At 39.8% G+C, this 72089-nt stretch overlaps 1 long non-coding RNA gene across 1 annotated transcript; it reads left to right on the plus strand.

Moving 5' to 3' along the window:
* Nucleotides 1–12673: 12673 nt before the first annotated feature.
* Nucleotides 12674–43792, plus strand: LOC123834774 (uncharacterized). The gene is made up of 4 exons (XR_006788500.1): nt 12674–12791; nt 13254–13380; nt 14696–14970; nt 43546–43792. It is a non-coding gene; the product is annotated as an uncharacterized LOC123834774 (long non-coding RNA).
* Nucleotides 43793–72089: the final 28297 nt, after the last annotated feature.

Below are 72089 nucleotides of genomic sequence, written 5' to 3' on the forward strand. Positions count from 1 at the left end.
GGGGCAAGGGCGGGGCAATTCCGCCTCCGGCAAAGACATTTGGAAACCACGGCAACAGGCCCCTCCCCCAAAGATCAGCGAGAACAGCCAGCCAAGACCAAGTTTACTGATCAATGAGAACGGCAGAACTCCAGCACTAGGGGAATACTGCACATAGAATTCATGGCTTTTTTACCATGATTCTTTAGTCTTTCAAAGTTAATTTTTTTTAACTGTCTTTTTTTCTTTTTTTTTCTTTTTTTTGAATTTTTCTTTTTCCCTTTTTCAACCAACATCTTATCAATCCCTTCTTAAAAAAAAAAAAATTATTTTTCATTTTTAGAGTCATATTCTATCCCTTCACAGTAGTTACCCGTATTTTTGGCTTCTATATGTAAGTTGTTCTCTCTTTAAAATTTTGAGATAGTTTCTTCTAACAGATTAAAATATACCCTAAATCTCTAGTATATGGTGTTTTCTATTCCCCTGCCTGATCACATTCTCTCCCTTTTTTTTTCTTTTTTCTTTTTTTAAATCCTCTTCTTTTTTCAAACAACTTCTTATCAATTCCTTTTATAAAATTTTTTATAATTTCCATCTTTACAGTCATATTCCATCCCTTCATCATATCAACCCTTATTTTTGTACATATATAAGTTTTTCTTTCTTTAAAATTTTGGGAGGCACCTTCTTCTAAAAGACCAAAATACACCCCAAATCTAGTGTGTGGCACTGATCTATATACCAGCCTGACCATATTTGATCACATTCTGGTTTTTTTTGTTGTTGTTGTTGTTGTTTTGTTTTGTTTGTTTTTGTTTTTATCTTTATCTTTTTCTTTTTTTTCTTTTTCTTTTTTCTCTCTTTCCCTTTCTTATCCCACTGCTTCAGGTCTTTTCTGATTTGTTTAGAGTATATTCTCTGGGGACGTTGTTACTCTGCTAGCATTTTGTTCTCTCATTAATCTATTCTCCTCTGCACAAAATGACAAGATGGAAAAAATCATCTCAATAAAAAGGACAAGAGGTAGTACCGACTGCCAGGGACCTACTCAATACGGACATTAGTACGATATCAGATCTAGAGTTCAGAATCATCACTTTAAAGATACTAGCTGGGCTTGAAAAAAATATGGAAGTTATTAGAGAAACCCTTTCTGGAGAAGTAAAAGAACTAAAATCCAACCAAGTAGAAATCAAAAAGGCTATTAATGAGGTGCAATCAAAAATGGGGGCATTAATTGCTAGAATAAAAGAGGCAGAAGAGAGAATCGGTAATATAGAAGATGAAATGATGGAAAATAAAGAAGCTGAGAAAAAGAGAGATAAACAACTCTGGATCACAAGGGCAGAATTCGAGAGAAAAGCGATACCATAAGATGAAACAACATTAGAATAATTGGGATCCCAGAAGAAGAAGAGAGAGAGAGAGAGGCAGAAGGTATAATGGAGCAAATTATAGCAGAGAACTTCCCTAATTTGGGGAAGGAAACAGGCATGAAAATCCAGGAAGCACAGAGAACCCCTCTCAAAATCAATAAAAATAGGTCAACACCCTGACATGTAATAGTAAAACTTACGAGTCTCAAAGACAAAGAGAAAATCCTGAAAGCAGCCTAAGGAGAAGAGATATGTAACCTACAAGGGTAGAAACATTAGATTGGCAACAGACCTATCCACAGAGACCTGGCAGGCCAGAAAGGACTGGCAGGATATATTCAGAGCACTAAATGAGAAAAATATGCAGCCAAGAATATTCTATCCAGCTAGGCTGTCATTGAAAATTGGAGGAGAGATAAAAAGCTTCCAGGACAAACAAAAACTAAAGGAATTTGCAAACACAAAACCAGCCCTACAGGAAATCTTGAAAGGGGTCCTCTAAGCAAAGAGAGAGCCTAAAAGCAATATAGACCAGAAAGGAACACAGACAATATACGGTAACAGTCACCTTACAGGCAATACAATGGCACTAAATTCCTATCTTTCAATAGTTACCCTGAATGTAAATGGGCTCAATGCCCCAATCAAAAGACACAGACTATCAGACTGGATTAAAAAACAAGACCCATCGATATGCTGTCTGCAAGAGACTCATTTTAGACCCAAAGACACCCCCAGATTGAAAGTGAGGGGGTGGAAAACCATTTACCATGCTAATGGACACCAAAAGAAAGCTGGGGTGGCAATCCTTATATCAGACAAATTAGATTTTAAACCAAACACTGTAATAAGAGATGAGGAAGGACATTATATCCTACTTAAAGGATCTATCCAACAAGAAGATCTAACAATTGTAAATATCTATGCCCCTAACATGGGAGCAGCCAATTATATAAGGCAATTAATAACAAAAGCAAAGAAACACATCGACAACAATACAATAATACTGGGGGACTTTAACACCCCCTCACTGAAATGGACAGATCGTCTAAGCAAAAGATCAACAAGGAAATAAAGACTTTAAATGACACAGTGGACCAAATGGACTTCACAGACAAATTCAGAACATTCCACCCCAAAGCAACAGAATACACATTCTTCTCTAGTCTCAATCGGTCTCAATCGGTACCAAAAGATTGGGATCATTCCCTGCCTATTTTCAGACCACAAAGCTTTGAAACTAGAACTCAATCACAAGAGGAAAGTCGGAAAGAACTCAAATACATGGAGTTTAAAGAACATCCTACTGAAGAATGAATGGGTCAACCAGGAAATTAAAGAAGAATTAAAAAAATACATGGAAACCAATGAAAATGAAAACACAACTATTCAAAATCTTTGGGATGCAGCAAAGGCAGTCCTAAGAGGAAAGTATATAGCAATACAAGCCTTTCTCAAGAAACAAGAACGGTCTCAAGTACACAACCTAACCCTCCACCTAAAGGAACTGGAGAAAGAACAGCAAATAAAGCCTAAACCCAGCAGGAGAAGAGAAATAATAAAGATCAGAGCAGAAATCAATGAACTACAAACTAAAAGAACAGTAGAACAGATCAACGAAACTAGGAGCTGGTTCTTTGAAAGAATTAACAAGATTGATAAACCCCTGGCCAGACTTATCAAAAAGAGAAGAGAAAGGACCCAAATCAACAAAATCATGAATGAAAGAGGAGAGATCACAACCAACACCAAAGAAATACAAACAATTCTAAGAACATATTATGAGCAACTCTATGCCAGCAAATTAGATAACCTGGAAGAGATGGATGCATTCCTAGAGATGTATCAACCACCAAAAATAAACCAAGAAGAAAGAGAAAACCTGAACAGGCGTATAACCACTAAGGAAATTGAAGCAGTCATCAAAAATCTCCCAAAAAACAAAAGCCCAGGGCCAGATGGCTTCCCAGGGGAATTCTACCAAACATTTCAAGAAGAATTAATACCTATTCTTCTGAAACTGTTCCAAAAAATAGAAATGGAAGGAAAACTTCCAAACTCATTTTATGAGGCCAGCATTACCTTGATCCCAAAACCAGACAAAGACCCCATCAAAAAGGAGAATTACAGACTAATATCCCTGATGAACATGAATGCAAAAATTCTCACCAAAATACTAGCCAATAGGATCCAACAGTACATTAAAAGGATTATTCACCACGACCAAGTGGGATTTATCCCTGGGCTGCAAGGTTGGTTCAACATCCGCAAATCAATCAATGTGATACAATACATTAACAAAAGAAAGAACAAGAATCATATGATCCTCTCAAGAGATGCAGAAAAAGCTTTTGACAAAGTACAGCATCCTTTCTTGATCAAAACTCTTCAGAGTATAGGGATAGAGGGTACATACCTCAATATCATAAAAGCCATCTATGAAAAACCTACAGCGAATATCATTCTCAATGGGGAAAAACTGAGAGCTTTCCCCCTAAGGTCAGGAACGCGGCAGGGATGTCCACTATCACCACTGCTATTCAACATAGTATTGGAAGTCCTAGCCACAGCAATCAGACAACAAAAAGAAATCAAAGGCATCCAAATTGGCAAAGAAGAAGTCAAACTCTCACTCTTGGCAGATGATAGGATACTTTATGTGGAAAACCCCAAAGACTCCACTCCCAAAACTGCTAGAACTCATACAGGAATTCAGTAAAGTGGCAGGATATAAAATCAATGCACAGAAATCAGTGCCATTCCTATACACCAACAACAAGACAGAAGAAGAGAAATTAAGGAGTCGATCCCATTTACAATTGCACCCAAAACCATAAGATACCTAGGAATAAATCTAACCAAAGAGGCAAAGGATCTGTACTCAGAAAACTATAAAATACTCATGAAAGAAATTGAGGAAGACACAAAGAAATGGAGAAACGTTCCATGCTCATGGATTGGAAGAACAAATATTGTGAAGGTGTCAATGCTACCTAGAGCAATCTACACATTCAATGCAATCCCCATCAAAATACCATCCACTTTTTTCAAAGAAATGGAACAAATCATCCTAAAATTTGTATGGAACCAGAAAAGACCCCGCATAGCCAGAGGATTGTTGAAAAAGAAAAGCAAAGCCAGCGGCATCACAATTCCGGACTTCCAGCTCTATTACAAAGCTGTCATCATCAAGACAGTATGGTACTGGCACAAAAACAGACACATAGATCAATGGAACAGAATAGAGAGCCCAGAAATGGACCCTCACTTCTATGGTCAACTCATCTTTGACAAAGCAGGAAAGAATGTCCAGTGGAAAAAAGACAGTCTCTTCAACAAATGGTGTTGGGAAAATTGGATAGCCACATGCAGAAGAATGAAACTGGACCATTTCCTTACACCACACACAAAAATAGACTCCAAATGGTTGAAAGACCTCACTGTGAGACAGGAGTCCATCAAAATCCTAAAGGAGAACACAGGCAGCAACCTCTTTGATCTCAGCCAAAGCAACTTCTTCCTAGAAACATCGCCAAAGGCAAGGAAAGCAAGGGCAAAAATGAACTATTGGGACTTCATCAAGATAAAAAGCTTTTGCAAAGCAAAGGAAACAGTCAACAAAACCAAAAGACAACCGACAGAATGGGAGAAGATATTTGCAAATGACATATCAGATAAAGGGCTAGTATCCAAAATCTATAAAGAACTCATCAAACTCAGCACCCAAAGAACAAAGAATCCAATCAAGAAATGGGCAGAAGACATGAACAGACATTTTTACAAAGAAGACATCCAAATGGCCAACAGACACATGAAAAAGTGCTCAATATCACTCGGCATCAGGGAAATCCAAATAAAAACCTCAATGAGATACCACCTCACACCAGTCAGAATGGCTAAAATTAACAAGTCAGGAAACGACAGATGTTGGTGGGGATGCGGAGAAAGGGGAACCCTCCTACACTGTTGGTGGGAATGCAAGCTGGTGCAGCCACTCTGGAAAACTGTATGGAGGTTTCTCAAAAAGTTGAAAATAGAGCTACCCTATGATCCAGCAATTGCACTACTGGGTATTTACCCCAAAGATACAAAAGTAGGGATCCGAAGGGGCACGTGCACCCCGATGTTTATAGCAGCAATGTCCACAATAGCCAAACTGTGGAAAGAGCCAAGATGTCCATCGACAGATGAATGGATAAAGAAGAGGTGGTATATATATACAATGGAATATTATGCAGCCATCAAAAGAAATGATATCTTGCCATTTGCAACGATGTGGATGGAACTGGAGGGTATATGTTGAGTGAAATAAGTCAAACAGAGAAAGATATGTATCATATGATCTCACTGATATGAGGAATTCTTAATTGCAGGAAACAAACTGAGGGTTGCTGGAGTGGGGGGTGGGGAGGGAGGGATGGGGTGACTGGGTGATAGACACTGGGGAGGGTATGTGCTCTGGTAAGCGCTGTGAATTGTGCAAGACTGTTGAATCTCAGATCTGTACCTCTGAAACAAATAATGCAATATATGTTAAGAAAAAAAAAAGAAGAAGAAGGTAGCAGGAGGGGAAGAATGAAGGGGGGGAAATCGGAGGGGTAGACGAACCATGAGACACGATGGACTCTGAAAAACAAACTGAGGGTTCTAGAGGGGAAGGGGGTGGGAGGATGGGTTAGCCTGGTGGTGGGTATTGAGGAGGGCACATTCTGCATGGAGCACTGGGTGTTATGTACAAACAATGAATCGTGGAACACTTCATCTAAAACTAATGATGTAATGTATGGGGATTAACATAAGAATAAAAAATAAATAAATAAATAAAAATAAATAAATAAAGAGGGTTCCTTGGTACATGGATAGATTCTCAAGTACATAGTAAACCCTGAGTCACTGGGTTAAACTATTAATAGGGCAACAAAGAAATTATGGGCAGTCACACTTGCAATAGGCCTGGCGAGGGCAGTGCTACGGGTGCTGACTGGGGAATAGGGAGATGGTCCATTAGTCTTCATGACCTACTGGGAAATCTCAGATGGAGGCTGATCTCAAATTGAGAGACAGTAACCTATAATACTGCTGAATCGAATTCCCAACAGGGTAAAATTATAAACATTTTTAGTCTGTTAATATTTATTGAGTACCTACAAAATGCAAGGCACTGTGGACTGCATAAAGATAGTGGCCTCCTAAAACCCCCTTTCTCTCTCTTGTAACAACATGCCACACTGATCATAGTCAATTGTTTAACTGTCCATCTTCCACATCAGACTGCCAACTCAAGGGCTTATCTATCTGTGTGTATCCTGGCCCTACTACCTCTCCAGTACCTAGAACATAGTAGGTACCCAAAAATGTGTTTGAATGGGTGACTAGAAGCTCATAAAATAGTTTGAGAGATAAGACACAAACACTTGTTATTTAAAATAAAAGAATAAATATCACAAGATAGCACATGATGAGTTGCCAAATGAAAAGTAAGACAAATCCTAAAGAAGAGGAATTTCACGGCAGGCTGGACTGGGGACTTCCTCAGGTTGTCAGAAGAACCCAGACACTAAGTCTGTTCCATGTTTTTCCAGGACAGAGACAGAGGCACCCATCCAATAAGGGAGGAATAGTAGGAAAAAGGAAGGACAAGTTGGGAGGAAGAAGAGGAGATAACCTATCACTAGGGTCTCAACTGCCACCACGTTTCTTTTTCCTTATATTTTAGGTATTTCATATATAAATTACATGTATAATTAGTGTAGCCAATAAGACCCTGGGCTACAGTCATTTTAAGGAGGAGTTGAGGACTGATACTCAAAAACCATTAATCAATTTAATTAATGAGTAAAGATCAAGCACTTACCTTCATACTCTCATTTAATCTGAATGGCGATCTATGAGGTGTCATATCCCCATTTTGTGGATGAAAATACTAAGCCTCAGAAAGGTTATGTGAAGTAGACAAACCACAATCCAGAATAGCTGACTTCCAAAACATAGCCTTTGTATTTAACCCAAAGTAATAACATAATCAGAGGCTAATCCTTCTAACCAAACAAATGGCCCTTAGATGGTAAGCCGATATCAAACTACATTTATTCAAGACATGAGGAACCCATTGCAGTGCAGCGGGGCTATGGACTACTGAGAAGCTTGGAAAACAATGAACTTGCCTAAAAATACCAAAAGCTGGTACAGCAATTACTCCAAAATCAGAAGGTTTCAAGGGGGCACAGGGTCTAAGAGTGGAAGAAATGGCAAGCATGAGAGAAGATGGAGTCTACCCCACACTGTGATTCCTGTCTTGCCAACAAGATCCTTGCTGAAATTATTTCCCCTACCACCTCTCTCTGACAATTCTCATTTAAAGATTTACTCCTTGGCCTAAGAAATGCTATTTTTCTATCATCAATTACCATCACTTTCCTTCAACTCAACTGCAGAAATATGTATCAATTACCCATCAGGAGAGAAGGCAGAGTGCTAGCCCTCGTGTGCAAAACTGCATAGAGCCAGGTCCCTGGTCTCAAGGATGAAATGAAAAACAATTCAACACACCTGGGTATACTCTTAGTGGAGTCACCAAGGTATTATAGGAACACATGGAAAGAAGTGATCAACTTTGCCTCCCAGTTAGTTTCCTGTTCTGTCACTCAGCACAGGCCTACCTCCTCACCAATGCCATTAAGAGCCCCTTAATTTCGACTGTTTTCCATCATTGTGGTAGACATAATGGCTACCAAAATATCTACATGGCCTCATCCCTGGAACCTGCGACTATGTTATGTTACATAGCAAAAGGGACTTGCAAACGTAATTAATGTTACAGATCTTAAAATAAGGACATTATCCTGAATTAACTGGGTAGACTCAATCTAATTTAATCACATGAGCCCCTTACAGAACTTTCTTTGGTCAGAGTTAGAGACATGCAGTAGAAGGAGAAGGCAGAGAGATTTGAGATAGAAAGGGCAATGGGATGAGGAATACAAATAGTTCTAAGAGGTAAGAGAGGCTCCCAGCTGGCAGCCAGCAGGAAATCGGGACCTCGGTGTTACAATGATAAGGAATTGAATTCTGCCAACAATCTCAATGAGCTTGGAAGCTCATTGGGGAAAGTCGACTCTTCCCCAGAGTCTTCAGAAAGAAATGTATTCCTGCAGATACTTAGATTTTGTCCTTGTAAGAACCTAAGTGAAGAACCAACTGAGTCTTACTGTACTAAACTTCTGACCCACTGAAACTATGAGATAATAAATTGATGTTGTTTTAAACCACTAAGTTTTTGGCCTTTTGTTACAGCAGCAATAGAAAACCAATACATTGTCAAAAATGTTCTTCTGCCCTCTTTAGACATAATTCATTCTTTAGGTCTTGCTCTAATGCCATGCATCTGTAAAGCCCTCCCAACTTCCACGGGAAAACAAGCTCTCCTCCCTCTGGATTCCTGTCACAGCTTGGCTGGACTTTCATTAGGTCACTTATTTCCCTCCTTTGTACTATTATTAGCTATTTTCATGACTGCTCAACTAGGTTATATATTGTGTCTGGTTCAGTTTTATGTCTCTCACATACCCAGTTACATTGGCATAGATGGAATAAATAGTCAAAGAGCCATTCAGTATATCCATATTTAGTATCCCTGGGTGTATGGCACCAGCAGGCATTCACATGTCTTTTTGGCTGGCACCCAGAGTAGTGGATGTCAGTCCAAGACAATTCATGGTAAGAAGGGCAGTGTCATACAAGTGGAACAGCTCATTAGTGATCAGTTGACAACATTTTATTATTCTATATTGACTTTTTTAAATGCAAATTGAATGCTTTCATGAAAACTAAATTGAAACACTACATTGGAATTAGTCTTGATAAAAGAATATCACAGATTGATGCTGAGACCATCACCTGCACAGTTATAAATTAGTAGTCCATCAAAAGCCAACTCATTGTCCCTCAGTTATAAAAAGACAATTTAGTGTTTCAGCAAACTCAGTAATTCATTAAGAGACATAGCAAGTAACTGTATGAATAAAGAGCTAAAGCGTAAAATGTGATACTCATTCTTTAGAATGAGCTAACACTTTAATATATGAATTGTGTTTTCTTAGAATTGTCACCCAATTTATCTGAGTAGCTAGTTAGCAGGGAAGCCAGAACCATCTGGAATAGAAAAATGATAAATTCTCTTTTAGAATGTATGATAATACTACATAATTCTAGTGATCTTATGGTGAAGGTGTGGAAACAGATGTCAGGCATCATACATTTTGGCTAAACCCATTTTGCACTAACGTTCATCATATATTATAATTATTAAACAACAGGGGCGCCTGGGTGGCTCAGTCGTTAAGCATCTGCCTTCGGCTCAGGTCATGATCCCAGGGTCCTGGGATCGAGTCCCACATTGGGTTCCCTGCTCAGCAGGAAGCCTGCTTCTCCCTCTGCCACTCCCCCTGCTTGTGTTCCTGCTCTCGCTCTCTCTCTCTGTCATATAAACAAATAAAATCTTTTAAAAAAATAATAATTATTAAACAACAGAACCCATCTAACCTCCAAGCAAATTGAGAAATCTCATGTGATCCCCCAGTCCTTGAGTCCAAGGAGAAATCAAGGCTCCCAGTGGATATATAACCATGAAATATGTATATGTGTATGCATTATTATTATTATTATTATTATTATTATTGCTGTAATTGCTTCAAGGGATGCACTCTCTAGGTTAAAAAAAAATCTATAGGGAAGTCCTGATTTATCTCATCACTACAAGGTGTCCTCCATACTTGAGTAGACTGAAATATTTATCTGTTTGTTAAAAAGGAAGTGTTAATTGGCCAATCTGGTTAAACTCTCTAGAGGGAGAACTGGATGAATGGAAGGTTGTTAAGGGGTACAAACAGATCAGAAAAGGTAAATCAAACTGTAAATCAAAATGCAAAAAATTGTTAGAGAGAAGAGAAAGTAATTGATGGAGCATAAAATGCCATAAACTACATTTTTGCTAACAATGACAGTGATAAGGACATTGGGAAAATCATCCAATCCCTGATTGGCCGGGGATCTGATTGCAAACAAGTGTCAGTAATTGTACTGTAGGGTCTATAGAATGGAGCTGCATTAGGCCATAGTCTCTAGGGTTTTCCTCATTCATTCAACCAACCAGAAATCTCTAAGTGTCCTATGTGGCAACACCTTGGACCAGGTAGTGTGGAGATGAAAAAGTGAATCAGAAATAAATCCTGTTCTCAAGGGGTCTGGGCAGAAAATACAGGAGTAAATAATAGGAGTAAAGAGAGCAGTGATTTTCAAACTTTTAGCAAAAGTAATCTCACGTAAAACTCCACCAGGTAAAACATAAAAAATGTGTGTGTGTGTGTGTGTGTGTGTATATCTTCTAGTTGAAGTGGAAGGTCAAAGTCCTGGATTCCAGATGATTTAGCATCTCCTGCCATGGTACTGGGGGATCCTGAATCACCTTGAACTCTGCATAGCATCATTTGAAAACAGTCACTGATACAACCAATCAAGAAAGTGACACACTCTAAAAATGAACAAGGAAGTTCCACAAGAAGACAGAGAAAGTTGAGACTACTGAATATGCTGCATATGCTGTGCTGTTTTCATTCAGTCGTTCCTTCTTTCGATTGACTCATTCATTCATTCATTCATTCATTCATTCAACAAATACCTATTGAGTGCCTCCTCTGCCCCAGAACTATTCACTGATAATCAAGGTAAGTCCCTGACCCCTTAGAGTATGTTTTAGTGGACAAAGACAAATACCAATAAACCATCAAACAACCACACAAAGAAATAACATAGGGTATGTCAAGTACTATAAATAATGGGGGAGAAGAGGTGGAGGGCAATAATGTAATAGAGAGTGGCTGGGACAGATTTACTTTAGATAGGGAGCCCAAAGGCCTCCCTGAGATCATATATTGAGCTTTGCTTTTAGATTCTAAAATCTAAAAGATGAGAGAAAATATTCCAAACAGAGGGAGCAGCATGTTCAAAAGTCCTGGGATGCCCAATGTGGCAGGGGTATGGGAAACAAGAGTATAAGGTACATTCAGACTGGTAAGCAGGAGCCATGCAGGCAGTTTGTTTAGATTCTTTCTAGTCTATGTGCAGGAGGAAGCCATTGGAAGATTTTAAGCACTAGGGTCATATGAAACGATTTACATTTCTAAAAGGTCACGTCAGCTCTAATGTGGGAAAAAGACTGTAAGGGGCATATGCAGAAGCAATTGCCCAGTTGAGACCATGTGTATGAAAGCATAAATGGAGATGAGTGGACAGATTCATGGAGTATTTTGGAGGCAGAGCCAAGAGACTTGTGGATTGGATTGAAAGGTGGGGAGGACAATAGGGAAAAGAGAGGAATCAAGGATGACATCTAAGTTATTGGCTTGAACAGTTAATCGGTGGGTGGGGTACCCTTTGTGGAAATGAGAAAGGCTAGAAGAAGAGAGGTTTGGGAGTTGCATGAGAAAAAGGAAAAAAAGACTGTGAGAAAAGAAAGATTCTTAGGTTTGTGTTTGAACATTATCTTATTGAATCTTCAGAGCAACCCAGTAGTTATTCCTATTTCTCACATAAGGAAATTGAAATTCAAGCAAGTTCAATAAAGTGCCCATGGACACTCAGCAAGGAAGTGTCAGGACTGGGGTATGAGCCAAGGTGTCTGATTCGAAGAGTCCACACGTGCACGTTCTACACACCACTACCTTCAGCTACAGAAAGACTAAGGTTTTGGTACTGGTTTTGTCTCAATGAGCTTCTCTTTCCTTATTTATAAAACTAGACAAATAATATTCACTGTGTAAGAGTTGTAAGAATCAAGGTGATTAAATGAGGAGTTCTCCTTGCATTGTAGAGTTGTTTGTAAGAATAAAATATTATATTGCCAGCCATTGAATCCTGGCATGTATTCTTGATCTTGTTAACTCTGAGTTGTCTGGTCTTGATCATGGCCACACCCTGGTGTGGTAGATTTCTGCTCCCTTATTTCACTTCCAGTCAAAGAGCTTTCCAGGAGCCCTGAAAGGGATACCTGAAAGGGACTCATAGATTCTGTCTACCCCAAGTCTGAGACAGTGCCCTACACTCAAATATCCCTAGAGAACTTTGGGATTCTCCATGCCTTCAGACAGCCTTTTGTGATTTGCCTTAAGGAAATGATGTGTCATGCTGAGCCTGGGGTTAAAATTTCTACACAAATAGAGATGTTGTCATATATACAGTTATAGTGACTTATGTCATCTGCAGGAGGCTTTTTCATACCACTTGATACACTACGGGAGACACTCAGCCTGCAGCTGAGAGAGTCCTTGACAACCGCCCAGCCGCTGTCCCTTTTGAGCTAGAAGTGAGAGGAAAAAGAAGGAAAAGAGAGAGTGACAGGGAAGGCCACCATCTGTCCTCTGGGTTCTAGACAATGGGGTGAGTATTTTTACTCATATTATTTCCTTCAACCCTCATAAAAATCTTGGGAGGCAACAATTAAATATTCCCATTTAACAGAGATCCTAAAGTTCAGAATGTTCACTTAACTTGCCAAATTCACATAGCAGACAAGAAGCAGAGTCAAAATCCTGCCCTACATATACTTGACTCCAAAATACAGTGGGTTTTTTTTTTTCTATAAAGCCATAATGCCAAAGTATAGAATCATGGGAGAAAGAAGGCAGAAAGGAGAACAAAAGTATCCTCTTAGAGTGAGTACTCAGAATCCTATTGAAAATATGAAGTCATGAGTTCAGGGTGACTAAAAATTAACTTGATTTTCAGCTCAGGATGTCAGAAAAAAAATCCAGGTTTGGTTACTGTATGTGGAATGTAGGTTATCAAACTATAATGAAAAACATCAGCCATATTTAACCAGCCTGATTTTTATTTCCCAAGGCCATGATAAGGAAGGCGACTGAAATTTAGTTTGCATAATTGTAAAGAAACCATGTTAACAAAAGAAGGAAGGCAGCTTATTCCACTGCTAAAAGAATCAATTCTTCTATCCAAATGAGAATGCCAGGTGAGAAATGGGGATTTACGTGGCTACCTTTCATCAGGATGATTTGATTTATGTAAGTAAGTTCTATACCTTTCCAGCTCTTAAATCCAGAGCGGTGCAGTTAAGCTGATGCATATCAGAGCTGACTCACTTTCTCATTCCAAGTTGATAATTTAAATGTTTACATTAAAGTTTCTATGTTAACTTTCAGGGTTTTAAAAATGAAGCAAGTTTCTGTTCTCCATCAGACTCAGAAGCAATGGGAATTAATGTGATATTGTCTTTAATGAAATGTAGTGGGGACCTGTGATTCATGTTGGTTCCCAATCCTTTCCTTCTCTTTAAAATGCCATAAAATGAAAAATACAACAGCTGTTTCATATTAAAGAGAAATGCAAATGTGCATTAATGTAGCTCCAGAAGTATTTTATATGTTCAGAGAATTTATTATTTATATGATTAGAATCAATCTACGTTTTTCCCATTTAATAAAATGGCACTTATTTCAATGGCTTTGTCAGCGATTTAAGCCAAATACACAAAAAAGAATGGTCTGGGATCTAAGTCAAGGATATATTTCTTTTCCCTAAAAGTACAGAATAGACAATGAAAAATGTCTGATGCTGTTTGCCCAACAAAGATATGAAAGCACCACATTCTCCTTATACCTAGGTTAGTAGATTAACTAGTTTAACATATTAAATAGATTAACTAGTTTAACATACTAACATACTAAAAAAATTTCATCAGAAGGGTCAATTGTTTAGGCTGAGCTTTGTCACAGGGTGAACTGTGTTCAAACCCAGGTACCTCTTATGCTGGTAAATTGTGTTTGGAAAAGTCCTCCCGGCAAGCAGTAATACTTCCTCATTTTATACTCTTTCTATTGCCTATTTTGGTTGCAGATATAAATTATTTAAAACAGGAGAGGGTTCCCTTGCTAATTAATAGCAGACTGACTAACCAGTTCCCATCAATGCCTGAGGGTTCATTCTATACACAACTTTCCAACCAGTATAACAGCCCACTTCCATGGTTTTGCTGGGTAATTTTAATCAGTCACTGTGTGTACCATGGAAACCCAAAAGCTGTGCACTTGGATGACCTTATTATCATTAGCAGCAAATTGGTTGTTGAGCAGGGAATTTTTCATCAGGAAAGACTATGTGATTTCATAAACTTGGGAATAGCCAAGTTGTATTTATTTTCTTTTTCTGACTATAATTTACAACTTAGGAAATGAGCACGTTTAGAGTGAAATTCACATTTTAATGAAGAGGGATATATCTGAAGTTTCTTTCTAACATAGCTTCTATATTCTTTTATTCTCTTCCAGGGAATAAGAGAATTGTCATCATTTAGAAATTTTCCCAGTGAATGAATGGGAGGAGTGTTCCATGACTTTTGCTTCTGACATTGGAAGTATTGAAAGTGGCCTCCTGGTGGTCAGGGGATCAAAAATTCTCTGGAATCATGGGGAAATAATTCAAATAGTTGCCCCTAAAAGAAGATCTTTCCATACCTATGGTGGAAGATGCACATTTTTGGTGCTAAGAAAAGCCAAATAACCTGCCGGAGACACAATCACTCACAAGAGCATACTTCAAACAGGTCAGTGGATATTAATTTTACAGCTCTGGTACAGCCCAGATGGTACTTTTTTATCAGGCATCCCCAAACTCCATATATTAAAACAGAACTGCCATTATTTTAGCCTCTCAGAGTTTAAAACTTTCTATATTACCTTTAATTTAATATGGAGCCAAGCTCTTATCTTATAAAAAATGCTCCTAGTGGGGAGATTCACTGCTCTTTCTTTTGTAACGGTAACTTCTCCAGAGAAGGCAGTAGTTTTGTCATAATTAGTCCCTTAACTTTTCAATAATCACTGAAAGCTCATCCTCCTTGTTGTTAGCAGCCATGTGATATGTATAACAATTTCTTTGTAATTCCGCAGTAGTGTTGCCAAATGGGATGATGACCTCATAGATAGTAAAGATGGTCTGTAGATGTGCAGCTAAGGATAGAGAGTGTGGTATAAATGTACAAACCTTCTTTTTTGCATGGCCCATGGGGGTAACTTCTACATTTGTTACACTAGCCTTGGTTCCCTGTGATGTATTTGGCCTTGTCTCTTGTGGGTGTCCCCAGGAAAACTTGTAAAGGATGTAAAATAAAATTTCAGCCTTCTCCTACCTTCCCTCTTTGACTACCTTTCTCTTTACTCATCCCCCATCTCACCCCAACACTTTAAAGAAACTAAGGCCAGCTGGAAGGTACTAAGAGAAGATGGTAGAAAGAGGGTATAGTAGATACTGTGGTGCTCTGCCCGGGGCTGCTTTCCAGGACCAACACATCCATCCTTCATCAGCAGAAAATGTCAGCTAATAAAGATTCCTAGATGCTTCCCTCACTGGGATAGTCCCTCAGCCTCAGCGAACTACCTCACCTAAGTTTATGCCCACTCCTGGGGAGTAGTCCACAATCAATGACAGGCCAGTGCTGGGATATAAAGATCTGGTTCCTTGGCCTCAAGCTGGACAACAATAGAGCTCCTGTAGGATTGGCTAAGGCCTCAGTTACAACCTCACTGCACATCAGCTTCTCTTCCTGCCCTATCCTGCCTTCCTTGCCTCCTTACAGGCATATCTCCTGGGAGCACGTCCCAATAAACTTTCTGCACCTAACTTTTCATCTTTAAGTATGTTTCTAATGAACCAAGTTTAAGATAGGGGGTTACCCAAAGTAGTCTGAGACTCTGTGTCTTAAGGAAGGGTAGTCAAATTATTCCCCAAAAAGGCAAGAATTACAACCAGGAAGACAAAGTGGGTTACATCCAAAAGGTAAACTATGGACTAAATTCAATAATCCAAAGCAAAATGAAATGAGATTTAAGATATAGGTAGAATTAAATGTTTCAGGGCAAATTCTAAGAGCAAAGGGAATACAGTATTTTATATCTGAATCTGTCCTATCTGCTTAAATGAGCTGGTCCCCCATGGCATCTTCTGATTTCTCAGAAATCAGAACTAAACTAAATGCACTCAACTAAAATGCACTGTAATAAAACTCCAGTTTGAAGCTCTTATACACCTACCACACTGGTCATAACCATATCTACTATCTACACCAGAGAATGGGACCTTGCAAACATACTACTACCCACCACTCCTCTCCAGAGTTCCATTTGAAATTCCAAGGTTAAGTAGTCCATCTGTCTCTTATGTCTATACCCCAACCCTTACCTCTCTCATCACTGTTTTCCATAGTCCTGGCCATGAGTCAGATCCTCTGGACAGCTGTCATTCCCCTGCGCTCTGGAAGCTCAGTCCATTGCCAAGAAGGTACATTAGATTCTCAATAATGTTTACAGTACACAAAGATGGGTTTTTTCCTTGTGAGTTTGTTTTAAACATGGATATATTTTTCTCCCAGGAACTTTTTTCCCCTGCCCTCAACAGGAAGGAGATCCAGTATTTTCCTGCCTCCTAAGACCAAAAATAACTTTTACTTCTCTACTTCTAAGTTATAATGGCTAATATTGACTGGGCACCCACTGTGAGCTTGGCACTTTTCTGAGTGCTTTAATGCTTTATCTTGGGTAATATTGATAATGACCTTGGAAACAGTTATTATTGTTATCATCCCTATTTTGCAGATGAAGAAACAAAGGTACAGACCTAACTTTCCCAGGTCTACATGATCAGAAAGTGGTGGGGCCAGGATTCAAACCCAGCCAGTGCTCTCAAGCAATAAGCTCTTCTGCCTTGCCCCATTCCCAGCATCTACCAACATCTACTTCATCCTTCTCCAAATGTTGAAAATTTCCTTTCCACTCTGAATGCAGCCATCCATTCATGCAATATCAATAGCCCCCATAACACCAAAGCCCTTAGCCTCCTAGTATCTCACCCCTCATCTGTTTCAGTGGTATTCACTGTGGGCCTTAAATAATTGACTCCCAGGATCATCTTCTTCTCAAACCTTCAACTCTGAAATTTCCCTCTGACCACAACCATACATCTTCTACTTGTCCTGCTTCTTCATTCTTTCTAAACTACTCTCTGCATCACTCCTTTCTCTCCCAGTATGGCCCATCCCTTCTACCCTCAGTTTTACTTTCTTCCCTGATAAGCTCATGTTCCCTGTTTTCCTGTCAATCCCTCTTTTAGCAGCACCCGAAACTCCCTCATTTTCCTTTCATTGCACATCCAATGCCAATCTCCAATTTTGCTTGTGCTTATGGTTGTGGTTGTGGTTGCTTACCAGTGACTTCCCTCTAAGTAAAGGATAAACTCCAAATTCCTAAGCAAGACTTTCAAGGTATTCCATGGTCTTCTTCACCCTGTTCATCTCCCACCACTGCTCTCCACCAGGACTCAGTCAGTATCCTGTCCACATGGAGCATTGTCATTCCTTTCATAGCTCCCTGTCAGACATGCTCCTTCCTGTTCCCCTTCTGGTAAAAAGCAACAGGATAAGATGACTTCCTAGATGGATGATTAGGGGAAGGAGGAGAAAGAGGGGTGGGGACAGCAGTAGAGGAACAAATGTAAGATGACCTAGAAATGTTTGCTCTAAGCATCTGCAAAAATCAGGGTGTCATACTGAATGAGCATGCTCTAGGAGAGAAAGTGGATAATATAAAGGGTCCAAGTGGGCTTTCTCAGACCAGAGCTGTTGATGGAGCACCCATGTAAGAATACCATGAAAATAATAACTATCACAATTAAATGGTGATGCCCCCAACAATCATCTAAGTTTCACCATGATTATGTCCTAATGATTAGGCACGAAGTGTAGTTTATATGGATTAACAAAGCAAATACGTTGGGAATGTTATAGAATATAACTGCCATTCTGAGAGCTAATAAAATGAAGAAATGAACAGAACTTACCTACATAGCTGCAAGCTACTTAGAAATATGATAAAAATCCTTTTCTAAAATAAATGTAAAAATGAATAAATTAGTTATCTAACATTTCACTAATACTTTATGAGATGTACTTCCAAGTATTTGTCATGTTACTAGGAAATTTATTAGTGATTATTATAATGAACTTATCCATTATGGCTGATACTGTTATATATTAAAACCAAATTTACCTGAGTCATTAATTTTGGATACTTTTAAAAGTACATTTATGTATACTGTCTCATTTAATTATCCATTATTTATCTTTAAAATGACTCCAATATCTTAGCTTTAGATCTTGTATATTTTGAAATTTTCATTTTCTAGAGAAACTATGGAAGTAAAAAGAAAAAAGGTAAGAACAAAGAACAACTAACAAAGTGGAAACATATTCTTTATGCCCTAGAAACCAGGAACCACATAGTCTTTACATATTGCAAGAATTCAGGCTTTACCATGTATCTATTTTTATCATGAAAAAAATGTTCCCACAGGAACTAAGTGTTTTTTTAAGTGCTATGTGGATTCTCTTACACCAGAAGCTTAGGAAACAGGATGCTAGTCATTCTTGCAGAAACAAGAACCACTTAACACTAAAGGCTCACAACATTATGACACAATAATTGGGCTAAGTTCAGGGGAACCCAGACAACAAACATATTGCTCACAAAATGACATATACTGCATAAGAGTGAAGATTTCATAAAGTTAATGACTGATATCGGAAAGTTGCTCAATCACATATTCCATCCATTGACAAATGAAGATCTAGCAAAGCTAGACCTGTTTACAATAGAAGAAAAAGCTTACAAGCATGGTGACAGAATAGGGATACCAGAAGAGAACAGTATGAATGTCAAATCATCAAGAGAGACCTTTGAGGACATTGATAAAGTCTACAATTTTGTGCTGCAAAATTCAGGTATAAAGTAAATGCTATCGGGCGCCTGGGTGGCTCAGTCGGTTAAGCGACTGCCTTCGGCTCAGGTCATGATCCTGGAGTCCCTGGATCGAGTCCCGCATCGGGCTCCCTGCTCGGCAGGGAGTCTGCTTCTCCCTCTGACTCTCCTCCCTCTCATGCTCTCTGTCTCTCATTCTCTCTCTTGCAAATAAATAAAATCTTTAAAAAATAAAAATTAAAAAAAAAGTAAATGCTATCATATCATTTTGCTACATAAAAATATCAACACCAGATTTAATCTCAGTAAATAACAATTAGTACTATTATTGTTATTATTATTATTATTGTCATTAAAGTAATGGGGGAATGAGGTCCATTTGACTCCTTAGCAGGGAGGACACCCCAGGAATAAATACTGAGACTTCACTGTCCCATTTTCAGATCTCCTGATGGGGCCTCCCCTTGGCTGAACTCAATCTGATCCCATAGGTATACATAGAGATCAGTTTCCTTAGGCCCAGAGACAAGTAGACAAGGGAGGACAGTGGATCTAGAGGGGCAAAGAGAAGATGTCCAGCACACACAATCACACATGCACACGTGCACACACACACACGTGTGTACATACACACAACCTGGGTTCTATTAGGCCAGATTCCAAAGTTCTAAGCCACTTAATTTATCTGAACAACAAATTCATTTTTGAGGCCCAGTACAGTTCTAGGTGCTGGAGGCACTGCCATGAACAACACTGACAGAGTCCCCACCATGGGCACCTATGACTTTCATGGACTCTTTCCACCATAAAAAATATTAAAAATTTTATTTTATGACTATATTTAAAAATCAGTTTAATCCAGCCTGGATTCCTTATTCCATGTTCACTGTTATTATTATTATCATTATTATATCCATTTTTCCTCTGATTTTTAAAGAAACTAAAACATTTTCATGGGCCCCCAAAAGTATCATGGGTCCAAGGCACTGTGCTTACTATATCCAATGGATAAGTTGACCAGCCCTGGTCTTTGTTACCATGGAAATTATATTCTAGTGGGAGAGACAATAACAAAATGTTACAAATAAAGCAAGGTGAAAATATCAGAAAAGTGCAGTGAAGACAACTGAACAGGATATCTTAGAAAGTGATCAGGGAAATGGGGCCGTATAGTCAGAGTGTCCATGGCAGGCTCCCTGAGGGGAGCACACATGACATGAGAACCTCAATGACTAGAAGGAATCAATCTTCTTAAAGTCTGGAGGACCTGAAGTAGAAGCAGATGATGTAAAGGCCCTCAGGCCAGAAAGAACTTGGGGTTTCTGAGAAGAGTAAGAAGCCCAGTGAGGCTAAAGCATATCAAAAGATGGGAAGAGGGACAAGATGAAGGAGGTTGGCAGGGGCCAGGTCATACAAAGCCTTATAGGTAAGAATTTAGGTTTTACTTTCAGCTGGGGAGTTGCATGGCTTAATGTGGAGAATGGATTATAGGGAAAAGCAGAGAGACTGCAGTTACTGCAGGTCACCCAGGTGAGAGAAGAGGCTGCTTTGCATCAGACTTAAGAGTGGAGATGGGGAAAAAAGGATAATGGATATAAGATGTCCTTAGAATTTAGAGTCAAGAGGACTCAATGAATTGATGCAGGAGATGAAGAGCAGAGAGGACTCAAGGATGAACTAGGCTGGGGGTGGCAGGGTTGGCTTGAGAACCTGTGGGATGGGGGTGTCATTTACTAGCCCTGGCTTCTATAAACCCTGCCACTCCACTTACATTAGTAACCAATAAAATATATTACAATGACACAATATATTACAAAACACAAATTTGCAATGCTGTGATTCTTGTACATCTTCTCAGGAGCATGTTTATTGTGGAAACACACCAAATTTGTGAATTCATGTTATTTCCAGTGACATGGAAATACTGCTTTGGTCACCATACTTCTTGCTGCAGTGTTATCAACAAAACCTCGCCTCTTGATTCCTTATCTTGCCCTCTAACCAACTGTGGGTATTTGACTAGACAATACTTGCTTTTTGGACAAACCTGTCCCTCTAGAAGGACCTAATTGGTTCAAGATTAGCTGCCGCATTTTGTCCTCAAACAATCTTTTGGTCTGTCACACTGAATTTCTTTTCTGTGTTCCTGTTGAGAATTTACCATTTGGATTCCGAATCTTTTTTTACTCATTCACATACATATTAAAGCATCTGAATTTTCATCCAACTAGGTTACTAACCCATTAAGGAATGATAAATTCAAGTTTCTTTCTTATTCCCCTTATCTTCTCATTCTCTATACTTTCTCTGGGTGATCTCATGGATTCATTCCTTCTACAAATACTTGGCATTGTTTAGATGCAATGACAATGACAATAAGAGTTAGCATTCCCATAGTGCTCACAATGTGTCGCCAGCATTCATTTCATCTTCAAGATGATCCTGTAAGATAGATACTAATGTTATCTCCATGTTAAAAATGAAAAAAAAAAAAAAAAAAAACCCTGAAGGTTAAGGTATTACTAAGGAACTTAACCAGGGTCGCATAACTAGTGTCCTGTGAAGCCACAATTCAAACCCAGATAATGGGACGCCAGTACCCATGTGTTGCAACAACCCCCTAAACTGTCTCCTCTTTAGCTTTGGTCGTGCATCTGAATTACAGACCCAAATATCCTGTTTCTTAATTTCTATTTGGATGGCCCACAGGAAACTAAAACTCAAAGTACTCAAAACTTATCTTTCTCCCTACAGATGTTCCTCCCCCTCATAAGCCTCAATAAATGGTGTTTCATCCACCCAACCAAGCAAGCTAGAAGCTTTGAAGTCATTCTTGACTTTGCCCCAGGAAATTTTATCCCCAGCCAGCAGCCAATCATTGATAATGTCCTATCTCTTTTACCTTTTTGGTGTCTTTTAAATTTATTCATTTCCCTATCCTCACTATTCCAACTTCATTCTAGTCCTCACTCTTTGCTAACTGATTTTACTGCAGTAACCTCCTGTTCTGTGCCAATAGGAAGGGTCCATATCTATGCTGAAAAGACTCTGAGGCCATGATCAGGAGCGATGGAACTAGTGTTGTGGTTGATGGGTGATGTTAATGTTGTGGCTGTTTCGCGACGTCTGTCATGGGAACAATGGGCAGGTGGTGGCACTTGTACCAGGACTTGCCAGCCTTGCCTTAGCATTCTAACACAATACTTAATACATGGATGGGACGTAATAAATGATGCAGAATGAATGAAAAATGAATATGAATGTCTTATTGTCTCTGAGCACTAAGCACAAGTTAGTCAACAGTTGTGTATAGGGATGGATGCTCTTTGTTGCTAATGATAATAATAGAGCATTTCATTTCTACTAATCCAATCTAATTTAACAGTTTTCAAAAACTACTTGATTTGTGCCATATCTGTTAAGGCATGCCAAGTCTCTCGAGTTTCTCTCTCATCTCCACTTACCATCCCTGCCCCATACCACCATGTGCCCTATAGCTGGCTGTGGGTAGCCTGGTTATTTTAAATTTTTACAATCTACCCATGGAAAATTCTATGCACCCATTTTGTTATTTGTCCCCAGTAATAAAGCTGTTCCACTCATAATATGAACATATAACATACAGGAAGATCCAGTGACACGTAGAAATGCCAGCCTCTCGGTCCTTCAGAAGTTTAGATATGACTGCTATGTCACAGACTTTCACCTTGTCTTCGAGACTAATGTTTTCTTGGTCCCCATAGTCTAACCATTAACCTCTTGAATTATGTTTTGACCTTCTTAATAGGGTTTCTTTTTCTTTGTCTATCAGTCTACTCCCTCAACATGTCAGATATTTCCCCTGCATATGATGACTGCATATATTTAGCTGACTGCTTTATTTTTACTTCTCAGGCAAAGTGAGCTTTTTATATATTAAATTGTGTGGTAGATATAAAAAAGGTGTTATTTTTATTCTATATCCTTGTTCTTGATACAGTCAACAAGCACAGTCACTAATTCTCATTTAATTTATAAAGGTTACAGTGGTTTGTTGGGCTGCCTCCCTCAAGATTCAAGGAGCTTACTAATAATGCAGAGCTGCTGAACCATAGTATCTATTGGTCTGTAAAACTAAAGACATTTTAACATTTGCAGGACTCCAGTCTGCTGCAATTAATTCTGATCAGATGTCCACAGTCCAGAGTTATTATTAGCTGGAGAGTGTCAGAAAGCACTGGCCATTTTGAAGGTGAATCCTTGCAAGTGCACTTTGTTGTTGCCAAATAATTAGGAGTTAACATTCAAGTTAATATAAAAGATTGCAAATGGATAGGAAAAAGTGTTTCCACAATTAGTCAATTTTTTGCTGTTCTGGTTCTTCTTTTGCGGCAGAAACTCAACCTGCTTATATAATTCATATATGTCAAATAGCATAAGTGTTCTCAAGTTATAACTAACTCAGTTGGCTGGAAGGGAGCTTCAGATATTCAGGGAATGCATAAGCAAAGGATTAAATATGTCTAAATCTTTTTCTAACCAGGACATTGGAATCATGAGTAGCATCAGAAATGAGGTGTCAAGGCCCAAGATTTCAGACAGGATCTTCTCCCTGAAGTTTTTGGGGCAGAACAAGCTCAGAGATAATAGAGAGATTGAGTCCAATGACCAAGAACTGATAATCAGACAAAAGTTTGAAATGGGGCCATGTAGTGTCAGGCAAGTAAGGGACAAACACAGAAGCCACTGGATATTATTAGGCCAATGGATATGATCCTTTTTAGGATCCTTTATTCCCGTAAATTTTTATTAGTCACTTACAAGGTGGGTGGGGAGAGGGTCAGGGACACACAAGTCACAAAATGCCACAAGGAATTATTAAACCTATTCTACGCAAGGAAACTTAATAGTTGAAATAGCATATACAAAGCTGATTTCAATGCCAACTTGTTCTCAAGAAACATACAGACTGGTAGGGAGACAGTGGTGAACATAAAACATTACAGAAGAGCCACATGGGTCAAAAGGAAGCACATAGCATAATGAGGATTACAGCATTAGAATGATACCATCCTGGGTTCAGTTCTGAGTCTGGCACTAACTCTCTATATAACCTTAGGCCAAAACAAAACAAAACAGAAAACCAACCTGGAGCTAATTTCATGAGGTTGTTATAGGGGTTAAATGAGAGATGGAGGGGGAGAAAAAAAGGTATATATATATATATATATATATATATATATATATATATGCACTTTCTGTATCTATAATGGTTTGGGTAGCAGGCAGTAAGTACACATTCACTGATAGGTAGCAATAGTAGCAGCTGCAACCATGGTATAAGAGGTATGATTTGTAATGAAGTTGAAATATCAACAAAGCATCATTGGCAGCACACAGGCAGGAGAAACCTATTTAAACTAGAAAAATCTATAATGATATTTCACAATATCCAGTCTTCCCTGTCTCAGTAAATGCTAAATCCATTTGCACAGGCCAAAAATCTCAGTGTTATCTTTGGCTTCTCCTTCTGTCATTCCTCAAGCTCAACCATCAGCAAATCCTGTTGACTCTATCTTCAAATATATTAAGGATTCATTCACTGCTCCCTACCTCTCCCACTCCCCACCTCCTTCAAATTCCATCTCTCATTTGGATTCTTCAGTGGCCCCTGAGCTGGTCTCCCCACTTCTACCCTTTCCTCCTAACATCTGTTCTCAATGCAACAGTGACAAGCATCCTTTTTTTTTTAAGATTTTATTTATTTATTTGATAGAGAGAGACACAGCGAGAGAGGGAACACAAGGGGCAGAGGGAGAAGCAGGCCTACCACGGAGCAGGGAGCCTGATGCGGGGCTCAATCCCAGGACCCTGGGATCATGACCTGAGCCGAAGGCAGACACTTAATGACTGAGCCACCCAGGCGCCCCAACAAGGGTCCTTTTAAAAGGTGAGATCATTCTCCCCTGCTCAGAATCTTCCAAAGGTGTCCTTATGTTACAGAGAGTAAAACTCTAGGTCCTTATGATGCCTGCTAGGCTCTCGGGATTCAGCCCTCTGCTTTGTGTCTGTCCACATTCCCCATCACTCGCCCCCTCTCTAATTCTGTTCCTGACATGCTGATCTTGATGTTTCTTGACCATATCCACATGCTCCTGCTTCAGTCCTTTGCATTTTCTGTTTGTGTTAGTTTGGACCCTCCAAGAAGCAGATGCCAAGATGGGATTAGCTGAGCAAGAAATATACTGAGGGGAAATGTGGGTGAAGGATAAAAGGAATGGATGGAGAGAAGATGGGAAGGGCTTTTGACCACAGTGCCAATCTGACACCTGTAAGGGTAAGGAAAGAGGATTGTGCAGGAATGTTTCAGACTGCAATGCAATCCCAAAGGAGGTTCTGGCAAGGTGTCTCTGAGCCACAGTTGCTTGTCAGAGATATCCCCATCTCAAGGAATAGTCCTGAAGTAGTACTCCATTCTGCTTAGTTACTGACTAGGAGAGGCTCAGGAGAAGTGTGGCCTCTATGTGAATGTGGTGGAGGGTCCAGAAGGGGGCAGCTAGACTGTAGTCAACTATGTTCCCTAGTAGGAGACCTATGTCCACCACACTGTTCCCTCTACCTAGAATGATTTTTTACCAGATATCAGCATAGTTAGCCTCCTCACTTCCTTTAGGTCTCTGGTCAAATGTTACCTTATCAGTGAGGCTCCCCTAACTATCCAAATAAAGCAGTACCCCCACCCTGGCACTCCCTAGCCACCTGACCCTGGTTTATTTTTCTCCATAGTGCTTCTCTCCATCTAAAATATTATATAGTAACTTGCTTGTTATCTCTCCTTCTACTAGAATATAAGGTTCATGAAGGCAGGACTTTGTTTTGTTTACTGCCATATTCCCAGTATTTAGAATAACACAAGTAATACATGATACATAGAAATTGCTCAATATAAAAGGGGAACCCTCTTACACTGTTGGTGGGAATGCAAGTTGGTACAGCCACTTTGGAAAACAGTGTGGAGGTGCCTCAAAAATTTAAAAATAGAGCTACCCTATGACCCAGCAATTGCACTACTGGGTATTTACCCCAAAGACACAGATGTAGTGAAAAGAAGGGACATATGCGCCCCAATGTTCATAGCAGCAATGTCCGCAATAGCCAAACTGTGGAAAGAGCCAAGATGCCCTTCAACAGATGAATGCATAAAGAAGATGTGGTCCATATATACAATGGAATATTACTCAGCCATCAGAAAAGAGGAATACCCAACTTTTACATCCACATGGATGGGACTGGAGGAGATTATGCTAAGTGAAATAAGTCAAGCAGAGAAAGTCAACTATCATATGGTTTCACTTATTTGTGGAACATAAGGAATAACATGGAGGACATCAGGAGAAGGAAGGGAAAAATGGGGGGGGAATTGGAAGGAGAGATGGACCATGAGAGACTATGGACTCTGAGAAACAAACAGGGTTTTAGAGGGGAGAGGGGAGGGGGGATTGGTTAGCCGGTGATGGGTATTGAAGCACGTACTGCATGGAGCACTGGGTGTTGTATGAAAACAATGGATCGTGGATCACCACATCAAAAACCAATGGTGTATTGTATGGTGACTAACATAACATAATTAAAAAAAAAAAAAGAAATTGCTCAATATATACACTGTGAACAAATGAATTAAAAGGCATAGGTTAATTTCATTATTGTGCACACATTTAAATTCCCTGCTAATTTTAGAACCCGATCTCTCCATATAATGTTATTTAATCTTCTAAACAATATCAATAAGTGAAACTATTAATATGTATTCAAGATATAGAGGCTTAATATTAAAACATAATGCAGTAAATCACATAGTGAAGCAGAATCCTTTAGAATTCATGTATCTCCATTTACTGTCTGAAATTTGTAATCTTAAGGACCCAGAAATCTCTATATAGTATTTTATTCCTTGCTTAATATATTTTAGTGGTTACTAAAGTTTAGTGTGCAAAACTACTTTTTAGGATTTTATACATAAGCCATGCATCTTATACTTATGGGAAATATAATGGATATTCAAAGGTAATTTTGACATCTTCCATGCTATCTGTAGGGTAGGTTCCCTAGAAGCAGACCCTGATGAAGATTTATGTGAAAATGATTTATTAGAAAGTATTCCCTGGAAAAACTGGAGGGGTCATGGCGGGGTTGGATTGTGAAGAGAAGGAGGCCAACCAAAAGTGAAATATCAAGCAAACTCCCACATAAAGTTAACTGTGGCATAATCATGCAGGGAGGTCTAGAGATAGTAGAGATTGCTCCTCAGAGTTGTTCTTAGAGCATTGTATTCCTGCACAACTCAGTCATTAGTTAGGAGATGTAAATTCCCAAGCACGTTGGCACATTTTCGGTACACACTAGCAAAACAGGCAAAAGCAGCCTGTAGGAACTCCTCCAAAAAGGGATCCTGGTCCTGGATATTAGAAGTGAAAGTGCAAGGGGATCCCCAGTGCATGAAGATAGTAAAGAGACGGGAGGTGATGTAATAAAGAAATCGAGGACATACGGGTAGAGCGCTGACAGTGCCTGCGGCACTGGCTGACGTCTGTCTCACTGAGTACAGTTACGGAAGGGAGAAAAAGGGTGGGGGGAGGTATGCTTATAGTAAAACCAGTCAGCTTTAAATTTGGAATAAATTTTTTCAGTTTTCTGATTCCCCTTGTTATCCATGAACATTTATTTATATGTGCAATGGAATTTCTTTAGATCTCCTGGTATAATGATCCAAACATTGCTCTTAGGATCATCTCATTGCCTTTTTGAGTAGGACTGTGTTACAAGACTGCGAAGCCACACTAAACTGGGATGCCTCCTTCTCTCCACTCAGATGTTGATATCAAATACTACATCCTCTTACCATTATGTGGTAACCTCAAGATCTCAGCCAACTATTTGAGACTATGAAAACTTCTAAACAACTGCTCAACTCTGAGTCAGATGGCAGCGTCAAACATGTCAGCTGGGTCAGGTCAAATTTTGGTCCCATTCTCTACATTTGAAATTCTTTTTTTGTGGCAGATGAAAGGATAAAGCCACGCTGAAAATTGTAGACCATGAGACAAACAATGTCAATGGAGTCTAACGAACAGCATTCAATAAGTGACCTCAAAAAACATAATTTCTGAAAGATTTGGTATCATTATTATTATTACAACTGAGCTAACTAGATTCTTTCAAAATTTCCTTTCTGCAATAGAAGTCCACTATTCAACAATTCTGTGGAGCATGCCCCAAATCACTGCTCAATAATTCTATAGATAGGAGATTCCCCTATCATGGCCTCTGTTTGAGGGAGTTCCAGTGGTCTCCTCAAGGCCTGAGACAATTTTGCCACTGCCTAAACTAACACAACATCATGGAGAGATGAAAAAGTTGTTTGGTGCCGGGTACCATGCTAAGTACATAAAGTAGCTCATATAATCTCCATAATGATATTGTAAGGTGGTATTACTATATGCTTTTTATAGATAATGAACTTGAGGCTCACAGAGATGAAATAACTTATATACTCACATAGCTTGTAAATATAAAGTCAGAATTAAAACCTAAGGAACCCTGATTCTTTCCACTCTGCTTATACAATGGAAACAATTTTCGAGCAGGAGTTATTCCCAGGAAGCAACACTAAACCCCAATCAAGAAATATTCCCTGTCTTAGTTATCTCAGGCTGCTATAACAAATACCATAGACTGAGTGGCATAAAAACAACAGAAATTTATTTCTCATAGTTCTGGAGGCTAGAAGACTGAGATCAGGGCGCTAGCATGATTAAGGGCCCTCTGTCTGGTAGTAGACCTCTTGCTGTGTCCTCACATGGCAGAATGGATGAGAGAGCTCTCTGGGGTGTCTTTATAAGGGAACTAATCCCATTCTTGAGGGGTCTACCCTCATGATCTAATTATCTCCCAAAAGCCCCACCTCCCAATACCACACCATTGGGGGTTAGGATTTCAACATATGAATTTTGAGAGACAAAAACATTCATTCCATAACATTCCTTATCCCAGGAAAGAGAATTGATGACAGGTACCTAGCTGGATTGCTATGGACAACTGATTGCTAAGTGCTCCAGTGCCTTCCTGGGGGGACTGAAGTGTTTATACCGTGGTTACACTGTGTCTTTCTCACCATTGCATATTGTGTATGAGGTATAAATATTTTTTTCTGTAGTTCACAAGTCTTCAGATCAATAAGAATTTGTACTCAAGGAGCTATATTCAATGATTCACATCCAAGGAGACTCATCCACACTCACATCTGAATTCAGTGGAGAGATCCTTGACACCTAATCTTGCAATATGATGTAATTTGGCTGGGGGTCTTGGGAAAGAGTGAGTGTATTTTGCATGTAGGAGGAGGTATGTAAATAATTCATGGCCAGAGAGTGAACTGTGGTAGATTAAGGATCGCCATAAATTTTTTTAAGTAGTAATCCTCTTCTGCTGGAATCTTAGCTGGCGTTAATGGCTTGCTCAAACAATTAAATGCAACAGAAGTGATATGATATTCTGAGTATTCCAAGACTAGGTCATAATGAGGCTTGCAGCTTATACCTCTTAGAAAGTTTACTCTGGGTGAAGTCAGCCATCAAGTAAGAATTCTGACTATTCTGAGACTGCCTTGCTACTCAAGCTTGACATATGGAAAGACTTTGAGAAGAAAGAGGGGGAGAGAGAGAGAAAGAGAGAGAGAGAGATGCCTACCAGCTCCAGGCCATCCATATCAGCCCAAGCTGGGATCCCAAATATAAGATTGAAGAAGCTCTCTTAAACATTCCAACTCCACCAGACACAGCATGTGGAAGAAGCAAGGAACCCAACCTACAGCTAGAATCAAAGCCCTGGGCATATAACTCCTGTGGAGCTGTTTCAACCATCTCTTGCCATTTAAGTACCCCAGCTGAGACTTCAGTCATCAAGATGCAGAGATAAGCTACCCTCACTATGCCTAGCCTAAATTTCTGGTCCACGAAATTATGAGCATAACAAAATGGTTGTTGTTTTCTACCACTAAGGTTTTTTTGGGGGGGAGGGAGGAGAGTTGTTAGACAGCAATGGGTAACTGGAATATACTGTTCTAAGGACTCTGTAAGGGAAGTGATTGAGTTGTCCCTTCACTAACTAGTTGTTTGCAATGGTCATTTTATTAAAATCAATGTTATGTTCAATATCATTAATTATTAATCTTATCATTAAAGTAATGCAGGTTTATTAGAAAATATACAAAAGTATAAAAAAGAAAATTAAAATCCCCTACAACCCCACCATCCAGGGATATATTTGCATTTTTAAAGTGTGTATGTGTGTATTAGGATGACATTCAGTATATGCAACCATTATCTATTGTTGCATAAAAACATACCCAAATTAAAGGTTTGCAATAACAATAATTTTATGATTGTTTACAAGTCTGTGGGTCAACTTGAGTGATTCTGTAGGTCAGCTGGAGCTGAATGGACTATGGGCAGGTTGGTTGGTTTCTGGGGCTAGAGCTGTGACGTGTCTGTTCCATGTCAGCTCTCATCCTCAAGGAGGCTAGCACAGGCTTTCTCACATGGAGGTCTCAGGACAACAAAAGCATAAGAAGATTAACTATAAGATCTCTTGAAGCCTACACTCAGAACTCCTATAACATCATCACCTCTGCCGTATTTTCCTGGTCAAAGCAAGCCAAAGGCCAGACAGATTCAAGTGGGGAGAGAAAGTGACTCAATCTCTTGAGAGGAATAACAGCCAATTCACATGGCAAAAATGCATGTATGCAAGGATAGGAGGAATCTGCAGCTATTATTGTTATTATTATTATTACTATTATTATTATCTACAAGACCATACTTGAAATTTTCTACTCATATTTTTATAAACTGTTATGCTTGGAAAATATAATCAAAACAGTATGTGTAAGTAAACCCTGTCCATAATCCTCTAAGAAAGACTGTTATTATGTCTCAGATAGATGAGTTCTTGTCTCAATATTGGGAATAGAGTTTCTTCTCTAAAGAGAAAACTCCTTGCAGCTCTCAGGGCTAACTTTTTGAATGAACAGGTGAATTAACTCATTTTCCATTTCTCCTGCCTCAAACTGATGGGTTATTTAATACTACCTAAACATCACATAGAGGCACATGGGCACCACCTGAAGGGCTTTCTCATTCTCTGAACTGTATAACTGAGTGACGTAACCATAGCGACAGGGACACTGGACCTAAAGATGACTTTTGTTGCCGTATTCTGATTGAGCATTTATCTCAAAGATTTGTAAATACCCTAAACTGTGGTACAAAGGTCACCAAGATTTATTTCTGAGAGAAATGGTTATCTCTGTCCTGCTTTGAGCAAAACATCCCATGAACTGAGGTTATACACCCTGAATAAATTAAATCCCAGGGAAACATAAAGGTTAAATGAAAAAGTCAAAGTAAGATGATCCAAATAAGTGGATCAGTTTGAGAAACACCTGGGAAGTGAGAATGAGAACTGTATCCCTATCCTCAGCCATAATGTGGACTTCTATTGTCCATGGACATAGCTATTAACCAAACAGGTTATTTTTAGAATATCCTAGAAATGAAAGTGCCCTTCTGGGTTGTTATTGTCCTCTTTTAGGTCAGTAATACATGACAGACTTATCATGAAGTCTGTTGAGGAAAAAAAAATCTATCATGCTCTTTGAGTCTTAAAGCACAGAAATTTCAACCAAGAATAAGGGCCATACTCTGTCACAATTCCTTCAGCAACCTTCTTGATTGAATGCCTTATGTTGACAGCTTGCATTGTGCCTATTTTGATGTGACATGGTCTAGTAGCCTGGTATTAAATGGCAATCGGAGAAAGAGGTGGTGGAGAAAAGTGATTAGAAGTCTATGCCCTAGCAGGAACCAATCGAGTTTCAAGTTCCTGCTCAGCCACTTACCACTAGCTGTGTGGGCTTGAGTAAGTTAATTCACCTGTTGAGCTTTGGTTTCCCCATCTGAGACATGGCAAGAAGTTGGACAGAAAACTGATAGGAATAATGCAAGGAAAGCATTTGGCACAGTGTCTGGTACATGGCAAATACTGAATACATGTAAGCCATGCTGGTTGTCAAAGAAGTAAGCCCAGTTTGATGCCACGGACCTCAGTCACAGGGCTGTCAGTGGGACAGAAAACAACTGCACTGAGGGCTTTTCTCCATTCATAATGAGAGGAATGCACTATGCCTCATTACGCAGATCTGGGACAGGACACGATCCACAATGGAACTAGATTCATGGAATAACTAGGTACACTATAATGAGTTTAACCAAAGTGGTGGAATGCTAAGCCTCTGTAACTACAGATATTTATCATTCTCTCTGGATGCATATAGTAAAACTAGAAAATAGGGAAATTGAACAAACCCCAATACCACTTATTAAAATTCAGAGAAACAAACCGAATCTAGGTATTATACCTCTGAGGAATCTAGTTAACATTAGAAGTTATTTTTCCTCATTTCTCAAAATATTCACTTTCCCTCATAGGCAAAGGAATGTTGTGCTGGCTGCCACTAACCAAACAGAGGCTTCAGGCACAGACTTCAACAGGTCCAGTTCCCTCTCCCTCCCAAATCAACCATGAAGAAAAGAGAGATTTCACTAATCACAGGGTAATTAATAACATATTTACCTAGACAAAACAACGTACTAAAAAGTAAACATGTAGCTTTATGTAATTTTGTGCAGAGGGCTGTTGTTTTAGTGAATTCCAACTCATTTTCCCTCAGTTCATTCATAACATCTTATGCATATGTACAGTTCTAATCTGGGAGATTTATTCAGTCGACTGTAACTGTATCTCTCAGGTGCTAGTCTCTTGTGTTGTTCCTTGACTTTAAAATGATGGTATAGTATCTTCTAGGCCCAAACACCCACTGGGGTTTCTAACTTGCATCCTGTTATCACAACAATGACATTTTTGGAGATTTGAACTGGTGCATGATGTTATGGTCCAGCTCAGCTAAATGATATTTTTTTTTTAAAAAGTTAAAAGAGAAAGAGGAGATTAAAATCATGAGTATAGCATAAGGAGATTCCCAGCTTAGATGGAAATCCTATAGAACATGAAATACACAGCAGGTCTCCAGTGGTTAGGAGGAAGTTCTGGTGCAGGGAAATTTCGTAGAAGAAAATTAAGGCACCAAGTAAGGGTGAACTACTGTCTTCTGCATGCATTCATGAATGATGGCATCTGGAGGTCCCCACCATGAGACTGCAGCGGAGGCCACCTAAACTGCCTCCTTACCAAACATGCAGGAGATTTGCTTTCAGAGTACACAGCTCTAATTTTATAAAGTAAATCAGTGGGGAAACAGGATTTATTTTACATGATGTACTTTACTGGCAGCTCCTTGGAACATATTTATTCCATAAAAGTAAAGGATAGCTGTCCTCCATCTGATCCAAACTTCAAGAGGGATGTGGGTCAAACTCCATGAGTTACAATATGGTCAGAAGGTTTAACACTCCTAGAAAACAATCTAGAGCCTTAATGATGACAAATACTCCAACTAGTTTCTCATAAAAGCTGAAGCTGGAAATGTTGTCAGCCAGCGTGGCAACCCCTAGATGGGGTGCAGAAGCAAGGCTCATGGTACATGCTTCCAGCAAACATTTCACCAACGATGTCCAGCCTACTCAGCAAGCCATTGCTTTGCTCACTGATCTGTATCCTATTTGCCATGTAGACCCAGCAAAACAAACATTTTCAGTGACATGATTGCAAATGTTTCTGTCACATAGACCCATGGCAAACAATCTCCAGTTTGGATTTATTCTTGGCAAGCAGGGCTCTGCTCCAGAGCCTATGAGGATTCTTCTTACTGTCCATATCTCAGAGGGTGTCTTTCCTGGAAAACACATGAGATTTCTGCCACAGCAAAACAGCAGCATGGGATCCTCCTGAGAACCAGCATCTCACCTAAAATATTCATGGCTCAGATTCCCAAAGGCTGATAGAGCAGTGCCTCAATTAATGACATTCCCCCTGGTACACAGTCAAAAACATGGGGTCCCAGAGATATGGTAAGAATGCTTCACCCCTTTGCATTGTTATTAATCTTCAGTATTTCACTGAAGTTAGAAATATCTTTTAATAAAAACATATAAAACCATGAAAAAATTATTCTAGCTCATTTTATGAACTGATCTGATCCTACTACTCATAAATTATGGATAGTTACATCCTGTGGCATTTTAGTTCTGCTCACTTTATAATTTAGTCTGACATTTGGATAGCCCTGGTCCTTCTATATTAAAGTACTGTTGAATCACTTAATTATAACCATTATATCTTGGGGGAAAATGTGTACCTGTAATGACTTGCCACTGTTAAGTGGCCAACTGAAGACAGTGAAAGTAAGTTTTTGATACAAAGAACGAAGAGTTACCCTATTTAAAAAGAATGGTCTAAAGTTAAAAAAAAAACTTTGGGTGGCAAATTATAGAAACCTATCCAGAATGCTTTGAGCACAATAATGGTGACTAACTGAGAGTATCCAATAGTGTGTCCTTGAATACAAAAGCAGCCATCCAGCCAAGCCTGGGAAACTAAAGTCCAGAATCTACAAGCCAGTGGGAAGTAACTAGTTTCATCATCGCTCAATTTCTCTTCCCTCCATGGATCGTGTCATTTCTCACTTCACATGAGCTCCTACTGTGCATCTACTTTATTTATCTGTTTCCTTGCCAATCAGTAGTTTCAGTTTTTCCACTTACAGTGTGGAAATGGATATGCCAGCTCCACAGCTTCAGTACCTCCCAGCTCCAGAAAGGCAACCAGTTCCAAATTCCAAGAGAGGACCCAACCGAGCCAGACTGGTTCAGGTGTTCATCCTTGCCCTAATGGACTGTGGCTGCTTCATCCATGAAACACAAAAGCCTTAAACTCAGTTAATCATGAGCCCTTTGGTGTTACCCCAAAGAAAAATGTCTATGTTTAAGGATGAAGCATGGGGCCTGTATACCTAGTGAATAGAGTGGTTGAATTTTGAGGTTGGAAAAGCTATTAGAAATTACCCTATGGATACTCCCATTGATATAGAAATCTACTAACAGCTCAGCTTTTTGATGGGAAGCCATCCAAGTGATCTCAGCTTGAATACTTTCTATGACTTAGTATCTACTTTCTAGCAGAGGCTCATTCTACTAGTGGGCAGATCTCATCCTCAGCCAGGTCTTACTTATATTGAACAGAAATTACCTCTCTCTAACATCTATCCATATGCTTGGGTCTGCTCCTTGGAGCTCACAGAAGAGTTCAACTCTAGCTTCCCTATGGTAAATACTTGATGGCTGTCCTATCATAGCTCCTCATCTCCAAGCTTGATATTTTCACACTCCCCCAAGCATTCTTTTAGATGACATCATCCTGACAGCATCTCTCTCCATGCTCTCTGGTTGCCAAGGACCCTCAATGTATGAATATAATCATATAAAATTTGTGGAACATCCAAGAGGATGTTGTCTAATTCTCACTCTTACTAATTTTCACCTACATGCAATATTTCTATTAACATAGACAAAAAACTGTATGAGCCCTCTCAACAATGACCTTTGGTATAGAATTAAAGAGCCCAGATCTCCAGGGTTCATATACTGTCTCCTCCTTTTACTAGGTATATGACTTTAGGCTATTAATCTCTTCATGACTCAGTTTCCTTACCTGTAAAGGAAGAATATGCACAGTGCCTGCTGTGAGAACTGTATAATAATACCTGTAAAGAGCTGAAAATAGCATCTGGAACATGGCAATTGCTCAATCAATGTCAGGCATTAGTTTGGAATAAACTAAATACTATTGTCCTTTATGCGACTTTCTAAAGTGGTTCAATTTCATCATGAATGTCTTGATCATATGTTCAGTCTACAGATACCTTTGTTGTCCTGATTACCTCGCTCAACAAATTAGCTATTCTTCTTAGGCTTGTGTTATCCACAAATTTGATAATTATGGCCTACTTGTCTTCAAGATAATGAAAATGTTGAGTAAGATAGAACCAAGGAGAGAATTTGAGGCATCCACAGAGTGTTCTTAAATTACAAAATGCTTTCCTGCCTTCTCATTTGAGTTAGATATCATTAGTCCTATTTTTCAGATGAAAAATTAAGACCCCAAATTGTAAAGGTGCTTGCTTGTTTAAGGACACAAAAATAATAAGTGATTAAGCCAAAACTGAAATCTAAGAATCCTTGTTACCTCAGTGTTCTTCTGATACAATTAATAAAACAGCTAAAAACTCACATTGACTTTATCTTCCACATTTTTAAAAATCTTCTCCATATGGTATAAAGGATGCTGAGTGAGAACACCAACTTGGGAATGAGACAAATATGTTTTGGAATCTCTCAGTTCCACTGCTGAATCACTGGGATGACTTTGAACATGTTAATTTCCCTAAAGCTCAGTTTTCTCATTTGTAAAATTGGTACAGTAATAATACTTACCTCATAGGTTTGCTGTAGGATGAAATGAAGTAATGTATGTGAGGTGCTCATCACAGTACCTGTGCATCCACTATATGCTAGTTGTGATAATTCCCATTCTTAACAATATTATCCATGAAAGATCATCAAATACCTTACCAAAGGCACAGTATTACTTCTTTTGGCATCATTCTGATTAAACTGCTTGCTTTAAAATAAAATAACAGGGTGCCTGGGTGGCTCAGTTTGTTAAGCAACTGCCTTCGGCTCAGGTCATGATCCCAGGGTTCTGGGATCGAGTCCCACATCAGGCTCCCGGCTCAGCAGAGAGCCTGCTTCTCCCTCTGACCCTCTCCTCTCTCATGCTGTTTCTCTCTCGCTTGCTCTCTAATAAATAAATAAATAAAATCTTAAAAAAAATAAAATAAAATAAAATAACAACAACAAAAGCCTTGAAATTCAACTCATATGGAGATCTGGGGTTGGGGACTACAATTCCAATTTCCAAAGTTATATCCCTGAATTTTCCCAGAGTTAAAGATTAGTGTCCACTTTTAGAGACAGAAGACCACTTGCAATTTATAAATTATAGTTCTTCTCCTCACACCAGTTCTACAGCCAAGATTTCAAAACTAATGAGGTTTAATCACAAGTATTATTATTATTATTATTATTATTATTATTATTACTTCTACAGGCTGAACTGTGATGCTGTACTATGGTTTTGAATAGTATGATAACCAGATCAGATCAGTTTTGACACAGAGTTGTTCCATGACAAAAGCTGTACTCCAACTTTAGTCATCCCCTATGTGTAGTACCTGGTCACTAGTTTTAAGAGCGACTGGTTAAAAAAAAATGTGTGGATGCTAGCAGTTACCATTCCCGCTACTGAAAATACAAATTCAAAGCACGTTAGGACCAACTGTGGGTCTCTGGCACCAACTGGACACCCAATGGTAGATGACAAAGGATTCACTGCTCCTATTTCCCTGGGTCTCAAGAAATGGGGGGAAAAACTCATTAACAGAAAAAATTTGCCTGGATACACCATGAGAACCAGGGAGCTCATATTCATCCCAATATTCATTATATAGATTGTATGTGAGAAAGGAGTAAGCCCACAGTAACATCTTAAGGAGAAATAATAACTACTTTTATTTGCATAGGCGCTCTTACTTCTGCCTTATGTCTGAAAAGTGATTATCACTTGATAGAAATAAAATTGTAATAGCACGAATATAAATTTAACGTGAGATTCAAACACAATTTTAATATTTATTTTGTGGAGATAAACAGTAGCAGCACATCTGAATATAAAATGTATTATAAATCAAGCCAAGGATTCACAAACTAATCCCATTTTAAATATATTTATTCATGGTGGCAGAGAATGAGGCAGTGTCAATAATTTGGCACCAAGGGCTTCCCTTGCTGGAGTGAAAAGGAAGTCCTTGAGAACATCATTATTCTACCTCCATGTACATACTGTGCCCTAGAGGATCCTTGAAAACGAAGCTGATTCTAGGGGCTTCAGCTCTGAAGGGTTCTGGAGACAGAGAAATGACAAGGAGGGGACATGTTGTAATCTGAGAGTCTTTTTCATGTGGCTGCTCTCTGTAGACAAGATTGAAAACCCGCCTGCCACCGAGTAGATGAAGATGCCAGTGACCCCGAGCATACAAACCACCGATATCTACGGGAGACTCAAGTGGGTGTGGCAGAGTCAGTTCCAGGGGAAGCAAATTATACCAATGTCCTCCTGTCACAGGCAGGATAAAAATGTACCTACAGTGAATGAAAAGGCAAAATCCTCCCCATGCTGTCCGGAATGAGTTTTTGGAGTGGCTTGGCTCCGACCAGAGCCTCTTCCAACAACCAGGGCTCCACCTCTGTGAGTGAATCTTTGCAAGATGTGAAACTGCCATTCTCCATCTTAGTTTCATGTCTGTTTCCTTCCTAGGAAGCAACCTGCCATTTTGTATGCATTTTCCTTTGTTTTTCTTTTGTTATTCCCCCCCATTAATTTCCAACCCCAGATCTCCATATGAGTTGAACAACAAAACAAAAAAACCTCTTTTCTTCACTATTATATCCCTAGACTCCTGCCAGAGTGCCTGGCACCCACCAAGTAAATTTTCATAAATATTTGCAAAGTAACGAGCGAATTCTCTACCGATGATACCTATAAAGGAACTTCTTAAGCCAGGGATGATGTATTTGCATTATTTTGTATGTCAAGTGTGATGAGTCACCAGTGACTTCCAGGAGAAGGTAAATCTAGGCTCCATGGAAGCTGAGAGTGAGGCAGCAGATTCTTGCCACTCCTATCTTCCACCCCTGTTGGAACAACTACAGTGAATACAACTACGGTCACACGTTAAATCGGAATGAGGCATAGGAAGAGGGTGGGGGCAGGCATCCATAATTTTTAAATCTCTCCTCAGTGGTTGAGAGCCACTGAGCTGCCTTCTTCTTGGGAATTTGATTGGCCAATCCCAACAGCAGGCCCTGAGTGAGATGGGAAGAGGGACAACTGAAGGGAGAGGAAGCCTCTAGACCAGACACGGCTCAGAAACTCAGGTCAGCCCACCTGGCTGCACCCGTGTCCACCTGTGCCCTCAGCATCATAGAATCACTGCTCTTGCCTCTGCGTGCGGCCCATGTGCCCTCCACTTTCCACAATAATCACTGCTTCATAACTGCAAAGCCATGGATTTCTCAGTGCTAAATATGAAGAAGAAAAGAACATTTATTCAGAAATTCTTGATTTATGGTAAACCAGATGTAAATCTCAGGATGAATCTCGTGTGGGTCATGAAGATTTTTGTACAAACCCACAAAATGTCCAAGAAAAGTAAATAATGAGTGTCTAACTGCCCTCTGTATAATTTGGCTAATTATACAACTCTCAGATTATAGCAGTGCTTGGGTAAACATAATGATATCTTATGTGCCACAAATTCCCTAGGTTTAGTTAACCAGTTACTTTTCTAATGCTTCAGGTATCATTAGAGCCATCCTATAATAAATGTTGGATCACTATGTTGTACACCTGAAACTAATATAATATTGTATTGTCAATTATACTTCAATTAAAAAAGCCATCCTCATTTAAAAATAAGCAGATGTGCATCATAACAGAGCTCCAAATTTAACCCCAGATACCTAATAAATGTATAAAAGGGAAAAAAATTGTCTATTCTTAATATGCTATTTAATTACAAGGTTTGAGAAAGAAATAATACATGTTAATGATGAAATTAAAGGCTTTAAGATCTAATTTGATTACATTCTGTGAACATTGGTTATAACTTGACTAGCAGCTAAATTTATCAAGATGCCTTTCCCATTCACATGGGGCTAAAAGCAATTTTCAAGCAAGAGGCTAGATTCACAGTGGATTGTTAGTGTTGGATAACTTTTATCAAACAGCACCTCTTGCTCTGGATCTATTAGCTGGCAACAAGCATATACCAAGCTAAGATGATGCCCATAAATAGTGCCATTAGCTTCTTGTATCGAAGACAAAGGTGTCTAATGGACCAATATCCCACACTTCCCCACAGCAGCAGGGCTTACTTTACAATGGGTTATTATGCTAATACATTGTAAAATAGTATACAAGAACGTGGCTTTAATGTATTTACCCCTGTAGACAAGGAGGGGGAAAATGCTTTGCAAGCAATTATCATGACTTATTACACTATCTAAAAAACAATTACTGTAAACTCATGTGTTTCCGTTTTCTAAGTTTATTACCGTTAGCATGCACACAGTGAATATAATCGAGCCAGCCACTCAAAACCTCACTTACAAACAGAGCACCTTGAGTGAGGGGAAGGGAGGATTTGTGCATCCAGCCCCTCTCTGCTCCCCACCGCCATTGTTTTCCCACCTCAGAAAGGACTTTTCTTCTTGAATGCACCAAGTACTTTTAAGAAAGGAATTGAACAATGGCTGTAATTTAGAATGCAATTAGGTGAGCCACTTCTCCCTTTTTTACCTCCAATTACCCACAGCAACCTGCACACAGCTACCACCACCTCCTCCTCTCAGTCCCAGCTGTTATTCTTGAATATCAGATCAGGGCAATGTAACTCAGCCAGAGAAGCTGAGTCTAACAGAGGTCCCCAGAGGAATCTGGCTAAACCAAAGCACTTCTCACCCCTTCTGCCCTGCTGACAACATCTGTTAGGCCAGTTCCCTGGGGCCTTATGCATCTTCATTGAAAACTCTCCAGACTTAAAGTTCACAATAACTAGTCTGCTGACTCTCTTCTCTGGTGTGTCTCAAAAATGTGTGCCGCATGAAAGAGAATTGACTCTGTGAAAATGGACTAAATGAACATGGTCTTTTCAAAACACAAGTCTGACCGTGCCCTCCTCTTCCACTTCCCTTAAAACCTCTCATTATGGTTTGTAAACCCTGCATGATCCAGTCCCTGCTCACCTCTAGCCCTTTCTTACCAAGTCCCTCGATCTCTTGCACCACAGGGCCTTTGTACATGCTGTTTCTGCTGCTCGTAAAACTCCCCCTGCATCTAGTTAAAGCCTAACCAAAACTTCAGACTTCATCTTAAGTTTCCCTTCCTCTGACCTCCCTAATTAGTTAGATCCCTTGCCCTACCTACCCCCTGCCGATGTTATTCTCTCAGGCTACCACATTCCTCTCCTCCAAAGCCTTTACCACATCTGCAAATTTAGCCCTTATTTGTATACTTCTTTGTTTAACATTGGTTTTCCACACCAGACTCCAAGCTCCATGAAGGCAGTAATCCATCTACTTTATTTGCCACTATATCCCCACTAGAACAGTGTTCAGTGCATAATCAGTTCTCAGTAAATATTTCTGAATGAATAAAATATATGAACAAAGTTAGAAAGATAAAAAATAATCATGTATGCAAGCACCAGAATCACTAACCCAGAGCATGGGTACTGGGACCTGGTGAGAGATAGACCAATATAGATAATGTAGAATCAACTGTAGTAGTCATCGACAATACAAGATAAATTATAACAATTTAGAAGGAAGAAATAAACAGAGATGAGAGAATGTGGAGGATTTTGGAGACAGAAAGCCTAGAAACTAGGTGACAAATTGAGTTTTAAATTGGGTGTGTGTTGGGGGTTGGTAATCAGCAGCATCCGATACAGCATGAACCAAGAAGAGTAGTTCAGGATCGAGCAGAGAATTTGCCTAGGAGGTGAGCAAGACAGCAAGACTGACTGCAGTTTTCAGTGGAATATTGGGGATAGGAGCCAGATGTAAGGTGCAGGGATGTAAGAGGAAATTGAGGAGAGACAGAAATCAACCAATACTTGGCAGCCTCAGTACTAAGTGAAGAAGTGCTTCAGGATGGAAGAGATGGATCCGAGTGAGAGCGGAGCGGAAGAAGTCCGAGGGCAGGGTGGTGGGCAAGCAGTAAAAAGACCAGGAAGAGCCCTACGTGGCCAGGAAGCAGGCAGGGAGCCAGGACCCTCAGGAAACCACAGGAGGCAGAACTCGGACAGGAAGATTAGCTGAGGGAAGAGGCAGACTGCCTCCCAGGAAAGTACTAGCTAGCAAGGCGAGGGAACACAAAGACAGGAATGAAGAGGTGGCGAGAGGCACAGAGGAACCAGTGGGGCCGCCAGGATGCAGCCTTAGTTGGTCCCAGGAAGGAAAAAGCAAGGACTTCGTCTGTAAGCCTAGTCTGGGGAACAGAAAGCTGTGCATGTTCCCATGAAAGGAAGCTTGGGGCACAGGCTTTTCATGCTTTGTTCTGCAAAAAGAGGAGGAAAAAGCAACCTCTCCCACTCATGTTAAGAATGCAAAGGCCTCTTCTAGGGCAGGGGAGGAGGAGAACTTCTAGAAGTTGTGTGTTTGGAAGCACCAGTTGTCACCAGAACGCTGAGTTCCCAGAAGATCCCTCCGGGCCATCTGTCAGGGGCAGGGCTGAGCATCAGTAAGGGCGCAGCAACCCAACGGCCTAACCAGACCCGGTGCATCTCCACAGCGGTATCGGGCACTTTCTCCAGGACCTGTCAATTTGGGAGCCTCACTCTAATGAAATGATGGATGGCCAGGCTGAGAAGGAGAACCACAGTCCCTGGGCCCTGGAAGGCCCCTGGCCATCGGAGCTGCACTCGGTTCTGAGGAAGGCCTGCAGGGCTCTCCTCAGGTGGAACCACCATCATCAAGAAGCATTAGGAGGGGAGGGCACGCATGGTGGAGCCACACACAAGTTGGCAGCCCTGGAAAGGGGAGTTGGGGGGAAGAAGAATTACTACTGAGAGCCCCAGAGTTTTTTCCAAACATACTTTTAATTGATGGGCCCATTATATCCTTTCCAAAGGCATTTTTAAAACTTAATAAATGACTGCTTACTATGGAGCACAATACAATCCCTTACAAGTTAAGCTGTTCTCATGAATCACTTGTAATTACTGGGCATTTTCAAGCCCAGGGGTTGTATAACTATATTATTGTATTCCTGTGATTTTATGAAGTCAAGACAAGGAAACAAATCATGGTAACTGAATTAATCTCTTCACCAAGAGCTTATAATAATCAGCAGAAAACTTAAAAATCCCATAAACCAAAAAAAAAAAATCTATTAAATCATCAGGTCTTTTTCTAACTACTACTTGGTTTGTTTACTCCCAAAAGGGGAGGCTAGAAGGGGAGAAGGTGGGCAGGGGAGGGAGACAAGGATGGGAGGAAGAGGCTGAGGGCCAGAGAGGGAGAGAAAGGGGAAGGGAGAAGCCTGCAGGGGAAGTGGAAGAAAAGGGAGGGGCAGAGAGGAGGGCAGGAGGAAGGCAAGAGAGGAAGAGAGGCAGGAAATCATATTAGTTTCCTAGGGCTGCTATAAAAAATTGCCACAAACTTAGTGGTTTAAAACAACACAAATTTATTCTCTTACAGATCTGGAGGTCAGAAGCCTAAATCAAAGTGTTGGCAAGACTGTGCTCCTTCTGGAGACTTCACGGGGAGAGTCTGTTTCCTTATCTTTTCCAGCCTCTGGCTGCCACCTGCATTCCCTGGCTCATGGCCTTTTCTTCCATCTTCAGAGTGTATCACTCCAACCTCTGCCCCTTTTGTCCCACCTCCTCCTCCTGCCTTCCACCTTCTTGCTTCCCTCTTATGAAAGAAGCCTGGTGATTACACTGGAACCCCCCCCCCCCCGCCCCAGATAATCCAGGATAATTGCCCCATCTCGAGATTATTAACTTAATCACATATGTAAAAATGTTTTGCCATGTAAAGTAATGTATTCACATGTTCCAGGGAGTAGGATATGGACATCTGGGGAAGGGGGACATTATTCAGCCTGCTACAGGCAAGGGGAAGGATTCCAACTGAATGTGAAAGTTCTGTCAAGTGGGACCTCTCTGCCATTTTGATTTCAAATGACCTTCAAGTCATGTTGTAAGAATGGCTTTTTAAAATTGCCCTCTCTAGAAAAAATGCAGAATGTGCCATGCAGCCTTTTCAGCAATTTTATCAAAACACATTCACATCTATAATCTGATGTTCTCCTCCAAACATATCTTGTCATATAAGACAGTTTATCCCTAGTTGCAAATAAGAAAAGCCTGGCCAACTTGCAGCGCCCCCCCTCCACCCGCCCCCAATCACCTAGGGAGCCACCAGCAGCTCAATAGGACTAGCCTGCCACTTCTCTTTCCACGGCATGACACTTAGCTGCATTTTTATTATAGCTTTTTGTAAGGAAAAAAAATAGATGAAATCAAAGACTTTTAGATCTTTCAAATTATTTGAAAAAAAGATCATATGGTTTGCCCTCCCCAACCCACATTTATCCTGACAAGCCCATTCCTGTGATCCAGGCGTGGTCACTCTGCATAGATACTTCCAGGGACATGGAGCTCATTATTCTGCAAGTTAACCCACTCACAAGCACTCCTCTGCAGGGTCTATTTCCAAAGATAGTCCTAGTGAATCCTGGCGCCAGAACAAAGGTGGTCTTACATGGAAGTACGGCCTGATGCAGGATGACATACAGGTGTGGCTCAGGGTCAAATATCATCCTGCAGGACACATCTCCACAAGCAGTCCATTGGAGATTCCCTGAGAAGTCTGAACCCCAAAGTCCTTTTCCTCTTTATTCATCTGCCACTAACTTGTTGAATGGTGTTGGTTAAACTGCCCCCCTTTGTATGGAGCTGGTCCAAGGCCAAGCTTAGCAGGACGCTTTTGCATGATGGTCAAGAAGATGGAGCATGAAGCTAGCCTAGCTGCTACCTACTTGATGTCAAGCAAGTTCTTGATCTCTCTGAGCCTCAGCTTCCTCAACTATAAAATTGGGAGAGTTAAACTTCACGTGCATGATAGGATCATGACGATGATAAGGGAGATGGTGTGTGCCAAGTGCTTAGGACAGTGTCTACAAGAGTAGCTCTTATTCCAGAGACCTGAGCTCTCTTTCTATGTCTGACTCTGTAGCTTTTTGTCTTCCCACACCATGACATTAGGACTGGGTATATCTCCCCTTGGCAAAATCCCTTTGCACCACCTTTGCAACCTCTCAACACATACACACACACATCATAATTGCCATGCTTATCAATGCTCTCAGGATGCTTCTAGTTCATTCAGCACTTTGCTGTGTTGGGCGCATTGGGGCACACAAAGAAAAATAAGAGTCTGCTTTCTCAGAGTTTTAGGTTTAGGCAAAGAGAAGGTCCATGGGCAAATAACTATAATGCAAGATAAAATATCATAAGGTTCTAAGACAGATTTGTATAAATAATGTGCTATGAAGTTTTAGAGGCTGGAGAAAACAACACTGGCTGAGAGTGGGTAAAAGGGGGCTATAGAAGTCCCACTCACTGGTCTTGACCCAAAGATGCCAATGTGACAAAAGAAAGAGCATTGCAGGCAAGGAGGATACTTATAGGGAATGGGCATTCTTGATATATTTGGTGGACCCAATCTGGTCCTCCACTTTGCAGACCCAGAAAACCGATTTATTCAGGAGCCTGAGAGTGGAGCTGGCACTCAAGGTAGACTCACATTAACTACACTCGGTAGCCTGATGTATAACAGCAGATGGTCAATATATTGCTTCCTTTGAGCAGTACATGGATTACAGTAATCACATCAGAATGGCCATTGTATATTTTCCCTGAAAGCAAATCATAATCAAAAAGTTGGTGACTGGGGGAGCGGAGCAAGATGGCGGAGGAGTAGGAGACCTGGATTTCATCTCCTCTCAGGAATTCAGCTGGATAGGGATCAAACCATTCTGAACACCTACAAACTCAACGGGAGATTGAAGAAAAGAAGAGCAACGGCTCTCTCATCAGAAAAGCGGCCACTTTCTGGAAGGTAGGACGTGCGGAGAAGTGAATCCGTGGCGATATTCGGGAGGATAGATGGCCGGGGAGGGGCCTCCGTCAGCCGCTTCTGGCAAGTGATAGAACCACGGAGCACAAAATCGGAACTTTTAAAAGTCTGCTCCGCCGAGGGACGTCACTCCGGTGGCTAAGCGGGGGGTGGAACCCTCCGGGACAGTGTGGTCTCAGGACCCTCGGGGTCACAGAAAGACCGGGGGTGCCTGAGTGTGGCAGAGCTCCCAGGTATCGGAGCAGGGAAGCCGGCTGCAGAGGCGGAGCCCAGGCGCGGGCTCTCAGCTCGGGGTGGCCATAAACCGTGATCCGCGGCCCAGTCGGGCCCCTGCTCCTCCAGCAGGGACCCAACAAGCGGCAGATCCGGGGAGACTCACCTTCCTCCCCCGGGAGGAGCGGCGGGCGAGCGCACCGCAGGGATCTGCTGGGTTTGGAGACCCCACCCGGGCTCGGGTGCCAGAGATAGAAACGTGCGGTCACAGGCCGGGTGAGCACGGAGTGCGGCCGGAGACCGGGGAGACGGGAGTGACTGACGGCTTTTCTCTGGGGGCTCACTGAGGAGCGGGGCCCCGAGTGCTCGGCTCCTCCGGGGCGGAGATTGGGAGGCCGCCATTTTCACTCTCCGCCTCCAAAGCTGTACGGAAAGCTCACAGGGAACAAAAGCCCCGGAGAGCAAACCCGAGCAGATTACTTAGCCGGGAGGGGGCAAGGGCAGGGCACTTCCACTTCCGGCAGAGACATTTGGAAACCACGGCAACAGGTCTCTCCCCAGATCAGTGAGAACAGCCGGCCAAGACCAAGTTTGCCGATCAGTGAGAAAGGCAGAACTCCAGCACTAGGGGACTACTGCACATAGAATTCACGGCTTTTTTACCATGATTCTTTAGTCTTTTAAAGTTAATTTTTTTTAACTGTCTTTTTGTCTTTTTATTTCTTTTTGAATTTTTCTTTTTCCCTTTTTCAACCAACATCTTATCAATCCCTTTTTAAAAAAAAAACAACATTTTTATTTTTCATTTTTAGAGTCATATTCTATCCCTTCATAGTAGTTACCCATATTTTTGGCTTATATATATAAGTTGTTCTCTCTTTAAAATTTTGAGATAGTTTCTTCTAACAGATTAAAATATACCCTAAATCTCTAGTACATGGTGTTTTCTATTCCCCTGCCTGATCACATCCTCTCCTTTTTTTTTTCTTTTTCTTTTTTCTTTTTTAAATCCTCTTCTTTCTTTTTTCAAACAACTTCTTATCAATTCCTTTTATAAAATTTTTTATAATTTCCATTTTTACAGTCATAGTCCATCCCTTCATCATATCAATCCTTATTTTTGTACATATATAAGTTTTTCTTTCTTTAAAATTTTGGGAGGCACTTTCTTCTAAAAGACCAAAATACACCCCAAATCTAGTGTGTGGCATTGATCTATATACCATATAGATCATATTTGATCACATTCTGGTTTTTCTTTTGTTGTTGTTGTTTTGTTTTGTTTGTTTTTGTCTTTACCTTTATCTTTTTCTTTTTCTTTTTTTTCTTTTTCTTTTTTCTCTCTTTCCCTTTCTTATCCCACTACTTCAGGTCTTTTCTGATTTGTTTAGAGTATATTTTCTGGGGACGTGGTTACTCTGCTAGCATTTTGTTCTCTCATTAATCTATTCTCCTCTGCACAAAATGACAAGATGGAAAAAATCACCTCAACAAAAAGAACAAGAGGTAGTACCGACTGCCAGGGACCTACTCAATACGGACATTAGTACGATGTCAGATCTAGAGTTCAGAATCATCACTTTAAAGATACTAGCTGGGCTTGAAAAAAGCATGGAAGTTACTAGAGAAACGCTTTCTGGAGAAGTAAAAGAGCTAAAATCCAACCAAGTAGAAATCAAAAAGGCTATTAATGAGGTACAATCAAAAATGGGGGCGCTAAGTGCTAGAATAAATGAGGCAGAAGAGAGAATCAGTGAGATAGAAGACCAAATGATGGAAAATAAAGAAGCTGAGAAAAAGAGAGATAAACAACTACTGGATCACGAGGGAAGAATTCGAGAGATAAGCGATACCATAAGACGAAACAACATTAGAATAATTGGGATCCCAGAAGAAGAAGAAAGAGAGAGGGGGGCAGAAGGTATAATGGAGCAAATTATAGCAGAGAACTTCCCTAATTTGGGCAAAGAAACAGGCATGAAAATCCAGGAAGCACAGAGAACCCCTCTCAAAATCAATAAAAATAGGTCAACTCCTCGACATCTAATAGTAAAACTTACGAGTCTCATAGACAAAGAGAAAATCCTGAAAGCAGCCCAAGGAGAAGAGATATGTAACCTACAATGGTAGAAACATTAGATTGGCAACAGACCTATCCACAGAGACCTGGCAGGCCAGAAAGGACTGGCAGGATATATTCAGAGCACTAAATGAGAAAAATACGCAGCCAAGAATACTCTATCCAGCTAGGCTGTCATTGAAAATTGAAGGAGAGATAAAAAGCTTCCAGGACAAACAAAAACTAAAGGAATTTGCAAACACAAAACCAGCCCTACAGGAAATCTTGAAAGGGGTCCTCTAAGCAAAGAGAGAGCCTAAAAGCAACATAGACCAGAAAGGAACACAGACAATATACGGTAACAGTCACCTTACAGACACTACAATGGCACTAAATTCCTATCTTTCAATAGTTACCCTGAATGTAAATGGGCTCAATGCCCCAATCAAAAGACACAGGCTAACAGACTGGATTAAAAAACAAGACCCATCGATATGCTGTCTGCAAGAGACTCATTTTAGAACCAAAGACACCCCCAGATTGAAAGTGAGGGGGTGGAAAACCATTTACCATGCTAATGGACACCAAAAGAAAGCTGGGGCGGCAATCCTTATATCAGACAAATTAGATTTTAAACCAAAGACTGTAATAAGAGATGAGGAAGGACACTATATCCTACTTAAAGGATCTATCCAACAAGAAGATCTAACAATTGTAAATATCTATGCCCCTAACATGGGAGCAGCCAATTATATAAGGCAATTAATAACAAAAGAAAAGAAACTCATCGACAACAATACAATAATAGTGGGGGACTTTAACACCCCCCTCACTGAAATGGACAGATCGTCTAAGCAAAAGATCAACAAGGAAATAAAGACTTTAAATGACACACTGGACCAAATGGACTTCACAGACGTATTCAGAACATTCCACCCCAAAGCAATGGAATACACATTCTTCTCTAGTGCCCATGGAACATTCTCCAGAATAGATCACATCCTAGGTCATAAATCAGGTCTCAACCAGTACCAAAAGATTGGGATCATTCCCTGCCTATTTTCAGACCACAATGCTTTGAAACTAGAACTCAATCACAAGAGGAAAGTCAGAAAGAACTCAAATACATGGAGGCTAAAGAGCATCCTACTGAAGAATGAATGAGTCAACCAGGAAATTAAAGAAGAATTAAAAAAATACATGGAAACTAATGAAAATGAAAACACAACTATTCAAAATCTTTGGGATGCAGCAAAGGCAGTCCTAAGAGGAAAGTATATAGCAATACAAGCCTTTCTCAAGAAACAAGAAAGGTCCCAAGTACACAACCTAACCCTCCACCTAAAGGAGCTGGAGAAAGAACAGCAAATAAAGCCTAAACCCAGCAGGAGAAGAGAAATAATAAAGATCAGAGCAGAAATCAATGAACTACAAACTAAAAGAACAGTAGAACAGATCAACGAAACTAGGAGCTGGTTCTTTGAAAGAATTAACAAGATTGATAAACCCCTGGCCAGACTAATCAAAAAGAGAAGAGAAATGACCCAAATCAACAAAATCATGAATGAAAGAGGAGAGATCACAACCAACACCAAAGAAATACAAACAATTATAAGAACATATTATGAGCAACTCTATGCCAGCAAATTAGATAACCTGGAAGAAATGGATGCATTCCTAAAGATGTATCAACTACCAAAACTGAACCAGGATGAAATAGAAACCCTGAACAGACCTATAACCACTAAGGAAATTGAAGCAGTCTTCAAAAATCTCCCAAAAAACAAAAGCCCAGGGCCAGATGGCTTCCCAGGGGAATTCTACCAAACATTTCAAGAAGAATTAATACCTATTCTTCTGAAACTGTTCCAAAAAATAGAAACGGAAGGAAAACTTCCAAACTCATTTTATGAGGCCAGCACTACCTTGATCCCCAAACCAGACAAAGACCCCATCAAAAAGGAGAATTACAGACCAATATCCCTGATGAACATGGATGCAAAAATTCTCACCAAAATACTAGCCAATAGGATCCAACAGTACATTAAAAGGATTATTCACCATGACCAAGTGGGATTTATCCCTGGGCTGCAAGGTTGGTTCAACATCCGCAAATCAATCAATGTGATACAATACATTAACAAAAGAAAGAACAAGAATCATATGATCCTCTCAATAGATGCAGAAAAAGCTTTTGACAAAGTACAGCATCCTTTCTTGATCAAAACTCTTCAGAGTATAGGGATAGAGGGTACATACCTCAATATCATAAAAGCCATCTATGAAAAACATACAGCAAATATTATTCTCAATGGGGAAAAACTGAGAGCTTTCCCCCTAAGGTCAGGAACGCGGCAGGGATGTCCACTATCACCGCTGCTATTCAACATAGTATTGGAAGTCCTAGCCACAGCAATCAGACAACAAAAAGAAATCAAAGGCATCCAAATTGGCAAAGAAGAAGTCAAACTCTCACTCTTTGCAGATGATAGGATACTTTATGTGGAAAACCCAAAAGACTCCACCCCAAAACTGCTAGAACTCATACAGGAATTCAGTCAAGTGGCAGGATATAAAATCAATGCACAGAAGTCAGTGGCATTCCTATACACCAACAACAAGACAGAAGAAAGAGAAATGAAGGAGTCGATCCCATTTACAATTGCACCCAAAACCATAAGATACCTAGGAATAAATCTAACCAAAGAGGCAAAGAATCTGTACTCAGAAAACTATAAAATACTCATGAAAGAAATTGAGGAAGACACAAAGAAATGGAAAAACGTTCCATGCTCATGGATTGGAAGAACAAATATTGTGAAGATGTCAATGCTACCTAGAGCAATCTACACATTCAAGGCAATCCCCATCAAAATACCATCCACTTTTTTCAAAGAAATGGAACAAATAATCCTAAAATTTGTATGGAACCAGAAAAGACCCCGCATAGCCAGAGGAATGTTGAAAAAGAAAAGCAAAGCCGGCGGCATCACAATTCCGGACTTCCAGCTCTATTACAAAGCTGTCATCATCAAGACAGCATGGTACTGGCACAAAAACAGACACATAGATCAATGGAACAGAATAGAGAGTCCAGAAATGGACCCTCACCTCCATGGTCAACTCGTCTTTGACAAAGCAGGAAAGAATGTCCAGTGGAAAAAAGACAGTCTCTTCAACAAATGGTGTTGGGAAAATTGGATAGCCACATGCAGAAGAATGAAACCGGACCATTTCCTTACACCACACACAAAAATAGACTCCAAGTGGTTGAAAGACCTCACTGTGAGACAGGAGTCCATCAAAATCCTAAAGGAGAACACAGGCAGCAACCTTTTGACCTCAGCCGAAGCAACTTCTTCCTAGAAACATTGCCAAAGGCAAGGGAAGCAAGGGCAAAAATGAACTATTGGGACTTCATCAAGATAAAAAGCTTTTGCAAAGCAAAGGAAACAGTCAACAAAACCAAAAGACAACCAACAGAATGGGAGAAGATATTTGCCAATGACATATCAGATAAAGGGCTAGTATCCAAAATCTATAAAGAACTCATCAAACTCAACACCCAAAGAACAAAGAATCCAATCAAGAAATGGGCAGAAGACATGAACAGACATTTTTCCAAAGAAGACATCCAAATGGCCAACAGACACATGAAAAAGTGTTCAATATCGCTCAGCATCAGGGAAATCCAAATCAAAACCTCAATGAGATACCACCTCACACCAGTCAGAATGGCTAAAATTAACAAGTCAGGAAACGACAGATGTTGGTGGGGATGCGGAGAAAGGGGAACCCTCCTACACTGTTGGTGGGAATGCAAGCTGGTGCAGCCACTCTGGAAAACTGTATGGAGGTTCCTCAAAAAGTTGAAAATAGAGCTACCCTATGATCCAGCAATTGCACTACTGGGTATTTACCCCAAAGATACAAAAGTAGGGATCCGAAGGGGTACGTGCACCCCGATGTTTATAGCAGCATTGTCCACAATAGCCAAACTGTGGAAAGAGCCAAGATGTCCATCGACAGATGAATGAATAAAGAAGATGTGGTATATATTTTCAATGGAATATTATGCAGCCATCAAAAGGAATGAGATCTTGCCATTTGCAACGACATGGATGGAACTGGAGGGTATTATGTTGAGTGAAATAAGTCAAACAGAGAAAGACATGTATCATATGACCTCACTGATATGAGGAATTCTTAATCACAGGAAACAAACTGAGTGTTGTTGGAGTGGGGGGTGGGGTGGGAGGGATGGGGTGACTGGGTGATTGACACTGGGGAGGGTATGTGCTCTGGTAAGCGCTGTGAATTGTGCAAGACTGTTGAATCTCAGATCTGTACCTCTGAAACAAATAATGCAATATATGTTAAGAAAAAAAAAAAAGAAGAAGAAGAAGAAGGTAGCGGGAGGGGAAGAATGAAGCAGGGGAAATCGGAGGGGTGGACGAACCATGAGAGACGATGGACTCTGAAAAACAAACTGAGGGTTCTAGAGGGGAAGGGGGTGGGAGGATGGGTTAGCCTGGTGGTGGGTATTGAGGAAGGCACATTCTGCATGGAGCACTGGGTGTTATGCACAAACAATGAATCATGGAACACTTTATCTAGAACTAATGATGTAATGTATGGGGATTAACATAAGAATAAAAAACAATAAATATAAAAAAAAAAATAAAAGTTGGTGACTGACTGTGAAACAGACCAAGGAGAGTTATGTATGTGATTGTTTTCTGACATGAGGATAAGATGTCTGATGCACTTAAGTTTCCTCTAGCAAGTACAGAGGACCAAGATGCCTTCTTTCATTTTTCTTTGCTTCGTGACTGACTAACTTACCTCTTTCTGACTGATCCACCCTTCTTTTTTCCCCTAAGTCAATTATTTTAATTACATCATAACCATATTGCTGATCTGGGAACCAGCCCATCTCTTTGAAACACTTTTGTGTATCTCTAACCAGACTCATAACTCTCAGAGTGAAACAGCGAGTAGTTCGAAGTAGTTCTGGGAGATGGAGCTGCAAAGGTCTGATGGGACCAGACTCCAGGAAAGGAGTTGAACCTCACACAGTGGGTGGTAAACGGGAAGACGATGTAACTTAGTGATAATGACACTGATGAGCCACTCTGCTGACCCTCCTCATTATCCATTTGCTTTTCCACAGGAAGGGATTGCCAGAGCCATGTCTTTCCAAGATGCAGGCTGCTGGGAGGAGTATTTTGGGGGCAAAAATGACTTGGAGTGCTCCTAAATCAGAGGAGCATTTTCTGACCCATAGGACATTATATCTTAGTTCCTCTGTATAAAACTCAGAAGAGCTGTGCTCTTGGGAAAGGAGGTGGGGATAAAGAAATGTACCGATAGGATAGGAGAGAGAATAACAGTAAAAATGGCAAAATATTCCTGTACGCCTTTGTTACCCTGCCATCCTCTTCCTCTTCGGCCATGATGTGACAGCCTCTGGGAACCTTCCTGATACCTCAGAGTTAACCCCTCCTTCCTCTGTGCCAGGGGTCAGTAAACATTTTCCAGAAAGGGCTAACTAGTATGTCTTTTAGGATTCGTGGGCCACATAGTCTCTGTTCCAACAACAACCAATAACACTGGTTTCAAAAACATGAATTTGTCCTGATGTGATTAATATATTCAGGAACAATGTGAGCATAACACAAGTTTCATGTTTGCTTATGTACGACTTCCCCTCTGAGAAACACTAGGTGAAGGCGGCTGAAACAAGACACACAGGACTACACAGGCCGTGCACGCGCATGCACACACACTCACACACACACACGCGCACGCACACCTCAAACGTCCACCCTCCACCTCCTGTCACTGTGGCGGCTAGGACCACCTCATCCACCACGGCGCCACAGCTTTCTGTCAGATCTCAGATAGGCCTTCTTCCACCACTGAACAGCTCACAGGCTGAAGCCCTTCTGGAAGATGCCTGGTCTTTTTAAGGGTATACTGCCATATTTATTGTAGTATATGTTCCTTAACCATTTAACATGTATAAAATAGTGATGCCATCTTGTCGGCTTCCTTTCAGTTTTTCATATTTGTCCCTGACCAAGTGTTTGAATGTTGTCCTCAATGCCATTTTTCCCATATGCCCTGTGGATTTTATTGCACAATCTTGCATAGCGTAGTGATTTTTAGGAACATGTACCATGTTAAAGCACAATGAATTGTACTCAACTCTGCCATTTTAGGGCAAAAGTGGCCAAAAACACATAAACAAATGAGCACTGATGTCTTCCAATGAGCTTTATTTACAAAAACAGGCAGCAGGCCAGGTTTAACCCATGGCCTTACTTTTGCTCTGGGTTATCTCTCTACCCTGTACAGGATTTAGTTGTTGCCCTTAATATCTCGATGGTGATTGATTGATTGATTGATTTAAATGTCCCTCTCTCTGATTAGGCCATCAGCTCCGTGGGGTTTGGGGTTCTTTTATTCATCGCTTTCCTCAGCACCCCTCGCCCTGCCTCGGGCTCACAGAGAGGTCTACTGAGTACTCTCTCCCAGAGGAGAGGTAATCCCCTCTTCCAGCAGATATTCCAACCCCAAAGGGCAAGAGCTGTCCCCCTCTATCACCCATCCCAGCATGAGCCTTTGACATTCAGATTCAAATATAAGTAATATGTATTAAACCACATCCTCTCAGCATACAGGAGTAAGACCATGATTTTATGTAATTTTATGCCATTCCTCCAGAGAAAGCTGAAAGATATATATGTTATCTCCATTTCATGAGTGAGGGAATAAAGTCTCTGAGAGGTTTCCTAACTGCCCCAAGTCACACAGAGCAGAGCAGGGTGTGTGCACTGGAATGTTCCAGGGGAGAGAATGTGGAACCTTGTGTGGGGATGATGCCCTTGTGCTGACTTCCTCTTCCTCCCTCTCCATGGCAGACATGTTATGGAGCTGACTTGTTAGGTTGGCCTAACAAAAAGAAATGCAAAAGGAAGAAACCTGAAGAAACCTACAGAAAGTTTCTTAAAATCTATTGATGATGAATCTGAACAAGGAAGCTTTAGAAACAAAATAGATGAGATTTCTGGGACCTAGAAAAGGTAAGAAGCAGCCAGTACTCAGCCCAAAATAACTCAATTTTTAGAAGGCTCTGGGAATTCTTTGGTTCTTACTCAACTGATTTGGTTTTATAAGATCACGTTGTTGTTTTTTTCCTTGGCCATAAGCTGTTCCTAGACTCTCTTTACAGAATGACAAAGATTTTCATCATACTTGCTTTAACACACCATAGCAAGAAAGAATTTTTTCGGCCCATTCTTCATATATATAAGAAATATAAGCATCTATGAATACCATCTTGTCTGAGCTGGCAAAATTACCATCTGGAGTCTGCAAATGTAAGTCAAAAGAATTTCTGGAAAAAAAATGAATGTTCAGAACCCACCTGGCCCCCATTATTGCCATGGAGCCTTGTTCAAAGGCCCGTGATCCAGCCAACTCCCAAAGGTCTGAGATGTCGGTGAGTGGTCCAAGGCATTTCCATGTAGACCACCCTGGCCATGCCTGGCTCTTAGCAGAGCATGTCACCAACAACCTGAGGGAGGGGAAGGTTTTCTACTCCTTGGTATGCTTCTGCCCTGGCTGGATGCCTGGAGTGCAATGTGTACACAATCCATTTTATGAGACAGATGGAAATTGAGTTATAGCAAATAAATCATATGGCACTTCTTTTAGTGGTATCTTTCTACAGGGAATCTTCCTGTTGACTAAGTGTGGCCTTGTACCTCCTTGATTAGACACACAGATGTTTTGTTGATATTTGACTCATGTGAGAAGTTTCTTATTTAAAGACTCTCTGGAGCTTCTCAACATGCAGGGCTCGGCCCCTTAGATACTGTGAGGCGTTGTGTGAATTGGTGATTATAACCACATTCCTTCTGTAGACACACACCCACTCCAACACAGGCACAAATATACAACTATGCCACCAAAACCATCAACGCCCCCATATGTCTCACACCCTCCCCTACCCACGTGTTTCATGCAGAAGTTGGAGTTTGTGAAAAGCAGGTAATGACTTGGACAGTAGAATTCAAGCATCTCTCTTGCCATTCTCCAAAGAGATGCCCCCTCTAAAAGCCAGATGGTGCTTACCAAAGAGGCAATAACATTGGAATTGATGAGGGAGCAGAAGGCCAGCTGAGGACAAAGCACAAGCTGACACCCCGCAACCCCCACCCCCACTCGCAGGTGGGATCTGTGTGACATTCCTCAGGCACTTCTGGCTGCCCTAAAGCTAAGGGAAGGGAAAATAAAGGGTTAACTGACAGAGATCACAGTCCTGCAGGACAGGAGTCTCCCTCAGTTTACCAATGTCTTAGGGATTTACAGGGAAAAAGCATTCTTATCAATAGCCTAACTTCCAGAGACCTGTAACTCATTTTCCTGGAGCCCTAACATCGCCCTCCCATCATGATGTGGGAAACAAAGGTAGAAGGAAATGTAAATAAAATAAAATCTCCTTGTAATCCTTAGCCTGTTGACAAGTACTTGAGGTGGGCAGAGTATAATGTTCCTCCAGGAAGCTCCCAACTATCTTCATGTTAATGCCTTGCTAGAAGGAAAAACAACTTTAGCTTGACAATAGCCAGGCCTCCAGTATCCTGAAAGTCTTCTTTAGCATATGACAGTCCTTTTGGACACCCCACTTTTTTCCTTACTTCCCGGGCTCCCAAGTTTATAATCAGCCACTCCTCAAGAGCACAGTGCATGGGGTGCCTGGGTAGCTCAGTCGTTAAGTGTCTGCCTTTGGCTCAAGTCATGGTCCCAGGGTCCTGGGATCGAGCCCCGCGACGATCCCTGCTCTGCAGGAAGCCTGCTTCGCCCTCTCCCACTCCCCCTGCTTGTGTTCCGTCTCTTGCTGTGTCTCTCTCTGTCAAATAAATAAATAAATCTTAAAGAAAAAAAAAACCCACACTGCAGCAGCTCTTCCTGCCCACGGGTCCTGTCCTTGGGCTTTCATCAAATCACCTTTTTGGCACCAAAGATATGTCAAGAATTCTTTCTTGGCCCTCAGCTCCGGACCTCACCCACATTGAAATATTACCTCAGAATCAGACAGGTCAGGGACAGAATTCCTGTTTCCCAAGGCCGTGTTGAGCAGCCCGGCTTACTTAACTGAGAGGAGAAGGTACCACAGGCAGGTTTAGCGATGCAACCAGTGTTTTGAAAAGAGAATATCAAATCTAGGAAAGCAGACTAACAGGTCATGAGCACCCATGGTATGCCAGGCACTTAACCAATTATTTTATTTAATTCTCGAATCAAATGAAGAAACGGAGTCTCAAAGGGATGAAGTATTTTGGCGCAGGCCTTCCGGCTCAGGAGTGGCAGCCTCGAGATTCCAGCCAGGCAGGTGGGCCTCGATGTCAAGACTGGGCTTCGTTTCGCCCCGGTGCCTCTTCGCCTCCTCAAAGCCAATTATTTAAAACGGAGGCAGTCACACGAGAAGAGTACACGTGAATAGACACAACACAGGACCGGAATTCTGAGGAGGCCCTTCGTGCGGCAGAGGTGAGGCCTAATGAATCAAGCGTGGGCAGTGGTTTACAAACACACATGAAGCAGGCCTGCTGCACGGCCCCACGGGAGCCCAAGAGGCCCTCTCAAGATTAAACAGCACTGGTGCGCGGCGGCAGAGAATTCCCCCGCTTATCTGAGACCAGAGTCTGAAAAGGAGTCTGACAGGTGAAGCCTTGGATGGGTGTGAAACCCATTCTGGATGAGACAGAAAAGACAAATAGGATAGCCAAATTATTGCACTTCAGGACTTTAAACAAAGAGTGGAGATTGACTGCCTGGAGTCAAGTTTTTCGATGAGCCAAAAGAAGAGTCAGCCTTGATTAACATTCTTTTGCATCATCAAAAGGAGATAGGTCAAAATAAGGTAATGGTAAGGTATTGATTGGCCACACTGTTGCTGTTAAAGGAGTCACCTGCCCATGGAAAGGGGCAGCCTTCTTCCCTGAGGGGGTCAGACCACAGCTAGAAGCTTCTGCCATTCCATAATTCTTAATAAAAAGCTTAATCTCTCGGCAATGACTTTTAAACTCCCATTATTTTCTCTAATGACATAGAGGGAGAACAAAATAAAGTCATCATTCTTTTCTATTTTTTGAGCTAAACTGTTTCTTTTCTTGATGAGGAGCTAACTGCCTATTGTTTCATCGCTACCTAGGGAGACTGGTTGGAGAGCCCTCTGACTGCACATTAGAATTGCCTGGGGAGCTCTTTAAAAAAAAAAAAATAGTGATTCCTGGCCCTACAACAGACCAAATGGCGTAGAATGCATGGGAGGGGTGAGCCAGGGAACCTGTGTTTTTTTGGTGTTTTTTTTTTTTAAAGATTTTATTTATTTATTTGACAGAGAGAGACACAGCGAGAGAAGGAACACAAGCAGGGGGAGTGGGAGAGGGAGAAGCAGGCCCCTCGCCGAGTAGGGAGCCCGACGCGGGGCTCGATCCCAGGACCCCAGGACCACGACCCGAGCCGAAGGCAGACGCTTAACGACTGAGCCACCCAGGCGCCCCGAACCTGTGTTTTTTAATAAGCTCCCCGGGTGATTCTAATACTCAGGAGGGTATAGAACATCTGGGTAGTGCTAGGCACCTAGGCTTTGTCAGAAGAATTGGATCAGCAGTTTGGGATTTGACTTCACTGCCCACTAACTGTGACGATGGGCAAAACACTGACCTTTTTAAAAGTCAGCTTTCTCTCCAGTGAAAGAAAGATCTTCAGGCTGCAAGGGACAAAGGACACAGTGTGCAAAAGACTTTTATAAGCTATGAAAACACTAAAAATAGGAACTATTATCATTATGTCTATCATATACATCAATTAAATAGAATATGTTTTATGGATAAATATAATGTAAAAAACCTTTAACTCCTGTAAGACTTTTTTATTCTGAAACTTTGAGTAAGGCCATCTTATGCTGGCCAACATGGGTGAATAAATAAAAATAACTGGGATCTCCTTAAACTTTTAGAGGCAAGAAAACACAGAGGATAGTTCTCTGGAAGATGGAAAGGAACATTCCTTGAAGCTAATGAGTCACTGATTTCTCCTCAGGCTCACATTACTAAGGAGCGTATCCTCCTAAGGGTCATTGGGTCACAGCAGCAAGTTTGTGTGCCAGTAACTGAGGGACCTGTAGGTGTCGCCTGCTAGATGGTGAGGACACTTCATTATTCCTAAACAGTCACTTATTGATCACTGGGTAGGAAGAGAAAGCAGATGCTTTATCTAAATTACCTCTGATCAATCGATTTGAGAGGTGTTGAAGATTAAGTGATAGGCAGGGGTTTGCATGAAATTAGCAAAACAAAATAAGCTATATTCCTGACCCATCAGCCAAAATCTCCTAAGGCGGGAAGAAATCCAGATAGATTCGGCCCATGACGCATGTCCTATTAGAAGTATTGAAATGCAATACTCAACAACATTGGATGATGGCTTTGAATAAGAAGAGAAATACAACACTTGTTTCCTGTTTGACTCAAATGCACCTGGTGGAAAAAGGACAGTGACAACCAAGATTTAGGAGGTATGTGAAGTGTGTGAAGTTAGTGAGGGAACCAAAGGCCCGCCAACTTGCCTGCTCTGGTTGCGGTGTCATTCCACACAATGGAAGAGAGAGCTCAAGAAAGGAGTGTGTATTCAAGTGCCCAGTTTTCCCTGAGGCGTCATGTATTATAACATTTTGCACACCATCAAAATGTGCACTAACAGGGAATTAAGTAAATTGTCATGTGATTCTAAAGTAGAACATCATGGAGCCATTATGGAAACTGTTACCAAAGAATGTTCTTGATATGGCAAGTTTTGACAATACATAAGCTTTAAAAAAAAAAAAACAAGCTGTTTTATATGATGCCTTTTTATACAAAATGACATATGTATATAATATGAAAAATACTGGAGTCGTTCCTTTATTCATACCACAAATATTTACTGGGTGCCTGCCACAATTCTAGACATTGGGGAAATAACGGTAGAAAAAGAAAAGCCCCAGTTGGATGGCACTTAGGTTCTAGGGACAGGAAATGGGAAATAAACAAATGAGCATGTAGATATACAGTACACCAGATGATAATATGTGCTATGGGGAAAAATAAAACAGAGGAGGGGGAGTAGGGATTGCCAGGGAAGAAGTTTCCCTGCACATAAGGAAGCCTCACTGTTAACAGAGACCTGAAGGAAGTCAGAGGCAGAAAAAGCTATTCTGATGATTGGGATGAGGTGCTCAGTGAAGAGAACAGCAAATGCCAAAACTCTGACAGGCAGGAGAGTACTTAGTATATTCAAGGGACAGCAAATGACAGGACAGAGTAAGCAAGAAGTTGACAGATGAGGTCCCACTGAGCTTGCAAGTGGTCAGAATAAATGGATGTATATATATACACATATATATATATGCTACCCACAATCATTTAGGGTTTTCCCACAGGGAGGTGGGCAGCCATGGGAGGGATGAAAAGAGTGACTGGCTGCTTTGTCAAGAATGTGCTATGAAGAGGTGAAAGCAGGGGAGGGGTTAGAAGGTCACTGCAATAATCCTGGCCGGCCATGACCATGCTTGCACTGGGGTGGGGGGGCAGTGGACACACAGGGGCTGAGAAGGGTCAGATTCTGGGGTATTTTGTCCCTGGAGCTGACATGGTTTGCTCAAGGGTGTGGGTGTGAGGTAGCCAAGTAGGAGGACTCCAGGGTCAAGGCGTCACAAGCTCCTGATAAAGCAGAGAGGAAGAGGACTGAGAATTGAGCATTGGAAGTGGGCACCCAGGCAGTGTGGTGGAGAAGAAACCGTGGCTGAAGAGGACTGGAGAGAGAATGGTAGGAGAGAAAACCACAGAGAATAAGTGAAGACGACTCTTTTGAAGAGTTTTTCTGGGTAAAAAAGGGGGTGGTATGAGATGTGGGCTCCAGCAAATGCTGCAAATCAAAATGTTAGCAGTGACTGGTTGTAGCTAGCAGGAGTTTCAGTAAATTTACTACCCTCTTCAGCCCCCCAGTTTGTGCACTGTTGATGTTTTCTAAGTTTTCTGAATGAGCCTGCATTCTATTCATAAGTAGAAAAATAAAGTTTTTTTTTTTTTTAAGAAAATGCTAGGTCCTGGGGTACCTGGGCAGCTCAGTGAGTTAAACATCTGCCTTCAGCATAATCATGATCCTGGGGTCCTGGGATGGATGCTCAGCAAGTCTGCTTCTCCTGCTTCTCCTTCTGCCACTCCCTTGCTTATTCTCTCTCTCTCTCTCAAATAAATAAATAAAATCTTAAAAAAAAAGAAAGAAAAAAAAGAAAATACTAGGTCCTGGGGGCAGCTGGCTTGGTGCAGTGGGTAGAGCGTACCTCTTCATCTTTGGGTCTCGAGTTCAGGCCCCACATTGGGTGTAGAGCACTTAAAATTTAAAAAAAATAAAGAAAACACTAGGTCCTGAAAAACATATCTTCTTCACTTATAGGAGATAAGATATACAAAAAAGAAAACTAATTCAGAACCAGAAACAGAAGAAGAGGGGGGAAAGGAGGAAAAAACATTGACTTCCTGTGAATCCTATCTACACTTGCATTTATGTAACTTAAAAATGCACACACACACAAATATGAAAGAATAAACTAAAAGGATTTTCATCAAATCCACGGTTGTGGCTACAGTTGGATGATGGGTAAAGGGGAATGGGCCAGGGTGTGGAGCAAAAGGACACTTCAGTTTTATTTATTTTTGGTTAAAATGCAAAGACTTAAAGCAAATGTGAAAAAAAGAAATGCTCAAAATAATAATTTCTGGTAGTGAATACATCGTTTGTCGTGTTGTTATTTTCCAGGCTCTAAAAAAATCTCAGCACATACACCAAAGAATCACACCTGCTCCTCCCCTACCACATCTTCATCCCATCCCGTCTCTTCCCAACCCACCCTTGGTTTCTGGTGGAATCTACTTATAATAAAATCATATGATGGGAATCAAAGCAATCCATGAAATTAAGGTTAAAAATCAGCTTTTTAGCACCATTCACTTGTTTAGTCGTTCACTAAATATTAATTGTGTACCCGTTGTACACAAACAAGATATTTCCATTGTAATTACATCGCCATGATCAGGATAAACAACTCTTAAAAACCAAATGCCACATTCTATTAAGAAGCTGAGAGCTGAAAACATAAAAGGCAAGAAAGGAAGAGTGAGTAAATTCACCAATAGGAAGTGAATTCAGGCAATTCTGTGTAGCGGATAGGATTCTGATGAGATTGTGACTTGTGATAAATCTTACGTAGATAATAATTTGGAGTATACATTAGCTGCTAAATCCACATGCAAGAGCAAGAAAGTGTATACCTTGCCGATTTTTTTCAAGATTCCTTTCTTCCATTACAGGAGTAATTGTTTTATTTCACAAAGCAAACACAAAATTCTTTCTAGTGCGAATGACAGCAGAAGTCTTTATGGCCAAAGGGAGAGGGAAAAACGATTAGTGGAAATGTATGTAGAAATGTTAAAATTGTCTTTTTTTTTCCAAAACAAATTAAAAATTAGAAGCCAATGAATTTCAGCAGGACTGGAATGGAGGTGTGCATCTCCTACCACCCCCAGGATTTCTAATCACTTTCACTGACCCCACTGCAGACCAGAATTTTCCCAGAAGAAAGCAGACAGAGTTGTAACTGATGTTTTCAGAACAGCATGGAGCTCAGCAAACTAGAGAATTTTGGTCCGGAAGCTTGTGAAATCACATCCTACCAACTTTCACTAATGGAGGAGAACACCACGGAAATAATAGCTTTGTGAGGGTCAGGCCACAGGAAGAGCTACAGCCAGGACTGGGAGCCCATGCCTTCTCCAGACTGAGTGCATTTAAATTCTCTCTTTCGGAAGTGACTATGTAACCCAATAGCCAAACTCTTCAGCATAACTGAAACCAGGGCTCTCATATATCTACAGTTTCTAGTCGGCTCATCAGCCCACACATCCCTCTCACTCTGTCTATCCCCTGCTCTCTTCTTTCTGCCACTCCCTTGCTTATTCTCTCTCTCTCTCTCAAATAAATAAATAAAATCTTTAAAAAAAAGAAAGAAAAAAAAGAAAATACTAGGTCCTGGGGGCAGCTGGCTTGGTGCAGTGGGTAGAGCGTACCTCTTCATCTTTGGGTCTCGAGTTCAAGCCCCACATTGGGTGTAGAGCACTTAAAATTTAAAAAAAATAAAGAAAACACTAGGTCCTGAAAAACATATCTTCTTCACTTATAGGAGATACGATATACAAAAAAGAAAACTAATTCAGAACCAGAAACAGAAGAAGAGGGGAGAAAGGAGGAAAAAACATTTCTCCCATCAAATGTACAGTCACAGACTACGAAAAGAGCAGTCTTATAAGGTACTCCCCTCAAGAGCTTTAGAGTATTCTACAAAGATTAAAAAGTTAAAACTTAAGTGATTTAAGATTAACCTGAAAGAATATTCTCAATGAAAAATATTCCCTCCATGGCCTGTGATTTCCACCATTAAAGTCAGAGTTAAGGCAGAGTCCCTCAGATGAATTCTCTGTAAGAAATTATGATTGGTTTTTCAATTCAAATACTCAATTTTTTTTTTTTTAAGAAAGCATACCCTGGATCTCCTGGATGACCATTATCTAATCAAGTACTGCTATACAAATTCAGAGCCAGTATTTTTACTGGGATCCGTAGTAATATTTTCACTGTCTTGGGCAAGTAAGAAAATTAGAAAGTTTTCAAGAAAGGTAAAAACCAAATTATGTCAGAGAATCCTCTATGAACAATGACTGCAAGGGAAGAGAAGGAAAGATTGAGTCATCACACAACAGACAGTATAGGCCTGTTAAACTCGGGAGAAATACAAATCCCACAGTCAGCACTACACTCCAATTTTCTCAGCAATTCCACTGTCAGTGAAACCATGTCACCTACTGCATTAAATTAGTGTACTTGATTTGAATTTTATTCACTTACGGATTGTATTTAATTTGTAAATTTGTTTTCTTTTTATCTTCACAGAAGAGCTACAAACATTAAAGCAGTTTAATGTTTATATGTATTCATGTAACAAATTAATAAACATAAGTCAACACAGGGCAAAGTCTATAAAATTTTATTCCTTAAAAAGGGGTCTATATATTGCTCCATTCTGAGAAACACTGAGTTAAAGAAGTATCTACATTGAATATTACTTGCAGGCTGAATAACTGCCACCCAAAGATGTCCTCATCCCAATCTCTGGAACCTGTGAATATGTTACCTTCTACAGCAAAAAGGATTTTGCAGGTATGATAGTTAAGGATCTTGGGACAAGAAGATTATCCTGGATTATCCAGGTGGGCCTGATATAACCATTAAGGTCCTTACAAGACGGTGTACTGCTTCTTCAATGTAAAAATCACTGAAAAACAAACGGAAAAAAGAGACTCAAAAAACAAGCTGAAAAATCATAGGACTTTTTTTTAAAAGATTGATTTATTTATTCATTTGAGAGAGAGAGAGCATGCATGGCGGGGTGAGGGGCAGAGGGAAAGGGAGAGAGAGAATTTTAAGCAGATTCTGCTCTAGGCACAGAACCCGACACTGGGCTCCATCTCACCACCCTGAGATCATGACCTGAACCAAAACCAAAAGTCAGACACTTAACTGACTGAGCCACCCAGGTGCCCCAATCATAAGAGACTCTTAACTATAGAGAACAAACTGAGGGTGGATGGAGGGAGGTGGGTGGGGGATGGGCTAAATGGGTGAAGGTTTTAAGGAGAGCACTTGTTGTGAAGAGCCCTGGGTATTATATGTAAGTGATGAATCATTAAATTCTACACCTGAAACCAATTTTACCATATATGTTAACTAACTAGAATTTAAATAAAAACTTGAAATAAAAAAATTAAAAATTTAAAAAATTTAAAAACAAGATGAAAAAGTCTCCTAATTTGATAAAGTTCCTTTTACAAACTTCTCCATCTGAGAAGAAATTGAAAGTAGAGTCATTCTTGTGAATGAAATACAGAAAAGATTATTTTAATATTTTCTACTTTCAAAACAAAGCAACCTCTAATTTACTAGTAAAATATTTGCTAGGCTAGGTTTTAAAACTATTTATTTAATACTCTTGTTTTTAACACTCAGGACTTACTAGCAGTAGAGTGGCAGGAGAGAGAGCAAAGGAGACTCACAATGTTGGGGAGAGGTCCAGTGAGCCTGCATCCTGATGGTGGACACAGTGGTGAGACCCAAGCTTATGATGGGAGTCAGGGGCAGCTGTCTGGCACGTGCCTTGGCTCCCAAGACAGCAGTTCACTACTGTTCCAACATTACATTTTGTAGTGAAACAAAAGACAATTACTCCCTTTAGAAGCTGGGTGTTTGGGTTTCACACCTTCTCATTTGGGCATTCTTTGCTTGGCCATCAACAAGAACTGATTGAAAAGAAATACTCACAGAGATTTCAATTACTGTTAATGTGGTCTAAGTGTTTTCACTGTCACAGTCTAGGGCTTCAACTTTTTAATAAGTTTCCCGTAATTATTACAAGTTTTTGGTCTAATTCCAGCTGAGGATTTAATGGGACTCATTCTGACAAGATATAGGATATTGTCCCAATAGATGTTCATTTGGAAATGGGCCACTTGCAATTTCGAGTGTGCAGAGCTGTGCAAGATTAAAAGCACTGGCAGTATAATTTCCACCCTGTGTCCCAGGCTCTGTGGATTTGTAGCTCATCCAGGCTGTCCATCTGGGGAGCAAACAGCATGTACTCCTTGATGAGAAACTCTGGCCAACCAACCAGCTGTGAAAAAAATAGATTACTCTTGTCATTTTTTTCTCCTAGGTAATTTGCTGGGAGTAAAAATATAATTTCTTAGAAGGTGTGCAGTTAAAAGCAAATACTAGGGATGTGTCTGATTTATATTTAAAACTTCACTACACTTTTATTTGTTAAATTTAATTTTCAACAATACCCTGGCTGTGATAATATTTTCTAATTCACAGGAGATGGAAAGGTCGGTTTCTGGTATTTGTACACTAAGCAAACACAGGAAGGAGGATGTGGATGAGAAAAGAACATAAGAGAAGGACTCAGCTGGCAGGCTGAGCTGAGCACAAAGAAATGCACTGTTGTTCTTCCTAAGGTAAAGAAGATATTATGGTAGAATTAAGTAATGGTTAGGAAAATAAATCTTCCTATTATCCCCAGGAAGATAAACTGGTAAATGCATCTTTTTAAGACTCTGACATATAATTTCATCCTTGTGAAAATTCAGAAGGTCATGCTAGATAGAAAATCAGGGTAATTCTAGACCAATTGAGCTACAGAGCTAAAAGAGATTGCTAATAACAGTATGAGTTGTCATATGTAATATCTATGGTGTAACATGTTGGCCATGCTATGTATTTTCAGCCAGCAAAAGGGAATGGAAGGATATATGCCAAATAAAATTAAACTCTTCCATCTGTACCCAGTGGAGAGTTAATGATATAATTTGAAATGAAATAATTTCAGTAATACCTCTGCACTGTGAGTTGCAAAATATGTAGACATAAATGAGTGTTGCACAGTAACTCACTGTCCGAAATTTAAAAATTACAGCACTGTGCCTCATATAACCTTACCCAGAAGTTGTTCTGACCCAGAAATTATTTTTTAAAAATTAATTTCAAACAGGTGTTAGCATTTTTTAATTGATATATTAATGTTACATGTTGTTTGCTATATTTTGACATTGGCTATAGTTAGCTATGCATTAGTATATACATGTACACATACACAGACACACATATGACAAAAGACTTATATCCATAGTCTTTTTTTCCTACAACCCAAAAAAGGAAGGATTCTTACAACTCGATAAAAGGAAGCCAAACAAATAATAAAAAAATAATTAAAAAAATGACAGAGATTCTGAACAGAATCTCTACAAAAGAAGATACATTGATAGGTAAGAAGCACATGAGGAGGAGCTCAACATCATGACTTATCAGGGCATTGCAAATTAAAACAATAATGAGATACCACTCCACATCCATTAGATTGAATAAAACTTAAAAGCCTGACATTATCAAGTGTTGATGAGGATATGGAGGAACAGGAACTCTCCAACATTGTTAGTGGGAATGCAAAATGGTTCACTTTTTTTTTTTAATAGTTTGGCACATATAAAGTTTAACATTCATTTACTATATGACCCAGCTATTCTACTCCTAGATATTTATTCAAGAAAAATGAAAACATACGTCCACACAAAGACTTGAATTGCATGTTCATGACAGCTTTATTCATAACAGTCAAAAACTGAAAACAACCCAAATGTCCTTCACCACACCCAGTGAATGGCTAATTAAATTGAGGTATACTCATACAATAGAATGTTATTCAGCACTAATAAAAGAATTACTAATATACACAATATGGGTGAATCTCAAAACATTATGCTGGGGCACCTGGTGGCTCAGGTGGTTAAGCCTCCAACTCTTGATTTTGGGTCATGATCTTGGGGTTGTGAGATTGAGTCCCACATCAGGACTCAGCAGGGAGTCTGCTTGGGATTCTCTCCCTCTCCCTCTGCCCCTCCTCCTGCTCTCTCTTTTTTTCTCTCTCTCCTAAAAAATAAATAAATCTTAAAAAAAAAAAACAAACAAACAAACAAAAAAAAACACTATGCTGAGCAAAAGAAGCCAGACACCAAAGGGTACTATATGATTCCATTTGTATAAAGGTCTACAAAAGACAAATCTAATCTGTAGTGACAGAAAAAAAAGATTAAGGTGGGCACAAAGGAACTCTCTGGGTAATAAAAATTTTTTATATCTTAATAATGGTGGTATTTATACAAATATATAAATGTTTCAAAACTCATCAGATTACATTTCATTGTATGTAAATGTATACCTCAATAAATGTGATTAAGTGCATTTTTTAAATTGCCAATGGCTTTCTAATTCATTTAGAGTAAGCCTTTAAATGATTATCAAGCTGCTCTTTGGCTTCACTGTCTTCCTTTCACCTCCTTCTCTACAAAACCCACCACATTAGCCATCTTGATGTGTAACTTGAACATGCCAGACACTAAAATCTTATGCAAAGCCATTCCTTCTGCCTAGAAAATTATACTCTCAGATCCCAGTTGACTTACTTCCTCATCTTCTTCAATTCTTTTCTCAATGTCTTTTTCTCAGTGGGACCCACTCTGCCCACTCTATTTAAAATTACAACCTTCCTAACAATGCCCATAACCTATTCTGTTTTACTTTTCCACATAACTTCTATCACCTTCTAATATACTCAATATTTTACTGATTTTTATTATATTTTAGCCCCCCCAACTACAATGTAAATGTCATGAGTTTGGGATTTCATCTGTTGTATTCATTGTTGAATCCCTAGAACATTGTCACATAGGAGGCACTTAACATATGTTTGCTGAATAAATGAATAAATGAAAGCATAAAAGAAATTAAATCAACTATATAGTCATAATACTAAATATGACAGATCCAAATTCCCACATTAAAAATGACAGATGATCATATCACGATATAAAACAAAACCCAACTACATTCACCCAAATAAAAGAAAATAATCAAGGTTAAAAATCACTTTATATTAGATCAATACAAGCAAATAAAAGCAAAAGCAGCAGCAATATTAAAATTACTAAAAACTAAGATAGAGAATATCATGTACAACTTATGAAAAGAATTTAACAGTTATAAATCTATAGACATCAAAAAACACATCAAAAAAGCAAAAATATTACAAATGAAGCAGAGCTTGATAAATAAGAATAATAGTGGAAATCGTTTCAGAGTTGAACAGATCTGGTACACAAAATAAGTATGGAGAGAGGAATTGAATGAAATAATAAATTTATAAAGCATTTATTTCTCAATGAACATTGTCATTTCATTAAAATATAAACCCCACACAGCAAGGTATATATCTGTGCTGTTGACTTACTATATCACCAGCACCTAGAAAAGAGTCTGGCCTAGAATTGAGCTTGATGAATATTTGTTGAATGAATATTTGCATTCACAATATTTGACTCCATACTTGATTAACAAAACCTTTAACAAAATATTTTTAACAGATGTTTTTAAAGTAAAGCTTGTGCAAACCACATAATAGAAATTATGTAGGATGAAACATTTGAAAGAATATACTAGCAATGTAATCCAACAATTCAGCAAAGAATAATAATACCATGTGACCAACTAAGGTATATTCTAGGAATGCAAGAGTGACTTCATATTAGGAAATCTAATTATAAATTCATCATATCATTAAAGGAGGAAAATCACATGATCATATCAATATTTGTTGAAAGGTCCTTAGATAAAACTAAGCCACTATTGCTGACATAAAAGCTAAATAAAAATAAAATAGACATCAATGACTTAAATAAGGTTTATTTACCAATGACTAAAACATATTATCCTAGATTATGAAACATTAAATCCATTTTAATGTAAGTTGGGAGCTATATTGAGGCACCTGTTAATCATCTTTAGTATGTAATAGTAACTTGACAGTTTGAAAAAATAAAACAGAGTAAGAAAATAAAAATAATAGTATATATTGGGGGAAAAAGAGATAATATCTTCTTTTGTTGATTATACGATTCTGTGCCTTGCAAACCCAAGAGACTCTGGTAAACTACTACTAAATTTAATGAAGAACTTAGCAAAGAGCTTAGTACCATATAAATAAACAGAAGTCAACATCCCTCTGAATAAATACAAAGATATGTGATGTTTTGAATGGGAGATTTCAAAATCACCAAAGAAATCCAAAAATTAACATATAAATATAATACAATTAAAACTGAGGTAAGAGACTTTTAAGAATTAGATCCATTTATCTTAAAGTTTAGGTCTAAGAGGGCTGGGAAAACCCAAAAGGAACGAAGAAAAAGATGAAGAAGAACAGGGGATGACATGTCTTACCAGATATTAGAACTTTAATATTCTACTGTAATCAAAATAATATCATAATGGCACTAAAACATTCACTGCGTGGTCAGTGTAATAAACAGAGAATCCACAACCAGATCTCTCTAAATTTGAGGATTAAATATATATCAGAAATTTTATTTCAATTCAGCTAAAAAAGAATGGATGGTTTAAGCGATGTAGATCAAGTTGGTTATTCATCTGGAAGAAAATATAGGTGAACCTCTCTCTTGCAACTTAAACAAAAATAGATCTCAGATAAAGATTAAACCATAAAAAATAAAACATAATAAATCTAGAGTACATGTTTAATCTAGAAAGTACATAAGACCTTTATAATAAAGACAGAAAGCCCAGAGATAACAAAAAAATAGATGAACCTACACTACAGATAATTGTTAAACATTTGTATGGAAAAAAGATGCAATAAACAAAGTCCACAAAACATGTATGGATTTGAGGATATATTTCCAGTAGAAATGAGAACTGGCAAGTTAATATCTATAATACATAAGTATCTTTTTAAAATTAACAGGAAAAATAAATATCCCAATAGAAAAATGGTAAAGGAATATGGAAAGAACAAATCCAAATGACCACAAACATAAAAAAAGGTACTCAACCTCATTAAAGGTAAGGAAAAAAACAATAATTAATATTTTCTACCTAGTAGAAAGGCAAAAATTAAAGAGTAATAACGTCCATTGGTTGTGGGGATGAGAGGAAAATGGATATATTTCTACATTGTTGATGAAAATATGAATTGGTATGGTCCTTTTGGAAATAGTCTGGCAGCATTTATTAAAACTAAAATACCTATAGCCTTTGCCCTAGCAATCCTATACCCCCAAATCTCCCCTAATAAAAGCACTGATATGCAAAAAAGTATTTACAAGAATATTTTAACAGCACTATTTGAAGTAGCAAAATACTACAAAGTAAGTGGTGCCCTTCAATAAAATGAAGTTAAACTCTGGTCAAGTCACACTAATGACTATTATGTCTCTATCAAAAAGAATGAGTTAGAGCTAAACCAATGCACTTAGAAGAATATCCATGCCTATTAAATAATTTTTTTAAAGTTACACGAAGTATTATATAATGATATAATCCCATTTTTATCAAACAATGACTTAGAAACCATGTTTGTTCATGACACTATGACCACTGAGAATAATACAAGAGGATATATACCAGGTTGTTAACATGGGTTCCCTGGATAGGAAAGTTTGGTGATGTGGGACAAGGGGATGGGAGAAAGGTGAGAGGAGGAGGAAGCCAAGCAAAAAAGAAAATACTACATTTTTAAAGCAAAGCATAAAATACTACACTTTTAAAGTACAAAGCATGTAATCCTATTTGTGTATTTGTGGTATGTGTGTGTGGTATATGTGTATGGTGTGTGTGTGTGTGTGTGTGTGTGTAGAGTATATGTATGTGCCACTAAGAGAGAAAAAGAGAATGTATGACAGAGAAATAATTCACTAGTTTCCAATGGAAAATAGTTTTTTAAACTATCTTAAAATTATTTGGTTCTTTTCTGCTTGGATGAATCTTTCAAAATGTTTAGATGAAAATAGTTACAAATTATTTAAGTATTTTACAACCTTTCAGAAGCTTACATCCATACTCCTGAAAAGAGGAAACACTTGTTTACAGAAACTTCCTTATGACTGAAATGGTATGAACTTTATAAAGACTGATAAAAATCACAGAACAAGGTACATAAAACAGAAATAAGTTCAATCTCTTTAGTTTTAGGCTATCCTTATTAGATTCTTATATCAGAGATAGAATTGTGAAAACAGTAGGTATTTCATTTAAAAAA

This window comes from Mirounga angustirostris, unplaced genomic scaffold (genome assembly GCF_029215605.1).
Source record: "Mirounga angustirostris isolate CCGP_5_RB_7025 unplaced genomic scaffold, mMirAng1.0.hap1 SCAF_1, whole genome shotgun sequence".
NCBI lineage: Eukaryota > Metazoa > Chordata > Mammalia > Carnivora > Phocidae > Mirounga > Mirounga angustirostris.